This window comes from Miscanthus floridulus, chromosome 7 (assembly GCF_019320115.1).
Source record: "Miscanthus floridulus cultivar M001 chromosome 7, ASM1932011v1, whole genome shotgun sequence".
Lineage (NCBI taxonomy): Eukaryota > Viridiplantae > Streptophyta > Magnoliopsida > Poales > Poaceae > Miscanthus > Miscanthus floridulus.
The window spans coordinates 97,191,891-97,261,831 of record NC_089586.1 but is presented as its reverse complement, the minus strand read 5'-3'; the positions used below and the strand labels follow the sequence as shown (position 1 = coordinate 97,261,831).

The 69,941-nt window shown below is 44.9% G+C and overlaps 7 protein-coding genes across 8 annotated transcripts; 4 read left to right on the top strand and 3 right to left on the bottom strand.

Moving 5' to 3' along the window:
- Positions 1 to 14,405: 14,405 nt before the first annotated feature.
- On the top strand, positions 14,406 to 15,158 carry LOC136465916 (S-locus-specific glycoprotein S13-like). Its single transcript, XM_066464467.1, has one exon. The coding sequence runs from the start codon at positions 14,406 to 14,408 to the stop codon at positions 15,156 to 15,158; it is 753 nt and encodes a 250-aa protein (XP_066320564.1).
- Positions 15,159 to 27,258: 12,100 nt separating this feature from the next.
- LOC136467381 (U-box domain-containing protein 38-like) lies at positions 27,259 to 28,075 on the bottom strand. The gene has a single exon (XM_066466063.1). The coding sequence runs from the start codon at positions 27,869 to 27,871 to the stop codon at positions 27,284 to 27,286; it is 588 nt and encodes a 195-aa protein (XP_066322160.1). The 5' UTR covers positions 27,872 to 28,075; the 3' UTR covers positions 27,259 to 27,283.
- Positions 28,076 to 28,633: 558 nt separating this feature from the next.
- Positions 28,634 to 32,163, top strand: LOC136467380 (replication protein A 32 kDa subunit B-like). The gene is made up of 10 exons (XM_066466062.1): positions 28,634 to 28,893; positions 28,997 to 29,107; positions 29,497 to 29,594; positions 29,672 to 29,713; positions 29,803 to 29,880; positions 30,378 to 30,456; positions 30,569 to 30,634; positions 30,708 to 30,793; positions 31,312 to 31,380; positions 31,734 to 32,163. Exons 1-10 carry the CDS (start codon positions 28,756 to 28,758, stop codon positions 31,816 to 31,818), a joined length of 852 nt encoding a protein of 283 aa, XP_066322159.1. The 5' UTR covers positions 28,634 to 28,755; the 3' UTR covers positions 31,819 to 32,163.
- A 141-nt stretch (positions 32,164 to 32,304) lies between these two features.
- LOC136467377 (probable metal-nicotianamine transporter YSL14) lies at positions 32,305 to 36,647 on the bottom strand. Its single transcript, XM_066466059.1, has 6 exons — positions 36,065 to 36,647; positions 34,588 to 34,751; positions 34,402 to 34,499; positions 34,150 to 34,284; positions 33,703 to 33,892; positions 32,305 to 33,577 (listed from the first exon to the last, which is right to left on the bottom strand). Exons 1-6 carry the CDS (start codon positions 36,534 to 36,536, stop codon positions 32,465 to 32,467), a joined length of 2,172 nt encoding a protein of 723 aa, XP_066322156.1. The 5' UTR covers positions 36,537 to 36,647; the 3' UTR covers positions 32,305 to 32,464.
- Positions 36,648 to 42,164: 5,517 nt separating this feature from the next.
- On the top strand, positions 42,165 to 43,976 carry LOC136467379 (ribosomal RNA-processing protein 14-C-like). The gene has a single exon (XM_066466061.1). The coding sequence runs from the start codon at positions 42,214 to 42,216 to the stop codon at positions 43,381 to 43,383; it is 1,170 nt and encodes a 389-aa protein (XP_066322158.1). The 5' UTR covers positions 42,165 to 42,213; the 3' UTR covers positions 43,384 to 43,976.
- Positions 43,977 to 46,996: 3,020 nt separating this feature from the next.
- Positions 46,997 to 48,684, bottom strand: LOC136467378 (pentatricopeptide repeat-containing protein At2g18520, mitochondrial-like). Its single transcript, XM_066466060.1, has one exon. It carries the CDS (start codon positions 48,654 to 48,656, stop codon positions 47,250 to 47,252), a length of 1,407 nt encoding a protein of 468 aa, XP_066322157.1. The 5' UTR covers positions 48,657 to 48,684; the 3' UTR covers positions 46,997 to 47,249.
- A 326-nt stretch (positions 48,685 to 49,010) lies between these two features.
- LOC136467374 (uncharacterized) lies at positions 49,011 to 65,509 on the top strand. Of its 2 annotated transcripts, XM_066466057.1 has the most exons (14): positions 49,011 to 49,606; positions 50,138 to 50,546; positions 50,638 to 50,709; positions 50,908 to 50,970; positions 51,512 to 51,697; positions 52,232 to 52,607; positions 53,136 to 53,227; positions 54,256 to 55,005; positions 55,241 to 55,513; positions 62,250 to 63,075; positions 63,169 to 63,227; positions 63,370 to 63,781; positions 65,194 to 65,232; positions 65,302 to 65,509. In XM_066466057.1, exons 1-14 carry the CDS (start codon positions 49,224 to 49,226, stop codon positions 65,361 to 65,363), a joined length of 4,002 nt encoding a protein of 1,333 aa, XP_066322154.1. In that variant the 5' UTR covers positions 49,011 to 49,223; the 3' UTR covers positions 65,364 to 65,509. The 2 variants fall into 2 exon arrangements, 1 of the variants encoding a protein (XP_066322154.1); XR_010761559.1 differs by lacking the exons at positions 65,194 to 65,232; positions 65,302 to 65,509 and having other exon boundaries at positions 62,250 to 62,748; positions 62,996 to 63,075; positions 63,370 to 63,446.
- Positions 65,510 to 69,941: the final 4,432 nt, after the last annotated feature.

Below are 69,941 nucleotides of genomic sequence, written 5' to 3'. Positions count from 1 at the left end.
AGGTACACTGACGTGCATGTTGGGACCCCCTCTGTACAAGAGGAATTCCGAACTGAAGTAATCACGCCACATGTTTGCCGCCTTACTGATCGCACATAAGCTCAGCATTGCCTCATTTCCATCTATCTGCACTTTGTATTGATGATGATGAATAACTGAGCATGACAAGAAAGACTATGCACAGGTTACATAGATTGAATAAGCAATGGATTTTACTTGGGCTGATTATGGAACATATATTGTTAGTATGCTTGCCATAATCCAGGCTAGCCAATGCAAGCTTCAATTGCATATGTTTTTTAGACCAAATTCAATTGCATACACTATTGCAAACTCGAATATTTCTGTGGGTGAGGAATTCTTCTGTACGTTTTTTTCGGTGCGCACAGAAAAATTACGATTATTCTGTGGGTTTCAAAATATCCCAACAGAAAAATACAAAAACCCACAGAATAATTGTATGATTTTTCTGTGTGTGACAATACACACACGGAAAAATAAGCACTCACGGAAAAATACAATTTATTCTGTCGGCTCTTTAAAACGCACAGGAAAAATATATGCACGCACAGAAAAAATAAATAAAAAACAAAGAAAGGCTCTACTTCCTCCGCACTCGTCCCGCACTCGAACCCCAACGCCCCCTCCCCCTCCCTTCTTCTTCCTCCGCACCAAGACCCCAGCGCCCCCTCCCTTCTTCTTCCCCGGGACCCAGCCCCCAGCGCCCCTCCCCTCCCTGCCGTCGCCCCTCCCCGGCCTTCTTCTTCCCCGGTGCCGCCCCTCCCTCTCCCGGATCCGGCCGGTGGAGGCCAGTGGCGGCCGGATCTGGGCTCTGGTGGTGGCGGTAGGCGTGCGGCGTGGCGGCGGGCTTCGTGGTGCTGGCATGGTGGTGGTGGTCCCCGGCGCCGCCCCTCCCTCTCCCGGATCCGGCCGGTGGAGGCCGGTGGTGGCCGGATCTGGGCTCTGGTGGTGGCAGGCGGCAGGCGACATGCGGCGTGGCGGCGGGCTTCGTGGTGCTGGCGTGGTGGTGGTGGTCCCCGGTGCCGCCCCTCCCGGCCTTCTTCTTCCCTGGCGCCGCCCCTCCCCGGCCTTCTTCCCCGGCGCTGTCCCTCCCTCTCCCAGATCCGGAGCTGTTGGAGCTACTACCACCATGGGTATGTATTCACTACTGGAGTTGCTTCCTCCACTACTCCTGTTTTATTAACAGTAAGATGACCTCTTGGTTGCATTGTTGGGTTGTTCCAGCTGGTTTATTAGTAGTAGCACCTCTGATTTGTTGTATGAAGAAACTGCACTGCCATTTTGATTCATGAAAATCACAAGTAGAACTATACTAACATAATTCACGATTAGTAGTGCATCAAATATTTCTTAAACATATATGAGCAATGAGCTGTCAGTTTGATCCAAATGGGAGCTCTTCATTATCTTTTATCAGTAACTTGACATCTTTGAAAATCACAAGTAGAACTATACTAACATAATTTACTGTAATATAAGAAATATACATGGATGAACCACTCAAATAATGTCATTATATTTGAATTCGAGGGAGCAATGTAATAAGAAGATTTTACTGCAAAGTTAAAATACAATTTTAACTTGTTTGTTTTGTTACCCTGGTTGCTTTTCAGGTGAGATGCTATGAAAACAATATCTTGAATATCTTGCATATATCAACCTGATCAATCATTTTGATATGTGATATTTGCGGAGCTGAGATGATATGGAACCCCAGTCTCGTGCTGCGCTGCTCTCCCCTTCCCTAACTATGCCTTGTGACTTTTTCTGTTTTGTACTACTCTTGAGTGACTGTGATGAATCAAGTTTCCATGCACTTTAGCACCTTATGAGCTGGTACTTGGGATATTTTGTTCTGTTTGCCGCTTAACTAGGATGGCTTGTAGTAGTACAAGCAACCAGTTCTGTGGCTAGTTCAATTCTCATTAGAGAGAGAATTAAATTAAGTTCCAGGTGAAATTAAGTTGCAGTTGTCATGCTGATAATGGATAAATCTGAGCCATTTCTTGAGTTCTTTTGCTCTTGTTCTTTTGCTCCAGGTGAAATATATGTAGTTCTTGTGCTTTTGACATACTGCTCTCTAATGGATCTGGAATGACCAATAGTTTCTTTTCTATTAGACTTGGCTGGATCCCAACACTACACGGTTTAATACTAATTTTGTTTTCTTGACTAGATCCTGCATTAGACTTGGCATTTGGTCTTCCAATTCCATCTCCAGCATTCCAAGCATTGCCTGATGGTGGCATCACATTGTTATAGGAGGAATCATGATCAGCATTTGTCCTCTTCCATTTGCAAGTGCTTGGCTGCTCCTCCTATTGGTAGTTACCATCTGCCTTCTTTTTGCCCATTCCAGTTGCTGGGATGCTCCCAATTGCCATGGCCATCATCAGACTTCTTCTCCGAGGCACCATCACCTCCATCTTATTTTCTTTTGTCCCATGTATTTTCTGATTTGCCCCATGGGTCATTTTTATTTGATGCCTCCCCAATCAGTGGAATATTTTGTGAGTTTTCATTTCCATTTAGGTGCAAATCAAATTGGCTTGTGACCTGAGATGAAAGGTACTGAGCAGTCCCCACTATACTCAATAAAAAGGCAAACTTCTTACAATACTAGTGTTTTTTTGTTGACTAAAAATATGTCTTTGCTTAACAGGTAGAGATGGAGTGGAAGGTGAAGCAGTTTCTTTCTCCTTCCCCGCTGCCTCCCCTGACCTTGAGAGCCTCACCTCACGCGAGGACGCGACCATGACGCCTCCTTCCACGGAATCGATCCCAGCGGCGGCACCCCTCATCCCTCGACACCACGATGCCCCTACGGCCTGCGCCCTCACGCTGCCAACGCTGCCCAGTGCCCAGTCCGCCGTGCTGTGGTGCCGCCACTAGCTGGAGGTGGTGGGAGCCCTTCTGCTTTGGTGCCTGGTTCCTCCTCTCCTCAGTCCTTCGTTGTAGTATTCATGTTGAACATGTATGAAGGGACTGTGACGCCTAAGAGGGAGGGTGAATTAGGCAACTTAAAAATTCTAACTCTAAACTATGGCCTCTTTTGCTAACCCTAGCAAAACCTATGCAATAGATAAACTATCTAGATGTGCAACTATGGTTTTGCTAGTGTGTTGCTATCTCTACCGCAAACGTAGTAAAGTAATCAATGTAAATGTGGAAGCTAAAGAGCAAAGTAGAGATATGCAAACTCCCGTCGATGACTCCGGTATTTTTACTGAGGTATCGAGAAGCGCGCAAGCTTTCCCCTAGTCCTCGTTGGAGCCCCTCGCAAGGAATCCCTCGTAAGGGCCAAGCTCCCGGTCGGGTAACTCCGTGGATAGCCTCAGGCCTTCCCCACGTGCAAGTGGGTCTCTGATGTGCCTCTCAGCAAGCCTCTCTCGGATGCTCCCCGCCGTCTTCACTATCAAGCTTCCGGCCGAAACGCCGCGGGCCTTGTTCCCTTCGGTACACGGCGGCGGCCACACCACAAACGCGGTTGGTGTGATCTCGCAAGACTTCAAGCCCCTCCTATGTACAACACTTGTGCTCGCAAGCACGGGGTGGCAAGAGGTATGCAAACATCACTAAACACTAGGCAAACACCTAGAGCAAGCGCATAAGCGGTGGTCTAATCAACCTAAGCACTTCGCAAAGCACTTATGCTAATCACCTAATAAAACACTAAGCACTTTGCATGTGGAGATCACTAAAATGGTGTATCAACACCCTTGGTATGTTTCCTCAGCTCCACACTACTCAAATGGCCGGTTGGGGTTGTATTTATAAGCCCCACTGAGAAAGTAGCCGTTGGGGTTGAACTCCCACGAAATTGCTACTGACCGAACGCTGAAACGTCCTGACCGGACGTGTCCGGTCGTCCTGACCGGATGTGTCTGGTCGTCCCGACCATTGAGCCAGTAGTTTACTGATCAGACGCTGGCCAGCGTCCGGTCGCCTGCCACCGGACGCATCCGGTCGCAGATTTGTCGTTCTGGAACCTTACTATAATCGATCGGACGCTGCTGTCCTGCGTCCGGTCGGTTGCCGCCAGTGTCCGGTCCAGCGTCCGGTCGCCTGTCTGCCGAGCCACTTGCCCAGCGTTCGGTCACAGCGTCCGGTCGCTTGTCCAACGTCCGATCACAGCGTCCGGTCACCATAGTGAGCTCATTTCTTCGTGATCTTGCGTACGGCTTGGTTCCAATCTTCATGCTTGGACTTTGCTTGATCTCTTGGGTCTTCTCTTATGCTCCTAAGGTCTTGCTTGAGGTGTTGATCATCGGATCATCACGTCGCCTTCGTCCAACTTACGTTTTGCACCCTATTGAACTACAAAACAAACACTTGCAAATTCATTAGTCCAATTTGGTTGTGTTGGTCATCAAACACCAAAATCCAAAGTAAATGGGCCAAGGGTCCATTTTCCTTATAATCTCTTCCTTTTTGGTGATTGATGCCAACACGACCAAAGCAAGCAAATAATAAGAATTTAGAAGTTAAAAAAACTACTTACTTGCTAGGATGCAATGCAAAGGGCAAGGTTATATGATACTAATTGATAGATACCAATTGAAACTTTACTTAGAGGCTTCCATTGCCCTTGCAAATGTCCCCATTTGATATTATGGATTAAAGCCTAGCTTTCTAAAAAAAATTCTCCCATTACTTAGATTAGTCCATAATTCACTTTCCTCCCTTTCTCGGACCATTACCATTTGTAGACATCAACTTGATGCTTGCCTTTGGTCCATCAAATTCTCCCCCTTTGGCATCAAACACCGAAAAGGAAGACATTAGTAGCACAAGGGAGGGTCAAATTTCATGATCCTTTGTATATAGAGTGAAATGGATCACAAAATTTGACTCTCACATTATATAGACTAAGCTCTCCCTAAATATATACATACATATGATAGAAAGCAAAGCATATGCATAATTAGCAATTTATTGCACAAGAGAGGTTAATCTATATAATGCAAGGAGAAAGCAAATAAATATCAAAGTGAAATCAACATGGTGATATCGGTTTAGAAATACCACATGTGAAGATCAATTTGATTTCTACCAATTGAAGTATAATGTTTTCCTTCGGGGACTCCATTTTCCTTGCAATGAGACTACTACACACAAGATAAGCTTGAAAAGGTGTTAGTCTCAAAGCATCCAACTTGTAGATTAAGCTCCCCCTAGATTTGTGCACACAAGTGTTGAATACTTGTAAAACTTGTGCACATTGATTTAGGTATCAAAATACCACTTGAAAGATGATATTTGGGAGAGATTATCTACAATTTTTGGACTTTGGCACATATTAGATAAATAATTGTAAAACAAGCTATGTGCCGTGCTCCTAAACAATTTTAAACCATGTAGATTTGCTTCAAGGGTTGATAATGAAACCGAGCAAGCCTACCATATGATATACCTATTGAATGCATGACAAAAGATTTAAGCATGTAAATGCAAACATAGGCATGAAAGATAACCTATGTTTTCCTAAACGCTAAACGGTAAACAATCGGTCACCTATCGTTTAGCCATTATTTGGGCAAAACGTCCCATTAAACGAGCTAAACGGCCAATTAAACAGGGTAAACGGGTGATTAAACAGAAACGGTGCACCACCATGTAGCTTTACACGGTGTTTAAACGGGCTAAATGACCATTTAGGCGAACAGTGAAGATGACTAGATGCTTTAATAGTATATCAACTGAAAAACAATACCAATTGAAATGAATACTAATTGAAAGTAATGACATCTAGTTACCTAATATGGGAAGGGGAATTTGGGTCCATAGTATTCACTAACCTACTTGGCAATGACTTTGTCCATCTTGATGCACCCCATGAAATGCACCCATACTTTGCCAAGTCTCTAAATTCTCTAAAGTCCGACGGACTTCTCACTTCCCTTTTAGGATCCAAACCTTCTTGGTGCTCTTCATGTTTGAAATGATTTCCTTTGGCATCCAAAAGCGTTTGACCCCATTGTTGGCTTGTTTGTTCACCTTGATGGCCACTACCTTGTCATTTTTCTTCTTCTTCAAGAGATAAGGTGTGGAGGCCTTCTTGTCCACCTTGTTGGTGTAGGTGTTGGAGAGCTTGCTTGTTTGCTTTTTCTCCTTCTTTGCTCCTCCCCCATTCTTCACCTTGCACTCATAGGACTTGTGGCCTTCCTTGTGGCATACGTAACAAACCACGGTTTGTCCTTCATCAAGCTTCTTCACTCCCTTGACGGTGTTATCTTGATGAAGTTGGGTTTGCTTCGCCTTGCCTTTCACTTGAGTCAAGTCCTTGGTGAGGCAAGCTACTTCTTACTTGCTCATTCTCCTTTGCAACCTCTTGTGTGCATGTATCTACAACAACTTTCTCAACACAAACTTAGTTGCACAAAGGTGAGTCTAAACATAAATCATCACAAGAAGTAGAGGCATCCTTTTTAGACATGTTAAAGATAGAACTTTTCTTTTTAGATGCCTTGGTGGGGTTTGTGCTAATGGCTTCAAGATTAGCAACTTTATTAGTTAGCTCATCACAATATTTGCACATGGTTTCTATTTTAGCAAGCAAATTATTATATGCTTCTTGTGAGCTAGCTAACTTTTCTTTTAATTTTACATTTTTCTTTAGAAGTTGCTCATCATTGATTGTGCATGCATTTGTTGTTGCACTAGGCTCAAGTTGCTTAATTTTAGTAGATAGTTCAACATTGAGATTTGCAAAGTTTTCATATTGTTCAAGCAAATTCTTGTATGCTTCTTGTGAACTACCTAGCTCTTCTTTTAAATTTTTGAGCTTCTTTTGTTGACTAGTACAAACTTTAGCATATTTACGATTTTGTTGCACAATTGTATTATAAGAAGGCAAATCATCATCACTATCGCTCTCACTAGAGGATGAGCTTTCATTACCTCGTGCCATAAGGCACACACAAGAAGAGCTTGATGATAAGTGCTTGTGCCCTCGCCTCTTGTGATGATCTTCTTCACTTGAAGAATCATCCCATGACCTTATTGATGTGAGGGCTTTATTTTTGCATGCCTTCTTCTTTGCCTTGGGTGTGGGCTTGTTTGGACAAACTTCCACAAAGTGTCCTAACTCGCCGCATCCATAGCATCCTATCTTTCTTTGCTCGTTTCTTTAATTAGTGAAAACGAGGTCTTGAATTTGGATGGGCACATCCTTGACATTGAGCCTTACGATCATCTTCTCCACCTTTTTGATAAGTTTGATAGATTCTTCATCAAGGTCAGAGGTGGAGGAGGAAGATTGATCATCATCACTTGATTCTTGTTCATCATCATCATCATTCTCATCTTCTTCTTCTTCACTTGAGGAGCTTGAGCTTGAGCTTGACTCAACTTTCTTGCCCTTCATCTTTTTCTTCTCGCTACAAGCGAGAGCTTTGCCTTTGCTTGATGAAGATGCTTCTCCTTGACCCATCTTACGTGACATTTCAAATGCCACTACCTTGCCAATGACAATGCCCAAGGTCATGGTGCTCAAGTTCTCCATGTTGTGAAGGATAGTGATAATGCTAGCATATTTCTTTTGTGGTAGAACAGAGATGATCTTCCTCACGATGTCCGCATCATTTAGCTTTAATAATCCTATTGAATGGAGCTCATTGATAATTAGATTCAAACGAGAATACATATCACGAACAAGCTCATCATCATTCATAGTAAAGGAATCATAGTTTTGCTTTGCTAGACAATATTTTTGCTCACGGACATTGCTTGTGCCGTCATGGAGCTCTTGGAGTTTTAACCAAATTTCATGTGCCGTATTTAAAGTGAATACTTGGTTAAAAACATCCATACTAAGTGATTCAAACAAGCAATTTTTAGCTCTAGCATTGAAGTGCATTTCCTTTTCATCACTCTTTGTGGGTTTTTCAGGATTCTTGATGGGTTTCATCCCGTCACGAGTGACTCTCCGTACACCCAAATCAACCGCCTCAAGGTGGCAAGCCATTGTAGCTTTATAGTATAGGAAGTTAGTGCCGTCAAATTGTGGAGGCCTAGCGGTATCCATCCCAACCACTCTACAAACGCGTCGGCTCAACGGCGGTTAAGCCAAGGGTCCAAATATGAGCCAACCGGCTCTGATACCAATTGAAGGGACCGTGACGCCTAAGAGGGGGGGTGAATTAGGCAACTTAAAAATTCTAACTCTAAACTATGGCCTCTTTTGCTAATCCTAGCAAAACCTATGCAATAGATAAACTATCTAGATATGCAACTATGGTTTTGCTAGTGTGTTGATATCTCTACCGCAAACGTAGTAAAGTAATCAATGTAAATGCGGAAGCTAAAGAGCAAAGTAGAGATATGCAAACTCCCGTCGACGACTCCGGTATTTTTACCGAGGTATCGAGAACCGCGCAAGCTTTCCCCTAGTCCTCGTTAGAGCCCCTCGCAAGGAATTCCTCGCAAGGGCCAAGCTCCCGGTCGGGTAACTTCGTGGATAGCCTCAGGCCTTCCCGACGCGCAAGTGGGTCTCCGATGTACCTCTTGGCAAGCCTCTCCCGGATGCTCCCAGCCGTCTTCACTATCAAGCTTCCGGCCGAAACGCCGCGGGCCTTGTTTCCTTCGGTACACGGCGGCGGCCATACCACAAACGCGGTTGGTGTGATCTCGCAAGACTTCAAGCCCCTCCAATGTACAACACTTGTGCTCGCAAGCACGGGGTGGCAAGAGGTATGCAAACCTCACTAAACACTAGGCAAACACCTAGAGTAAGCGCATAAGCGGTGGTCTAATCAACCTAAGCACTTCGCAAAGCACTTATGCTAATCACCTAATAAAACACTAAGCACTTTGCATGTGGAGATCACTAAAATGGTGTATCAACACCCTTAGTATGTTTCCTCAGCTCCACACTATTCAAATGGCCGGTTGGGGGTTGTATTTATAAGCCTCACTGAGAAAGTAGCCGTTGGGGTCGAACTCCCGCGAAACTGCTACTGACCGGACGCTGAAACGTCCTGACCGGACGCGTCCGATCGTCCCGACCGTTGAGCCGGCAGTTTACTAATCGGACGCTGGCCAGCATCCGGTCGCCTGCCACCGGACGCGTCCGGTCGTAGATTTGCCGTTCTGAAACCTTACTGTAATCGATCGGACGCTGCTGTCCTACGTCCGGTCGGTTGCCGCCAGCGTCCGGTCTAGCGTCCGGTCGCCTGTCTACCGAGCCACTTGCCCAGCGTCCGGTCGCAGCGTCCGGTCGCTTGTCTAGCGTCCGGTCACCACAGTGAGCTCATTTCTTCGCGATCTTGCGTACGGCTTGGTTCCAATCTTCATGCTTGGACTTTGCTTGATCTCTTGGGTCTTCTCTTGTGCTCCTAAGGTCTTGCTTGAGGTGTTGATCATCGGATCATCACGTCGCCTTCGTCCAAGTTACGTTTTGCACCCTATTGAACTACAAAACAAACACTTGCAAATTCATTAGTCCAATTTGGTTGTGTTGGTCATCAAACACCAAAATCCAAAGTAAATGAGCCAAGGGTCCATTTTTCTTACAATGTAGATGACCAGATATCATATCTGTATATATGATATGTGCTGATAGATCAGACTGATTTTATTTTTGATATAAGTGTTGACTCCATTCATGATGAACTACTGATTTGTGTATTATTTGAATGAAACCTTGTTGGTCATGCACAGAAATTACTGTATGGAAAATATATATTTCAATATGATGTTGCTATTGTTTTTAAATAATTTTTTATGTGTTTAACTCTTTTTTTCCTATGAGGCTGGATATACAGAAATATTATTTTTGATCTGGGCGAAATGAATTTTTCTGTGAGTTCACAAACACCGACAGAAAAAGTGTTTTTCTGTGCGTTTATTTCTTTTTTCTGTGTGGGTTAACACACAGAAAAATTAGTTTTAATCTGGGCGAACATAATTTTTCTGTGCGTGTGAGACCCACAGAAAAATTGTTTCTGATGGTGAACCCACAGAAAAATTCGATTTTTCTGTCATTCTATTTCTGTTTGTTATTTTCTGACGGTACACCGTTAGAAAAATATTTTTCCGTGGGTATTCGAATTTTTCCATGGGTTTTTGCATACACAGAAATATTCGAGTTTCCAATGGTAATAGGTTGATGCTTGATGGTATATCATTGCAATTTCCATCAGGTGCAAATATGCAAATGCCACAGTGGATTGAACTCGGACATTGCTGAATGAGTGTAGGTTTTGCATGCCATTGCAACATAGCCTACCTGCAAACTGGGTCCCTCAACCCCAATTGCCCTCAATGCCCATTTTTTTATGTCCAAAATGACTAGGTTTGTTGTATACTTGTATGTGAATGTTGTTATAAGGAATGAAGAGATAACAAACTTCTTGCAGGTGGTACCATGTAATACCATGATAATTTATAGATAATATGACTGTTAGTCCCATAAAGAAAAATAACAATATATTGACAGTGTATCAGTATTCAGTAATCACTTGAAGCAACAAGATCTATCCACACACAAAATATGACGTTAGGACAGGATAGAGCAAATTTGCTCTGATTATCCTATCCTAACATCATCATTTTAGACTATCCGCACCGCGCGCCTGGAACCGAGCCTGTACTGGAAATATACAAAGGAAAGGCTCGCACCGCTGCTCTCTATTTCATCCCCAATCCTTCCGTTTGCTACAGGGCATCTCCAAACCTAGCGCAGTGGGAGAGCCTGTACTGGAAATATACAGAGGAAAGGCTCGCACACTGTAGCGGAGAGAGAGAGAGTTGGTGAGAGAGAGAAAGGGGATGGAGGGGAATAAAATATGGAATAGTGGGTATAGAGTATGGAATAGAGATAGCATGGGTGCGGAAGAAATGGATATAGAGTAGAGAATATCGATGACTAGGATATAATATTCCTTTTAGAGTATGGAAATAGAGGTTGACGAGTGCGGATAGCCTTATTACTGGAAGGAGTAATAGTGTGAACTGTGAAGCAATTGACATTATTCATTTTCATTGATTGCAATGTGATGTGATGTGATGCATGCCTTCATATACATACAATCTAGAGTTGTATGATGAACTAACGCAAAGAGGGAGGGAGGGTTGTATGATGAACTACTTTTCCTCTAACCACATTGATAAAGTCTTAGTATAGCTTGTGTGTAAAATGTTGCACAAACTGTCAGGGCTTACCTCTGCTTGATGTATTTGGTATTAGTTCTTAGCAGGGACTTTTGCAGCTTGCTTTGGGATTTCAGTTGGATTTGTTAACACATGGATTCTCAGGTTCTTGATAAGATGCATGCCCGAGCTAGTGGGCCACGAGTATTGCTGACCAGGCAACCAACTGAAGGACGAAGTTGTGACGGAGGTTTTGCAATATCTATAAATGCTTCCTTGTACTCTTCTTTGGTTATCGTATTCCCTTTTTTCTGTAGGTCTGCGTCTTGGCGAAATGGAGCGTGATTGTTTGATTGCATATGGTGCTAGCATGCTAATCTTTGCGTCTGCTGCTATCAAGTGATCCATATCAAGTCCAGGTGATCCTTGAAGTAGTTTGTGAATCTGTTGGTAGAGGCTCAAATCATGCAGGGAGACCTTAAAGCTAAATAGTATATGCTCCCCTAGTTCTAAATTATATGTCACTTTATCTTTGTCTTAAGTCAAACTTCTCAAATTTTGCTCAGGTTTATATAAAAACGCATCAGTATCAAGGATTGTTTTAGAAAAAAAGATGAACTTTCATGTCAGGTGGTATTCCATTAAAATTCCAGCATTGCACAGGAACTAAGCGCATTTGCCATGTTTGCAAAATTGTTGGTTACCTGATTTATTTGTTTTATGCCATTGGTTGTGTTGACCGGTGCCAGGTGGCCTCACCTTGTGTTTGTGTGAATGTTCTCTCCAGGTTTGCAGAAAATGTGACAGCTTGTTTGGCTACTACAATCATAAATTGAAGAATTCGTATTGCTCAATGTGCAAAACTGGGGAAAATATGGCAAAGATGAGGCTGCCATATGCTTGCAAGCTTCTGTTCCAGGTACTGCAGAGAGAGGGGGTTGTGCGACAGGCTTATTATTTGTATACCATAACTCTATGTGCCTATGTGGGAAATTTCTTCAGATGCTGAGCTCACCTAGTTTAATGGCCTGAGGCTCAACTAGTCTAAAAGAAAACTGAATTTGAATTTTGTTTATTTTTTGGCAGTGATTATTTTTCAGGTAGTTACTTTGGGAAAGTAAAGTGAAGTACTTCTCAAAACCTGGTGCATGCAACCACTTACTTTGTTATCCTGTCTAAGTAAATCTCATTTCTAGGTCAAAAAAAAGTAAAGCATGCTTATTGTAAGGACTTTGATCTGTGTGATTGTTCTTGTGTAACTTGTAATACTTGGGCTCGATGATTGTTTGCAGATAATTTTATGATGCAGCTAACTCCATTTTGTCCTGTTTGGTTTTTCTTCTCCAGGAGTTGCAATCCCACTCTGGAAGTTAATGAAGGGATAACTGATGTGATGGAGAGATGATGAATTGTAAAGTGGCGTGTAAATTATCCACTGCTTGTAAAGAGGGACTGAGGGAGAGACACGAGATGATTGAAGGAAACAAAGGAGCATGGCAATGAGTAGCAGTTAGCCTCACTAGTACAGTGGACACCTAGCAGAAAGGAAGAACACCTTGTAGTGTTTCACTTTCATAGGAAAATAGGTCTATCTCTGTAATTTGCAATGGGACAACAGTCATATATGTATATGTTATATTTTAGATGATGCTACGAGTCTACTCAGCCAAAAACACTTAATTCAAATTTTTAGGAGTCATTTTGGGTGCAATGCATATATCCATTCAGATACACTCATCCTCAAGTATTTTTATCATTTGACACCAAACAAATCAATTTGTTCATGGACTTCAAGCTGTTTTTTCAGTAGTTTGGCTTTCTTCTTAGAATTGATCTATGCATACCGCTCCTCATCTCATTGGCTCTTGCGTAGGTGTTGGTTGTAGAGTGGGTGTTGCATTCGGCATTCCTAACAATAAGCAAAGGCGGATTGACAAAGGAGTTGTTTGGTTGCATCCGGTAAACGTAAACGTGAACAGTAATGGAAGACGGCGCAAATGGAAACAAATTAAGCAAATACTGGCTTTGTTTGGTTCGGTCCGTAAAGGAATCGGATAAACAGCGAGACGGAGATCTTCATGCTCGGAGCCGCTGCGTGCCTGCTTCGAGTGGGAACTCGAGATGTAGCGTTGTTGATGGCGTTGAGGATGCACGCCGCAGCCAGTTGCATCCACCTCGTGCTCGTCCATGGCGGGAGGCTGGTTTGCGAGTCGCTCATCATCTCGCAGTAAGTCGACGAGGCGTTCGCTGGTGCCGGAGCAGGTGGCGGTGGTGCTCGCCTAGCTCGATGAGGCCATCACGATGTGCAGGAAGTGACAGTGTTTCTTCGGCGGCGACGACATCGTCCATGGACGTCCAGAATTTCTGGGTAGCTGACGGCCTCGACGAGATGAGAACACTTGGGGTTGCGGCGTGGGCGGCGCGGTTCTGCAGGCCAAGATTGGAGAAGGCAGAGAGGACGGGAAGGGGTGGAGTCACGCTAGGACGCGAAGAGGCAGTGGGGAACTGGGGATGGGCGGCGCCGGCGCTGGGAAAGAACTAGACGAAGATGTCGAGGGGAAGATGAGGCGAACAGATTACGGCCAGGTTTGAGCAGTATCAGATTTCTCTTGGCCCGTATCGCTTTACGGCGTGATGCGTTTACAGTGGAAGCAAAACAAACAGAATCTAATGTTATCAGTTGCCACCGTAATCAGATGCCTTTACAAATCATCCAACCAAACAGTACGAAAGATAAGATCTCAAGTATGAAAAGAAATCATTCGCAAAAAAAAAGGTATAAAAAGAATCATAACAGATTCAGGTATGAAAAGAAATCATAACAGATTACTTATACTGTAATCTGTCTATTACTAGTAGACCATGTACCAAATACAATACACTTGCACTCGCGCACATGAAAGGAACGTCATGGTGCCTCCGACATGCGCCTCCAACACCATTAGGCCATGTACAGCACAAAGATGTTTGAATAGGCGCTTAAAAAAAGAAACTAATTTATTTTTGAGTTAAATGCACCAGAGATTTATTAACTTATAGGAAGATTTTAGTTGGGTCCATCAACTTTCAAAGTGACTTTTTAGGTCATAAATTTTTAAAATGATTCACTGCACTCTATACCTATTTATTTAACCTTAAATTAAAAAACATTTATAAAAACCCCTTCCCGCACCTCGTCTCGTACGCGGACGGCTCCATGGCGCCCGCCGTCGCTGCTGCGGGCGCGCTGGCGAGCCGCTGCTATCCTCCAACCGGCAGCTTTCCTTGCTATTGCTACTACTGCTAGTTCGCCAATGGAGGCAGTGAAACGCGTCTGCTCGCTGTCCCGGCCACCCATGGCACCACTGCCCGCCTTCTTCTTTCTCACCGTGGCTGCCTTCGCGGCCAGAGACACCATCCTCCCCGGCGAGGGCATCTCTGGGAACGAGACGCTGGTGTCCCGGAACGACGTGTTCGAGCTGGGGTTCTTCTCGTCGGGGACGGATTTATACCACTTCCTGGGCATCCGGATCAGGAACATGCCGAGGAACGCGGGCACCCCGAAGTTCTGGTTCGGGCACCGGGTCTACATCTCCGACCTTTCCAGCGTGGCGCTGCAGCTCTTCGGCGACCGCCTGTACATCACGGAGGCCGGGGCCTACCTCTGGTGGTCAAGCGTGGCGGGCGATGACAGCGACGGCGACGGCCCCGCGCCCGCACCCGCATCCGCCGTCGCGGTCCTCCTCGACAGCGGCAACCTCGTGGTGAGAGACCAGGCCAACTCGTCGCGGGTCCTGTGGCAGAGCTTCGACTACCCCGGCGACGCGCTGCTCCCCGGCGCGAGGCTCGGGCTCGACGGGGACACCGGGAACGACGTCTCGCTGACGTGCACCAACACGAACTGGTTCAGCGCCTCAGCGTCTGCGTCGACCAGCAGCCTCAGCGTCGACCAGCGCAGGAGGAACGGGTTCGTGCTCGCCACCGACGGTTGGGGATGTTGCACGAGGATCACGATCAAGCGCTGTATTGGTGGATGGATCAAGAATTGGAACACAAGAACACGATGAACACACAGAGGTTTCAGGCAACCGCCACCATGGCGACAGGGTGGACAGCGCCCCTTTTCGCTTTCGAGTTTGCACGACACGATGTGCCTAACCGGCTTACCAGAGAGAGCACACACACACTAATGTCCCAACAACTAATACATGGAGCTAATGACACATTTTACAGAAAACACACCTCCTAAAACATGGATACAAGTTACTGTAAAACACACTCTTCAGAACCGCCAAGATCGTGGGCGCGGTCACCGCTCCGCTTCACCAGCTCCTGCGCATACGAGTTTCAAACTGAAACTCTCCCGCCTTCCACGCACTCCCTTGCTCTGAAACATGTCTTCAGCAACGCCTTTGTCAGGGTTACACCAACAGTCTCCCCCCTAAGCCTGACAAAGGCTCAAGTCTCTCACATCGAGCAAATGCCTCATCACTGACAATTTTCCCATTGGCAGTGGTTTGGTTAGAGCATCAGCCTTCTGCTCATTTGTACTCACTCTCTTCACTATGATCTCACCTCTTTCTATGCACTCTCTAATGAAATGGTATTTGATCTCGATATGCTTGCTTCTTCCATGAAACACAGCATTCTTCATGAGAGCAATAGCTGAGTTGTTATCAACAAAAAGTGTTACAGCTGCTGGCTTCTGCTTCAACACCTCACTGAACAAGTTTCTAAGCCACAATGATTGCTGTGCTGCTGCTGTGGCTGCCTTGAACTCAGATTCACATGATGACAAGGACACTGACTTCTGCTTGAAGGAGTTCCAAGTGATCAGATTTTCTCCCAGGTAGAAAGCCATTCCACATGTGCTTCTTCTCTGAACAGTATCAGACCCATGGTCACTGTCAGTGTAGCCCACTAACTGACCAACACTACCACCTTGGACATAAACCAGTCCATACTCCATAGTTCCACTCAAATATCTCAGGATCTGTTTCACTGCCTTCACATGCATCACTGTGGGGTTTTCCATGAATCTGCTAGCCACACCCACTGAGTATGAAAGATCTGGCCTAGAGTGTAATAAGTATCTGAGACAACCTATCATCCTTCTGTACTCAGTTGAATCCACTGGTACACCCCCTTTGGCAGCATCAAGTTTGCTACCTGGTTCCATTGGAATTTTGGTTGAATTGCAACCTTGCATACCAAACTGTTCAAGTACCTTCTTAGCATATCCTGATTGCTTCACAGTGATGTAATCAGCCCTCTGATCAACTTCTATTCCCAAGTAGTAAGACAACAACCCCAAATCTGTCATCTCAAACTCAGTCATCATCTCAGTTTTGAATGACTCAACAGCTTTTGCATTTCCTCCAGTGACTATTAAGTCATCCACATAAACACCAAGAATGACTGCATTTACTCCCTCCCCTCTGATATAAACAGCCTGCTCACACAAACACCTGCTAAAACTAAGCTTTTTCAGGCTTTTGTCCAATCTAACATTCCAAGCCCTTGGTGCTTGTTTCAGTCCATAAAGAGCCTTGCTTAACTTAAACACATCTTGCTCTTTACCCTTCACAACATACCCTTCTGGCTGTGTGACATAGACTTCTTCTTCTAGTTCCCCATGAAGAAAAGCAGACTTAACATCTAAATGGTGAACTTTCCAACCTAGATTAGCTGCTAGTGCCAACATAAATCTCACTGTGTCCAACCTAGCCACAGGAGCAAACACTTCATCAAAATCAACTCCTTGTTTTTGCACATATCCCTTAGCAACTAATCTTGCTTTGTATTTCACCACCTCTCCATCAGAGTTTCTCTTTAGCTTATACACCCATTTGAGACCAATGGGTTTCTTGCCAATTGGCAGCTTAACCAGCTCCCAAGTTTTGTTCTTTTCAATTGATTCCATCTCTTTATCCATGGCATCTATCCACTCATGATGACCTGTAGCCTCTCTAAAACAGGTAGGCTCCCCAGTTTCAACCAGCAAAGCTTGCACATCTGCATCTTCTAGCTCATCTTCTGAATCAACAAGTTCAATTTCCATAGTATCATTGTACACATCATTTAGGTCTCTGAATCTTGCTGGTTCACTACTGCTCCCAGAACTTGGTGTAGCTACATTCCCATTTGAGCCATGACTTTGTGGTGTCACAGGTTCTGCACCGACAGGTTCAAGTTGATTTATCTGAACTGAACCTGATCCTGAAACAGGTGACTGTGGCATGTCTGGTGCTATACCAGAACCGTCACTGATGTCATCTATTTCCCTGCTGGCTGAACCCTCACCATCCTACTGATTCTCATCAACATTTGCACTACCTCCCACAGAAAAACTTTTTGTTTCAACTTCATTTTCTACTACAAAGTCAACAGAATTCTCAGCTTTGTAAGCTACACCCCAATTCCACATTGCTGATTCCTCAAAGACAACATCTCTGCTCACTATGATCTTGTTTGTACTAGGCTCAAACAACCTATGAGCTTTACTGCCTTCTTCAACACCAAGATAAACTAGAGCTTTGCTTCTGTCATCCAATTTCTTCATGTGTGGTGCACTGTTCCTTGCATGTGTAGTGCAGCCAAAGATCTTTAGATGCCCAAGAGAAGGTTTTCTTCCTGTCCAGGATTCATAAGGAGTGACATCCCCCATCACTTTGGTAGGCAGCCTATTCAAGAGATACACAGCATGCCTAACTGCCTCCCCCCATAATCTTCCTGGAACCATCATGCTTTTTAGCAATGACCTGGCCATTTCCATCATAGTCCTATTTCTTCTCTCCACTACACCATTCTGTTGTGGTGTATATGGGGCTGTGAGTTGCCTTTTGATTCCTGCTTGTTCACAAATCCCTGCAAACACTCCTGCAAGAAACTCTCCTCCCCTGTCTGATCTGAGAGTTTTGATTCTACAACCAGTGAAGTTTTCCACTTCAGCCTTGTATTTTGCAAAGTAATCAACTGCTTGATCTTTGGATTTCAGCAGGTACACCTGCATCCATCTTGTATGGTCATCAACAAATAGTATGAAGTACTTGTTCCCTCCTGCAGTGGCTGGTGTCACAGGTCCCAGGATTGGAACCTGGCTCTGATACCACGTGTTGCACGAGGATCACGATCAAGCGCTGTATTGGTGGATGGATCAAGAATTGGAACGCAAGAACACGATGAACACACAGAGGTTTCAGGCAACCGCCACCATGGCGACAGGGTGGACAGCGCCCCTTTTCGCTTTCGAGTTTGCACGACACGATGTGCCTAACCGGCTTACCAGAGAGAGCACACACACACACTAATGTCCCAACAACTAATACATGGAGCTAATGACACATTTTACAGAAAACACACCTCCTAAAACATGGATACAAGTTATTGTAAAACACACTCTTCAGAACCGCCAAGATCGTGGGCGCGGTCACCGCTCCGCTTCACCAGCTCCTGCGCATCCGAGTTTCAAACTGAAACTCTCCCGCCTTCCATGCACTCCCTTGCTCTGAAACATGTCTTCAACAACGCCTTTGTCAGGGTTACACCAACAGGGGACATCCTCCGGGGAACCTTCCCGGAGTAGATGGTGTCTTCTCAAGATAACGGCAGTTCACTGTTGCTGCTCAAAAATCGTCCGGGCGCAGGCATGGCAGAGCACTTGTGGCTCCATCTGGGGCAAGTGAGCCTACGGAGCTGGTCGAGTTCTGCTGGCTGCTGGGTGGCCCGCTGGACCTTCCCTTCCGACTGCAAATCCAGTGCCTTCTTCTGAGGCCGTTTCGGCGCCTGCACGAGCAACGGCACGTGTGGCTGCGTCCACGGATTCGAGCCTTCGAAACCATCAGAGTGGCAGCATGGATACTTTGTGGACGGATGCTCGAGGTCTCGTCCACTGAGGTGCACGGTAGATGATGGCCTGACGGTGGAACACGATGACTCGTTTGTGCTGCTAGACAACCTGCGAGGGCACCCTTGCAACTCGCAGAACGACACGGCAAAGGGTGACGAAGGTTGCAGACAAGCCTGTCTGAGCAAATGCTACTGCGTCGCATACGCGTATGACGATGACTCTAGATGCAAGCTATGGTACAACTACCTATACAACGTGAGTTTCGCTGCTCCACGGGGCTACCATTCTTGCAAACATGCAGGCGCCGCCGCCGGTGGTACAGCCATCAGTGCAGCATAGGGGTGCCATGGACACGGATCTTGTTGGAACCGGTGGTGACCACCGAGTTCTCGATCTTGGAGCTGGCTTGCAGCCGGCCCAGCTCGTTACGAGCTTGCGCTCCCACAGGTCCCAGGTCCACTGGAGCTACAACATATAAGGTCTTGGACCTTACTCAACCCAAAAGACTAGCCTCATAGGTGGGGGCTTCTTCCGCCTTATATGTTGTGCTCCCCCACCATCGCTATACGATGTGGGACTAAACCCCAACAATCTCCCCCTTAGTCACACATCAGGGTGCCCCCGCCATATGTGACGCTTGAGATTTTTTTATCGGGTTTAGCTTTTCTGACCATAGGCTCTGATACCAATTGTTGGAACCGGTGGTGACCACCGAGTTCTCGATCTTGGAGCTGGCTTGCAGCCGGCCCAGCTTGTTATGAGCCTGCGCTCCCACAGGTCCCAGGTACACTGGAGCTACAACATATAAGGTCTTGGGCCTTACTCAACCCAAAAGACTAGCCTCATAGGTGGGGGCTTCTTCCGTCTTATATGTTGTGCTTCCCCACCATCACTACACGATGTGGGACTAAACCCCAACAGATCTTGCGCTTGGCCTGGCGGCGACGAGGCCGGCATGTGAGACGGACGACAAGCTGCTCGTGAGATGGCTCACGGAGGCGGTGAGGTGGCAACCCGAGGCTGCTGCTGTACGATCGCGAAGGCCAAGTCCGGCGAAGCCAGGCGGCGCGGCAAGGCCGACGTCGACGCGTGGGTCGTCTTTGCCGGGCCTAACGTGGCCGGGAAGAGGAGCATGGCCGAGGCATTGTCCAAGTCCGTCTTCGGCACGGGGGCGGCCACCATGCGCCTCGGCTACCCGCAAGCCGGCGATGACGGCGGCGAGTCCGTCGTGTCGTGCCGTGGCCAGACGGCGCTGGACCGCATGGCGGAGGCGATACGGGTGAACCCGTTCCGAGTCGTTGTGCTGGATGGCATCGACCACGCCGACAGCGTCGTGCGCGGGTTGCCAGATCACCTTCGTCGTGATGTCGCAGTGGTCGCCGCCGTTGCCAGATCACCTGAGGAGCTCGCAAGGAGCCGAACCCTTTCTTCCTGACCTGCCATGGAACCTGGAGCACGGGATGATGACCGGTGGATGAGCTGGCGCAGGCGCTAGACGCGCTGGGCTAGACGTCGACCGCGCCGGCCTGGCCACCACCGTCGGCACCTATGTGCCCGACGGCACCGCGGGGAGGAAGAGCGGCGGCTGGAGGAGGACGCTGGGAAGCGAGCTGCCGGTTGGAGGACAGCAGCGTCTCGCCAGCTCGCCCGCAGTAGCGACGGCGAGCGCCACGGAGCCGTCCATGTACGTGACGTGGTGCGGGAAGGGTTTTTTTTACGAATATGCTCTGAACTTAAGGTTAAATAAATAGGTACAGACTGGAGTGAACTATTTTAAAAATTTATGGACCCAAAAACTACTTTGAAAATTAATAGATCCAACTGAAATCTCATCATAAGTTAATGGATCTCTGATGCATTTAACTCTTTATTTTTTACAGGCATCCTAACCTACAATAGAATAAGTCAACTTTCGGTGCTAATCTAGATTGTAACTATTGATTTTTGGACTTAATCGAGCGGAAGCGCCGGCCGCTTAACTGGGTAGCGGATGCAAACTCAAGCGCCCTGCGAGCCTCCACCGTGACACCAAAAAGCCAAAACCGCATGCAAGCGCCCGCGCGGTATGTGTCCTTAAAAAATTAAAGGTATTTTATATTTATTCAAGACATTTTTTACTTTGACCATAAATATCTAACACTTTTTATACGTCAATCTTACGACGATAATGTTGCCTCCGTCCGTCTGGACAAAAAAAATCAGATCTCCCTGCTCTGCATTCATCTGTCATCACCATGCTCTGCGGCGCCTCCATCTCGTGCCGTGGCCCACTCCCCTAAGAGCAACCACAATGTTTGCCATAAGGTAGTCCATAGGATTAAAATATTTGCTATCAGGTAGGTGAAATATTGTGAGACCAGTCCATAGGGTAGTCCATAGCAAAAGGTACCCATAAGCTTATGGACTACCCATAAGAAATAAAAAATATTACTTTTTCTCACTCCTCCCTCTCTCTTTCTTAATTTTGCACAGGATTGTAAAGAGATAATTTTTTATCTCATAAAGAGAGAATTTTTTATCTCATATGTGACCCATCTTATTGTAACACCTCGGGTGTTAGCCTTGCATAACTTGACTTGCATAACATGAGCATGATCATCAAGCATTCATAAACAAGCATTTACACTTGGAACATTGAATTGAAACATATGCAACGTTGCTTGTTATTGCATGTTTCTTTGTACATATGCAAATGTTCATGAATGTAAACATGTACTTGGTAGATTTGAGTCACCAAAATAATTTGGCAATGCTTAGGTTCACAATTGGAGCATGGATCATGAATGTCATTTTTCATGGTCAAGTCTAAGGCATATTTCATGTGATTACTTTAAATAGCTCTATGAGTGACTACTATATAAAGTGATTGAATGACCTTGCAAATTGCTTGAACATGTTTAGGATATCATTATGAACAACTTTGGTATTTAGGGCTAGGGCTAGTTTGGTCATTTAGTCATGGTTTGAGTATGTATCATGATTCAAAATGACATGTTTGACTAAAGTTGAACTAGGTGTTAGAGACCTTGCATGGAGGAGTTCACTAAAGCAATGTTGTAGTGTTTGATATAAGGAACAACTTTGATTTAGGGGCCTTTGACTGATTCAGCTCCTAACATGTGTGAAATTGGATTTCAAAAATCATCAAATCACTGATTTCAGCACTTAGCAAATTTCGCTAAGTCATGAACACTGACCGACTGACAAGCTCACTTTGGGGATGATTTTTCTCAGTTTCGGTTGCGAATTAGCACGAGATGATTGAACAACATTTGTAGCTGGTACTTAGGACTACGAAAGTCATTTAGATCATTTACGAATTGGAGCCATGGATTAGCAGTTAAATCAACGTGAAAACTCGCTATCAGGCAGCCAACGATGCTCTGACGAACTGAATCGGGCGCCGTTCAGTGGCCGACATCGACAGGCTTCACACGCCGCGTGGCGCGGGCAACGGCCGCGCGTCGCCGCCGGTCTGTCCGCGTAGGCCATGACGCGCCTGGGTGTGGCCTTAAACCCACCAGCGTCTGCCCGAGCCATCCCGCGCCCCCATTTGCTTCGCCTCGGCCTTTCTTCCTCGCAGTAGCAGCCGCCGAGCTCCCACAGCTCCACCGTCGCCATAGCCGCGCACAACTCGCGCCTAGCCACTCCAACACCACTGCCATAGCTCCACCACCACCCCAGCAGCGCACTGCCTCCTTCCGTGCCCGCTGACCACGTTCGGTAAGCGCCAACGCCATGCTAGTGCTCGCCGGAGATTCCCCGCCGCGCCCGTCACCGTGGCTGGGGCGCGTCCCTCCACCATAGATAGCGTAACTGTGCGCGTTAGGTTCGCCTGAGCCCCGGGATACTCGTCCGCGCCCTCTTTTGCTTCGCCGTGGCCTCCACCGGCGTACCGCCGTGGTTCAGCCCCGCCGCTCTGCCATGGCCGCCGCCGTTAGCTCTAGAGTCGACGATAAGGCCAGCCAAGTGGCTCAATAGCTTCGCTAGGTCACGTAGATCGTGTAGTGAAGATGTTACCGCCGGTGAACTCACCGCCGTCGAGTTCTAGCCGCGTCAGTCGAGCAGCGCCGCCGGCTCTGTTTTGATCTCGCTGACCGGTGGGTCCAACTGACGCGTGGGTCCCTGCTGTCAGCGACTCTAGGTTTTAAGGATAGTTCAAAAATTCTAGATTCACATGTGTTTTGTTATTTTTGTATCTTTAGTTTGGTAGCTCCTAAATTTGTGAAATAAATTTTGTAGTGTTCCTTAGGAAGTGTAGTATCTAGGAAAAATATGTTTTTAACATTTACAGTAGAAAGTTTTGGAGATTTAAATAGGGATTTGAAATGTGCTTTTGAATGCATTCAAATTTGTTTATTTTATATCTAGAGTTCTTGTGCTCCAAAAATTATGAAATTTTTGTGGTAAGCTAGTCTTAGCATATATGAACTCTGGTAAAAATTTGAAGACCAGTGCATGTGTAGATTTATAGTTATAGATTTTTCGTTTATAAATAGTTAATCCTTGCATGAATTTTTATAAATTAATTATGAGTCCAAAATTCATGAAATTTGTTGGAGGTAATACTAGTACCATATGGATGTTAAGAAAAATAGGAAATCTGTTGCTTGACACTTTTCAATAGGATTTTCCATTTATGCTATTTCAAGCCTTGCTTCCTTATCATTTTTGTATAGGATGTTCTACTTGGTAAAATGACATAAAATTTTTATAGTAGTCCTTTAATAACATTAGTAAGGCACTGTAAATTTGTGAGAATTTAATAAGTATGTCTGATATATGTTTAGTATTTAACCTAGATATCTAAATAAAATAATAAAGGTAATTAAATAAATAGTTTGGGCTTCACCATTATAGTAGTTTAAATGTATTTGGTATGCTTAAACTGTTGGTAGATTCTATGTTGTCAAATTTTGAATAATTACATGAAGTAGAAGTATTATTACTTTATATTGCATATTAAATAGTTTTCGGACTGATTCTCGAGTTTGATGAGTTGCATGTTGAAACTGGTGTGTACTGTAAAAATGATTAATAACAAAGTTGTAGAGAATTTGATAAGCTTTCCAGAAAGTCCAGGATCACTATTTTTGGATTAGTAGAACTCTAGTTATGAGTGAAATAAGTAGCTACTGTTTGTGGCATAGTCGATGCATTGTAGAAGTAGTTAAGTAATAATCGAGAAGAGATATGCACCTACTCAATAAACATGATGCACTTGTTAACATAAATGCATTCGTAATACTTATGCCATACTCATACATCTAGGATCGGAGGAAGAGATCACGTTGCTGGAATTTGAAGAAGTAGAGGAAGGGAACCAGCAGGAGGATCCGCAAGCCACAGCTCCCGAAGGCGTGGAGCAGAACCTTGAAGAACTTCCGGAGTATCCTGACCACCGCCCTACTTTCTTTCTGCGAGGCAAGCCCCAAAGCATTATAAGTCTCCCAATAATTTATAAATATTTACTACGTATTTATGATTGATGCATTAGGTTATAAGAGTTGAATGAAACCACTTGATGCATGTAAATTCCTTGTCCAGATATTAACCCTTTAACCGGTATAGGTCCAGGATCGAATATATGCTTAGCCATGCTTAGACCGGTAGAAATTGGGTGATGTCCTGTCACCTGCGAGATGTAGGTGGATACCGGAGCACGGTTGGCTATATCTGCTATCGTGGAACAGAACCATGAGGTAAAAGTAAATTGAGACCGGACGGAAAGTCGATAGAGAAGCAACAAGATATGGAGGTCTTGGGTGTGGACTTATCCTCATCTGTGTCGATTAAGGATCGTACCGTTGTTGACGCTTCTGACAAGATTGAACGCATGTCTCTCACTTAGCTGGCCGGATAACTCGTTTCGACCGCGAAGCCGAGTAATTCAACTCAGGCCGGGAACCGTTCTGTTGTGCGCTCCTTCCGGGGAACGATCAGACTGAGCCCAAGGGCAGGCTTGGCCTGAGCATCCTGGCATTTGGTGTTCCAGATTGTGCGGCGTGGTACGGACCCGCGAAATGTGTACCTGAGTTGTACCAAAGGTGACCTAAGACTATCATAGCTGGTAGATCTGGGTTTGTGTTAGGAATAAATTCCCAGCTGGTTGAAATCGATTCGAATCGCCATCTCTCCCGGATAGTGAGAAACTTGGCTAGTCCCAACATCGTAGCAACTATGTTATGAAACATGATGGTTCAGATGAATATGGAATTACAATACCTGCTATGGTTATTATTGTATGCTTCTAAATGATATACCACATGTTTGGCACAGGATAGTTGCTAACCTAGAAATGGATAGTTATAATTAACCTGGTAAAGAATTTATAACTGTACCATGACTCAATTGCTTTTACGCAAAATATTGGCAAGTTACGTCCACTTATACAGCTTTGCATAATCCTTGGAGTCATTTTATTTCTGATTTATGACGGGTAAGTCTAGCTGAGTACCTTCTCGTACTCAGGGTTTATTTTCCCATTGTTGCAGATGGCACTATGTATCATGGTTATTGCAAGAGTTGCTTCTATCCCGTTGGGGATGAGGAGTAAGCCTTGGGCAGGCTTCTTTAGTAATCCCTATCTTTGCTTTTGTGGACCGTGATCTGGTTTGGCACTGTATCAAAATATGTTGGAAACTTTATCTTCGAACTTATTTGCTTTCGCTTTATTTATCAAACTCGGTTTGTAATAACTTTTATTCGTACTCTGATGATGAAAAGTATCTGTGAACGTTATATAATATGTGGCATGTATGTTGAATCCTGTGCGATCTGGGTTGTTGTAAATCGTTTATCGAGACCCGTCGTAGTACTCGACGGACTATCGGGTTTATATGGGTTCAAGTATAACAGTGCGACCGCTTGCGGATTGCCATTGTACTTGTATTCTTATAAATTGGTCGGTTCTGCGACACTTATGGACTACTTGTTGGCTGAAACATTGTGGAGACAACAATAGCTATAGTCCACTGACACAAAAGCTACCCATATGGACTACTTAGCCCATATACACTGTGGTTGCTCTAAGCGTCGCTATCCCCTGTGGCGCCTCTGTTCCCCTCCGTGCCCAGGCCAGACAGCCAGGAGAGGGGGCCGTCGCTAGCCGGGCTTAGGCTAGGCGCAAGCGCAGCTGGCCGCGCCACCATCCTCGACTGCCCACTGGCCGAAACCGGACGTTCCCCCACTCTGAGCTGCATTGTACGAAAGAAGGGTGAAAACATATGTTACAAGTTTCAAGTGTTTCAGATGTTTCATAGGTATATTGTAAGTGTTTCATACGGATGTTACAAAAGTAGATCGTGATGTTGCAATGGTTGCATACGTATGTTGCAAGCTTCTGTTTCCAATGTTTCATCTATTTTTCCAGACGTATATTATAAGGGTGTTTATTTGGATGTTGCATATATTTTGCACATATGTTGCAAGTGTTTTATTTGGACGTTGCATATGTTTTACAATGGCTTTTCATTTGTTTTCGGGTGTTTTTGCAAGTGTTTCAAATGTTTTATCTGTCTTCAGACATATGTTGCACATGTTGTATCTGAATGTTTTAAAAATAGATTGAGTATTGCATATGTTACAATAACACCGGTAGTTGGCGGACAGCGGACTGCCACATGACTTTGGCTTCTACCTCGGTTGACGCACCTCGCCATCTCCTCTCCTCTCCTCCTCTTCCTGAGGCTTTTACCTGTGTACCCTTAAAAAAGATGTCACACTCCTGCGTACCCTTCAAAAGTTGATCGTCACCTACATGCCCTCGCTCGAACTTTTCTTTTCTCTCACGCCATTCCGTCGGCATTTGCTCCTAACGGTGGGTAACGGCTCTGGAGAATGACTCAGTTGCCCTTGGGCTTGTATGGACGTCTGATCTTTTTCGTTTCCCCTGTGCCATTGCCAGGCCAATTGGCTTTGCTACGATCCGGACGCAGAGCGCATGATGCGCCTCTCCTCTCGTCTAACTGCAATCATCAAACATTAGTGACTGGAGACAAGTGATTGACAGTGTAGGGCCAGGAAGCATCAATGAAAGATTAGAGCGAGTAGATCAGAGCACAAAGATGGTTTCCTTTACTGATGCCTGATGGAGATACATGCGTGCGTGTGTCTCGCTCTAAACATGGCTGGCCCCGTCAAGGACACGAGCTGCCTGCCAGCCAGCAGATCAGGTGCGCGAGGGAGTACGGGTAGAAGAACAAAGGCAATGCTCTGACTTGCAAGCAACAACCCCGCCCGCCCACGCCTTGTCCGGCACACGACCCGGTCGCTTTACACGTCCCGTGCCACAGTCCAAACAGCTGAGCACACCCGGTCGCCGCCTCGCCGAAGAGAACGGGTTCAGAACTCGGCGGTGTTCCCGCACGACGAGACGCCGAGCTCGCGCTGCCGGCGCCGGAACGACATGAGCCCGTCCGACACGATGCTCCCGCCGCAGTCCTCGCCGTCGCCGCACTCCGCGCTGCTGCCGGTCAGGTCGTTGAACTCGCCGCCGTCCTCGTCGTCGAGGTCGCCCCGCATGGCGCGGAGCGTCTTCCGAGCCATCTCGCGCCGAACGCCGCCGCCCTCGTCGGCCACCACGCGCCGGAGCGCCCGGTCCGCGCCGGCCGCGCGCGCTAGGCCGCGGAACCGGAGGCTGCCGCGGCTCATCGCGTACATCGCCGACACGCACCACTCCTCCAGGTCCACGTTGTCGTGGGAAGGCGCGAGGAGGATGCCGGAGACGGACACCACGGCGCCCGCGTCCATGAGCGCGTTGCGGCCCTCGGCGCAGGCGGCCACGTTGCAGGCCACCATGAGCGCGAGCCTCCGGATGGGGCCCGGCTCCGCGGCGGCCGAGGCGACGGCGAGCAGCGCCTTGGGCGCACCGGGGAAGCGCGCGACCTTGGACTGGTTGACGGCGGCGAGGGTGAGGTGGTAGAGCGCCATCCCAGCGTCGCGGCGCGTGCGGGGCGGGTGCTGGTGGGCCGGGGACGTGAGCAGGTCCACGAGCGGAGGCACCGCGCCCAGGACGCCGATGGCGGCGCGGTTGTCCTCGTTGAGCGCCAGCCCGAAGAGCGCCCTCGCCGCGTGCTCCCGCGCTCGGGTGAGAGAGTGAGGAGAGAATGGGGGAGAGACTGAGAGAGAGGCTCGGGTGAGACTGAAGGAGATGCGGCCCAATATGTCAGTCCAGAGGGCAAGGAGGATATTTTTCTAGCCCGGTCCCACATGTCAGAGCCGCCAAACGGCCAAAACCTAACAGAATGCCGACGGAATGGCGTGAGGGTAAAGAAAAGTTCGAGCAATGGCATGTAGGTGACGACCAACTTTTAAGGGATACGCAGGAGTGTGGCATCTTTTTTAAGGATACACAGGTAAAAGCCTCCCTCTTCCTTCCCTTTCCTCCGTCTCGCCTCAGCGTTGGTGTTGGCGTTGGAGTAGGAGTCGTCCGGGTGCTACGTTCGGACGTAGGCGCTAGCTTGGGATGAGACGCAGGGCGCGGGACGTGGATGGGATGCGGGGCACGCGGGCGTGGGATGGGATACGGGACGTGAGAGGTATGGGATGTGATGTGGACGCGGGTGCAGGAGCAGCGTCCGGACGAGTTGTGCGGCAGGACGTTCTAGCGCTAGACCTGGGAAAAAAAAAGTGGAAAGGTCAAAGTACGGCACAGCTGCGCGCGGTGGAACGATCGCCCGCCTGGCCGCCAGCATTTCCGCTCAAAATAGGACGAGGCAAAAGGCTCCCCCAACCCAACCGTTCTCCCGCCTTCGTTCCTTTGCTCCTCCCTTCCTTCCTCTGGAAGCCTAGGGTTTAGGGCTTTAACCGCCGCGATGTACGGTGGCGGCGGCGGGCACTACGACGGCGGCGGCGGCGGCGGTGGCGCCGGGAATGCCAACTCGCTCTTCGGCGGCGGGGGCTTCATGCCCTCACAGTCCACGGTGGTCCCGGAGAGCAGCGGCTTCTCCAAGGTCCTTCTGAATCCCCCCTTTGTTTTGTTCCCTTTCGTCCATTTGTTCTCCATCCCCTGCTGACCCGTCATGGGCGCTCCCGATCGACCGGTGTGGTGGGCAGGGTCGGAGCGCGCAGACGCTGCTCCCGCTCACCGTGAAACAGATCATGGACGCGGCGCAAGCCAGCGATGACAAGTCTAATTTCGCCATCGACGGCGTTGAGGTGTCCACGGTACGGATTTTGCCTTTTTCCCCGGCGGTGCTTAGGCTTGTAAGATTCGTTCATCGACCAGATATTGGAGTATAAAGCAGCATTTTTTGCGGTTGGGTTTGATGGTCATAGTGCTTCGATGGAAGATTTGTTCATTAGTAGATCCATTATCCATTAAGAAACAAAAATGACCTCTTTTGTCTGATGTCGTTCTATTGAAAATTAGCCTCTGGGACATAGGTATGGTGGGTTTCAATGAAATGCTTCCCTTTTATGCGATTTTTCCAATACTTGCTATAGTGTCTTTTTTTTTGTGAAATCTAGTTTATCTGGTTTCAGATGGTTTTGCATTGAGCATTTAGTTGGCATATCGAAGTCATTTAAAATGTTGTATTTACTCTGGATTGCAGGTTAGGCTTGTTGGACGCATGTTGAATAAGGTTGAGCGCGTCACAGATGTTCAATTCACTCTTGATGATGGTACCGGCAAGATAGATGTGAATCGTTGGTAGGATGCTTCAGATTGTATTTGATGTTTAGCACTTTTGGATTGTTCCATTAATTTAATGCCATTCTTTTTTCAAGGGAAAATGAGTCTTCCGATGCCAAGGAAATGGCTGATGTCAAGTAAGAATTACAGATTAACTGTTGCATGTCAATGATTCAGTTTGTATTGCGTCAAAATTGATAGTGTTGCTTTGTTTTGGTTTTACAAGTAACCAGAACTATGTCATAGTCAATGGCGGTTTGAAAGGTTTTCAAGGAAAGCGCAATGTAGTTGCCTACTCTGTGCGGTGAGCTCTATATACTAGTCTTTCTACTCTTGCATGGTGATTTGTGATGCTTACTTCCAATGTCCGCTTCCTGTGGATTACTGGTGTGTTGTTTGATCTCTTCCATGGAATTGCACCACCGTACTAAAATTTCATTTTTCCTGTGCTAAAGTAGAAGACTAAATAAAAGGCTTATGCTGTCTCAAATTCAAATAATAACTTAGTGGTTGCTAGGTTTGCGTCCACCTGTCTAGGTTATTTATACTCCAGTATGTCGATGTTAATGAAATGTGCAATGTTTCATTGTTGCTTATCCAACATTATATCATATTGAAAGCTGTTTGTCATCTGATGTCTCAAATTGGTAGCACGATCTTCTTGGGATGATTCAATGTCGCTTATGAACTAGTAGTGAGGAGAAAGTCTCACCTTGCCTGGACAAATATATTGTGAATTTGATACAGCTATTTTAGACATACATTTTTCTTGAAATCTTACTGTTTATGATTTCTTGTCAGGCGTGTAACAAACTTCAATGAAATACCCCATCACTTTCTGCACTGCATTCAGGTGCATCTGGATCACACCAGGCCAAAGGTACTAAGATCCCACATATTTAATTCCGGGAGTTGAGTGACTTACTAAGTTTTTTGCGGGTGATTTTATGTTTTCCAGTGATCATTTTTTTTTATGGTGACATTGGTTGCAGGCCCAAATAAATGCTAGTGTGGCAACCCCTGGTCATACTAACCAAGTTTGGCTCTCTAATAATCAGGTTGTTTCTCTAACTGTATAATATTACAAATATCTACCAGTGTCTTTCTAATGTTTCATATTTATTTCCTCAGGCTGCAACGTTTTCTGCATCAGGAAACGCTGCTGGAAACGACGTATCCAAATTGGTCATGAGTGTTTTTCATGACCCAGCAGCCATGTAAGTTAATTATAGCTGATTCTACTATCAAATGTTATTGCTGTGTTTTTCATGACCCAGTAAAAGAAAACTAATCTTACACGCATGATTCATGTTCATGAATAGCGTAGTCCAAAGAACCCAAGCCCCATAGTGTTTTAAAGCTGGTACAGATACCAAACCTACGGAGCTTGAAAAGCTCCATGGTAAAGAATGGCCATACTTAGTAATGGTTTGACCTAGAAACACTAGGGCACTAGGCTAGCTCAGGGTTATGAACCTAGAAATAATGGAAGAACTGTAAGGAGAACAAATTCAGGAAAGTTTATTCTCCTTTTGGTGAACGCTGAATTGGATGAACACCATCTGAGGCTAATTTTGTATTCCATAGATTCAAGGGTTTTGTATAAACCTCATTTTGTAGTAGGTTTGTTTCTTCTACCTTGCTAGTATTCCAGTGCCAATTTTAAAAGCAAATTTATTACTGTATTACAAATGTGAGGAGCATATCTTGTTGAGAAATAGACTGATGACTGCAGAGACCGGGAGCATGGACTGCACATCAAAGATGTCGCAGCTCATCTTAAACTACCTGAAGATGTAGTCAGGTATTTTCTGCCTTCTCCCTCCCTCTAAGATATACAGTATTCAACTTGCTATCTTCTTTCTTAAATGAACAAAACCAGACTGGCAGCTTGCTTTCCTGCATATTGTTTCTTCAAGTTCTTAGTTATTAGTACTCTGCTCAGTAGCTTTTCTTTTCCTGATTACAGCCTCCCAATCCCAGGGACTTATCTTTTTTCTTGGTATATAAACAGAAACTGATATGATACAGACAAATATTACCATTAAATTGTTTGACCCCTTTTATCAAAATTAGTCTTATTCTTTATCATGAACTACAATTCTGAATCTTGTCTTTATTCTTTATCACAAACTACGCCACTTGTTACTTTCACAGGGCGGTCATCCAAGAGCATATTGACCAGGGCAACATTTACAACACGATTGATGACAACCATTTCAAGTCTGCCCTGAATGGATGATCATGTCGCAAGTCCATCCTTCAGGCTCTGTGTAGGTATGGAGCCGTTTCAAGCAAGAAATGTAAACCCTCTGCAGGATCGCCTCTATCTTGCATATAGTCATCAGGGTGTCAACAGCTTAACTTCTAGGTTTAGGTGTGTATCTAAGTACTGCTCTCTTATGCAGTTATATGTAACGGACATATGATGTGAGTGGACTAGGTCTACCTGCAGGACAAGAGTTGTGTTTGCTACTCAAGTAACGTATAAGTAACACCGTGTGTAGGATCTAGCAAAATAAGTTAGGAATCGATTCTTCCATTATATTCCATCTCTAGTATCCTTCCAAACTTCCCTGGTGCTAGATCTGCCTTGTGTGATTTTTCCTGCCCATGGAGTATCAAAGTTTCACCTATACATCCGTACAAATTCGAACGTTTCACATTCCAAAAGACCTATAACCGTGAAATACAGTAGTCATGAATTGAACCAAAGAAGGCAGAGGGATATTAAGTAAAGCTTTTCCTCTTGACACAGACTACACGGACAATGCTTTGATCACTCCACAGCAAAACCTCTTCTCTTCTACAAATCAGTAGCCTGGGGATTACATTTTACACCAATAATTACAGGATGACGACGTGCCTACTTGCCATTCTATGTAAAATCATGACAACCCGAGGAAGCTGTCGACCTTGGCATTGGTCGATCTGGACAAAAACTTCATGCAAATGGGAGGCTGCACCTTGGCGAGGGCCAGAATGGACTGCGGCAGGGTCCAGATGCCATCTCCGCAGATCAGCCCCGACGCGACCGCAGGTCCGAACGCGTCCGCTTTTGCCTTGTTCAGCTGCTCCCACACGAAGAGGATCACGCAGCCCAGAAACATGTCGATGGCGAAGTAGGATCCGATGTAGAACGGGATCGCCATCGCCATTGGCAGCGGGATGAACCTCGACACCCTGTGCGGGGTCAGGTCCCTCACAAGGTTGATGACGATCGCTGCCGCAAAGAAAATGTAGCAGAGGGTGAGGCAGTTTTCAGGGAGCGAGTGGAAGCCATCCACGCCGAGGATGGCCATGTTGCGGTACACAATGGCATAGGGCACCGGGTACTCTGTGCCACTCTCGCCAATGTCACCGAACGCCTTGTAGAAGAGCCAGAAGACGCAGGGCCCGATGACACACCCCATCCCGGTGCCGATCACCTGGCTGATGAACATAGACCTCGGTGACGCCAGCGTCAGGTACCCAGTCTTGAAGTCTTGCATCAGGTCTGAGGCTGTCGACACGATGCTCATCATGACACCACACGCAGCGAGCCCAACGAGCACGCCACCTTGTGAGAGCCCGGCCCATGCACCGAACACGAAGATGGCGAGCTTGCCGTAGGTGGAGGCGAGAGACCAATCAGTGAGGCCACTTCCATACGCGTTGCAGAAGGCCAGGACAGGTGCCACGACATAGGCAACCAAAATGTAGTACCACTTAAGCTGCGGGAAGATCTGAGGAAGGGTGCCGATAGATATTGCGGCAACTGCAACATAGCCCCCGTATGCAACTGACTTGGGAATTTGATCTTTCAGAAAAATCTCAGTGCGACGTTCATCGTCAAAGGATACAGCTTCAGTACTGGACATGGAACTGCCATTGTCCGAAACAGGAAGCATGTTTTTTGAATTTTGCTGCACCATTGCTATGAAGCCCGCAATTGTGCGGATCAGCACCTTAATGAAGTTGTATAAACCATCCCCAAGGATCAAAGCGATGGAAACGAAAACCTGCAATTGCAAGGAACTAGCAGTTGAATTCTTCGTCACAAAACTAATGTTCTCATGCGATGAAGCTGAATGGTATAGCTTTGGGAAAAGATAACAGAACAGCCATAAGTAGGATCGATGTTTACCCTGTAAGCCTGCAGCCCATGTAGACTTGAGTCTTCGAGGTCAGCCGGGTACCAACTCCCCTTCTTCTTGGCAATGAGAGGCCACATTACACCCCATGAGAGGATACCGCCCAGCAGAACAGACACATTAACGATGTATGGGCAGATCATGCCAACTCCAACGTATGTAGGAGAGAAGTCAAAGAAGAATCTGAAAGACGATAAGCCAAGTTTAGCATCAGAGACCAATACCTCTGAATTAGCGCCTAGCCAATTGGAAATACTAAGCAAAACTTCAGATGCTTGGCATAAATAACTGCTGTTTTACTTGTGCAGCATAACAAGAGATGGCACAGATGAATTTGCAAGCTCTTATTGTTTTACCAGATGGAAGACGTATAAACTATTCCAGATATTGGACATTATACTCAGCAGGTGTCATATCTTGGATAGTGTCACAGTTCTGACCTATTGTTATAAGCTTCAAGGCCCAATGTTGGGAAATTTTTGAATCCACACTCATCCCCTGCAGTGTAGAACCACTGAAAAAAGCCCCAGAAAAAGCTAAACACGAAGTACTTGCCCAACGTCTTTACTTGCTTCCTGAAATATATCATTATCATTGTAAGAGGAGTTGCACAACATGGACCAGGTGGTGAAAATAATGGATATAGTTTTCACAAGGTCAAAGTAGCCAAAAGCAGAACTGTATGGACATACTTTGCAAGCTTGGCTCCCTCAGGTGTGTGAAACCCGTTGATGAGATATGCAGTGGCTGTGCCACTTGGATAGGTCAGCTTGTAGTCAACAATCATAATCTGAAACAAAATTAAGCTGATAAGAACAAGTTTGCTTCCATACAGTAAATCAGTAAGAACATAATGGAGAAAAGAATTGGAGACATACCTTTCTTAGGGGCACAAGCGCAAAGAGACCAATAAAACTGACAAGGAATAGGAACCCTATCATCCATCCAAGGTGAGGATCCTTTATGTTATTAGCATCGTTAGCCTCTGTTGCTTGTTTAGCTATTTTGTCACTCATTCCAAATAGATAACTGCCGAAGCCACCTGATTAATTTGAATAAAAGAGTATAAGCCATTTTGCATATTTTTTGTTGGCTTTAACGCAACATTCTTATCTGATGCAGTGATGTGAGTCACACTCTCGAACAGGGAAAACAATGATTTGATTACTTATTTGATTTGGACAGATAAGGCACCAAAACATGCTACTTGTCTCATGCCTTAAATGATCTGATCACACTATGACCACTTCAAAACACAGATAATCACTCATTTCCTGAAAGCGTTGTTGCAGATTTGCAGTTCTGCAATGGAGGACATGCAAATTTAAACTTGCTGATAAGAGTAGCTTCTTAATTCCAGCTGACCAACCTATGCGTATGGGCCATTTTGTTATGCAATTTCAAATTATTTCAGCCTGCAAGTCCAGTGGTTGCACATGATAGATTGGGCATCAACGCACTAAATAACATGGTTCACAAATGAGCTTGCAGATCATAAATAGTTATTTATGTTCGACCAATGCTTCAGATGCATGTGCCATACTGCCATGTCTGCCAAAGGAAAAAAAAAAAGCAACGCATGTACTATGCATCTATTTTAAGGGGAGGAGTCAACCCAAGCAGGCTCATCCCGTTTCAACCTGTCCTGAGTACAAATGGCATTTCTTGCCCAAAGTTGATCACCTAATTATGAGCGTCAAATATTTGAAAAATATTTTTGTTGACTTTTTACACGTTTATTCAGCAAAGGAAGCAAGAAGGGTGGGCCTGGTGCAAGCGGTAGTCTTACCGCCTATGACCGGAAGATCCTGGGTTCGAGTCGTGGTCTCCTCACATTGCACAGGCGAGCGTAAGGCTTACCACTTCTCCAGACCCCGCATAGAGCGAGAGCTCTCTGCACTGATAACGCTATTTTTGAGTCGTTACTGAAAGCGATCGGTTGGTGTTTTCCTTTGGGGCAAAAGAACAATCGATTCCCTGACGTTTCAGGCTTACCAACTACAGCCCACGCTATGTGCCCCCCTGTGACTCTCTGTATCTGCGTCATACACTCAGACTACTCCCACACCCAAAAGCCACTATAGACAAACCAAACATACCAATTCGAACGGCACATCGGCGATTCATAGGAAGGCGAGCAGGAAATCGACGCAACAACCGCTCCCAAAAGCACGATCACCACAAGTTCCTCTCAACTCAAGCAGACAACGGCGGTGATAGGAAATCACGAATTAGTACACTAGTAGTACTAGCGAAACATACATAGTTCGGGACGGGGGGGGGGGGGGGGGGGGGGGGGGGGGGGGGGGGGGGGGGGGGGGGGGGGGGGGGGGGGTCTGGTGGTTGGTTACCGACCGCTGAAGGCGATGCCGTAGGCGGAGACGACGCAGGTCTGGATGACGGTGTTCTCCTGCCTGGTGAAGGGCTGGCGGAGGAATCCCATCCTCTCGACGGCGGCGGTCCACATGCGGACGAAGAAGAAGCCAAGCAGCCCCGCGGAGACGTTGAGGGAGGGGATGATCCCCGTGGTGAGGTTGAGCTTCATGACGATGACGCTGAACATGACGGCGAGCAGCGCGCTGACGACGAACGCCCGCAGCGTGAGCTGCTCCCGCCACGACGGCACCGCCTTGTCCGCGAACACCCGCTCCACGGACGCCGCCTGGCCGCCGTCGGCCCCAGCCCCAGCGCCATTGCCGCCCAGCCACTCGCCCTCGCCCTCGCCCTTGCCCGCGTGGCGGTGCCGCAACGCGGGGGATGCGGCCGCGGCCGCCTCCGACACCTCGTCCTCGCCGCTGCCTCCCGCCGCCGTGGTGTGCGGCGCCATTTGGTTGGGCGCTCGTGCTCCGTGCTCGGGTTGGTGTTTGGTGCCCGCCTTTTGGAGTGGTGGTGGTGGGAGGGGACTTCCGGGAGAAAAAGAAGAGAAAAAAAGGTTTGGGTGATGATGCGCTGTGGCACTGGCTGCAGGAGCACTCGTGTTCGAAATTTATTGGAGCAGAGCCGCCAGCGGTGCGGGTGTGGGGTCCCTCTACCGAGGTTAGATGGTGACCGTCCGATCCCATCGGACGGCGGCGGAACAGTCCTGTGCGGGGGGCTGTGGGGAAGTACTGTATGGACGTGGTTTGACTCTGACCGTTCCGTGATGATGGCGACCTTAGAATTATTTACTCGAGGCTTAACCGGTTGAAGCTGTTTTGTTGTGAAAAAAAATACTTTAAATTCTAGCGGATAAATTGACTCGTAAATTTAAACGAACGGGGAATAATAAAGTAGTGCGTACTGGTAGTAGTAAAGGGAACTGGGAAATGCTTAGGTTCTCGAAGCGGACAAGCACTTTAGACCATGGCAGCGTGTCAGCACCTGCGTTATCCCTTATCCGTGTATCTCGTTTGCATTATCAGTCCAAAAAATGCAATCCCTTTATTTAATGGAACGCCAAAGCACTTGTACTATGTGAAGTAGGAGCACTAGCCAATACAGTAATCTCTTTTCTTTTGTCCTGTTTTCCTGGTGGCAATCATTGTGAGCTTGTCACTGTCCCGTCCCCCACTGTCCCGTCCCGGCGATACAGAAACGCAAACCTATCGTCTCCGAGCAATATCTTCGCATCTTTCGACGTGGATCAGCCGGGCAGGCAGCCTGTCAGGGCATGGGGCCCTGGGAACCTAACCACCGTTTTTTGGAGCGCGCAGCGCCGCAGCCGCGCACCATGCGCAACGCATGATCACGAGAGTCGCTGACCACATGCTATGCTCCCTCCTTACCGCAGTGTTTTCGTTTTGCAGCCGTATCTGCGTTGCCAGAGTGTGCACGTACCACGTCCGTTGTCCGTGATTTCTAATTCTCTCTTCCCGTGAATGCAATTCCGGCGTCAGGCGACAGCTAGCACCGCAAAGACATGTGAAGGGCGATTAGGTAGGCGGCGGCGGTGCGGTCGCCCCACGGGCCACGGGAGCTAGGGCGCTAACGCGACGGCATGCTACGCTGTTCCTGATCGCGGATCTCACGTGAAAAGGAACGCTAGCCCAGTAGCCCTGCTGGTTCGATCTGTAGAGAGTGAGACGGCGGATTGACAGCCTGTTCGGTTTGGTTGGCTCATATCGTTGCTCGTCCGTGAAGAAGTACTGCTGCTTGTGTGAGAGTAAAATATTGTTCCGGCTAGAAATTTATGATCATTTATGATAAGCTACAGCCAAACGAACAGGCTGTGGATTCGCATCGCGCGGCGCGTCCCGCTCTCCTGACTGGATTAGAAAAGCCAGCTATTCATCTACAGAGTACTCCAGTATCAGGGTCTCTGTTCGGCCTGCTCGTAAAGTCCCTTGTGGTGATTCATATGGCTGATTTGTTGGGAGAGAAAAATATTGTACTATGACTATAATGGCAGTCGAACACTTCCTCAATCGTTCTCCGCCCCTGCGTCACGGCACGCCACGCCACGCGGACAGTCGTTCTAGCTATAGATGGGCAATGGGCCTGCTCGGCCCAGCACGGTACGGGCCCGTGCCAGGCACGACATGCCATCAGCCCAAGCATGACCTGTTGGGCCGATTTTCGAGTCAGGCTAGCCCGATAAGCACGGCCTGCCAGGCAGGCCGGGCCAGCTCGAGGCCCACTGAGAGAGGGAGGGGGAGGTAGGGACATGCATGCTTGTGTCCGGAGTCCACGCGGAGGTGGTTGCACGCAGTGCCGGTCCTTGGATTTTGATGGCCCTCTGGCGAACTTATCGCGACGGCCCCTCTCGACAAATGTTTCTTAGGTAACATTCTAAAATTGTAACACCTGACCTAAATTACAAGAAAAACATAACTATACGAGTACAAAGTACTAGATAAAAATTGAACAAGGAAAAAAACCTAGGGCCTAGACAATTTGGATATGAACTTATTCAGAACTAAGATTCACAAATCACAAAAAGGACAGAAGGCAATAACCAAGATCAGATATCGTCGTCTTTGTCGAGCCCTGCTTCAGCTGCCTGGTTGCCGTCGTCGTCTGGAACGCCGTCGTCTGGCTTCTGGAAGACTGAAACTCGAGCATCGGTGTCTCGGTGATCTGCGCTGGTGATCGCGTGGTGAACTGGTGATTGGTGCTGCGTCTCTCGCAGTCTCCCGTCTCGCCAGAAGTCCGGAAGTCACGACTCATGATCGCTATGTGTGCGTGTGCGGGTGTTGGTGGCTCGGCTCCTTGCCTCCCGGAAAAAAAGAGACCGACGACTTTTTTTTGCTGATGGGCCGCTGCATCTTCTTATTAATCTTAAATCCTAATGGACTATAGCTAAAGGGTATGGAGTATTATATACTTGGGCTTGGGCCCCCATCCCGCGAGGGCCCTCGGCCGTCGCACCTCCTGCCCACCCCTTAGGGCCGGCACTGGTTGCACGTCCGCGCCAGTGCTCGAGGTCTGAGAGAAAAACACTGTACCGTAGCTGATAAGGCGGACTGATAAGTTTAGACGAAAGCGGCTGTTTGGGATTGCTGGATATCGAGGGAGAATCATAAGTTGCTTCATAACGCCTTTGTGTTTCAACTTGCTTACCGCAACTATGCTATGCACGGGAATGTGAGATCCTCCATGCGTCGCCTTCGCCTCGGAAGGGATCGAGCCATCGAGGCCTTGTGGTTGGGGCTGTAGCCCACCGGCCACTAGCTTCGTTTCGCACAAGCGGCGAGACTGGCTATCCGGCTAGCGGCGTCCCGGACGACGCCCGCACGCCGAGGGTATATGAATTCAGTTGCGCCCATAAGAACAGTTCAAAAGGTTACTAGTATACGAAGGACACATTTGGTTTCATAGGACTAAAGCTTAGCCTCCTATTTTAGTCTATTTTAGTTTTTAAAATATTAAACGAAATGACTAAATCAGAGACTAAATGGTTTAGTCCTTTAGTATCTTGGGGTGACTAAAGGGGACTAAACTGCTAAAAAAGCATCCCTTCCTCCCTCTTTAATACACTTGTGACCTTTACGGCTTTACCCAACCCTGACCTCGCCGTCCCCTCCCAGCGTCGCATGGGCCACCAGCCCTGGCCACGCCAAGCCCCCGCACTCGCCCCGCCGCCTGCTGCACGCGCCCGACCTCGCTAGCCCCGCCACGTCCGTGCTGGCCCACTCACCGCTCGCCCTGTTGCTGGCTACGCGCGGCCCGCTCGCCGCTCGGACCTCGCGTCGTGCCCGGCCACGCCGGGCAGCACGGATGGCTTCTCCGACGACGGCGGTGCTCCCTTCCTCACTGGGCACCACGACAGCGTGGGGAAGGAAAATGGGCAAAAATTATGGGTGTTTTGATCATTGTCCATCAACTTTAATAGCTTTAGGCCTTGTTTAGTTTCTCCCCTAAAGTTTACTTCCTATCCCATAGAATGTTTGACACATGCATGGAGTATTAAATATAGACTAAAAAATAACTAATCGCACAGTTTACGACTAATTTGCGAGACGAATCTTTTAAGCCTAATTAGTCCACGATTTGACAATGCAGTGCTACATTAATACATGTGCTAATGACGGATTAATTATGCTTAATAAATTCGTCTCACGAACTACTGACGGATTCTGTAATTTATTTTTTATTAGTATCCGAACACCCTATACAATACCCCTACGTGACACCTCAAAACTTTACACCATGAATTTAAACAAGACCTTAGTACTTGATTCAAATAGGGTAGGGACTAATGGAACCAAACAGGACCGAAGATCATTATTATTTTTTGAATCTGTTTTCTAGTACGTTTAATTTCTATTTCTATCAACACTTAAGGTCCCATTTTGAGGGGCTCCGTTATGCACTGGCTCTGGCTCCACTTGAAAATGATTTGGAAGCAAGAGACGCCGCCAGAGCTACACAAGAGAGGCTCGTTCCGGCTTCACTACAGTACTGCTATAGTGATAAAGCCGGAACTGAAAAATCCGTTCAGAGGCCCTAAATCTACTTTTGCATCAGGCTGTTTTTGTAGTACACTAGCAAAGTCATTAGTGATGGCAACACTCAAAGACAGTGGAAGTAGGAGATGAGAGGTTATGATCATAGATCTGGGCTCTGTTCGCTTGAGCTTATCAGCCAGAATCAGCTCTACTTTTCAGCCATGGAACAGTGTTTTTCTCTGATAACAAATCAGCTCTACAAATCAGCCGCAGCTATAATAAGTCCTGCCGAACAACCCGCTAGTTTGATGTAAACTCTCCCTAATAGAAGTTCATATAGTGTACGATTCAGATAATACCGGATAGTTGCTCTGACATTTGTGAGGTTAAGTACATAACACATCAACTTAGCAGTATTTATGGAAGTTTAAGTTCACTGCTTAGCTCTTATTATGACTCAAATCTACCATTTAGTGAACAAATATCCTACCTCTGCCCTCTAGTGATGTGATTCTGGGTTTAAATTAAGTCATACTTTCTAGAAAATATTATTAATATGCTTTAATTCAAATATTTATAGAAAATGTTATTAATATTCTATAATTAATCCAATGATACTTATCCGATTAGTAATTTTTTTATAGTTTGATCAAACTCAAAAACGTCCGGTTTCTCAAAAAGCAGAGTTAAGATGGTTTGGTATAAAAAAAGACAGGATAAAAGGTGGATAAATATGCCGAGTAAAAACAAAACCTATAGCTTTTGGATGCGACGTGATTTGGAAATGAAAATCAAAACAGAGGTGGACATCCCATCCCCTTTGTTTGGTATGCTGAAATAGAGAGTCGATCAACGTTCAACGGTAACATAACCAAGTTCAATATGGTAAATTTGCACGTTACTGATATTATTTTACCCCTCATCATCGGTTTAAAATTTTGAGAAAGAAGCTTCATATCTCAAACAGTTCTCTTATGTCTTATACTCTTATCCCAAAGCCTAGCTACGAGAGGACATTATGGTCATATAGAACTATAAATCCCCAACCCAAATCCATTCCATATTAACAAAGGAGATAGAAAGAATGCTTTAACCCCGCCACAACAACCTACTTCATTCCATATCCCATTCCCTTCTGCTATGCAAATTGGACGTATAGAAACCAAACAAAGGTCAAAAGAGATGGTTTTAACTCACATCTCATTTTATTACTTTCCTATCCTCCATTTCACCCTTAAATTCATGTTGCAATTTTTTTAAAAAATAAAAAAAATGTAGGTTGCAGGGGTGGACTTGGGCCTTATGCCATGTTCATTTGAACTGATCAGCAGTACCGTTTTAACAAAATAATAATATTTTTCTCTAACAATAAATCAACATCAATATCAACCGCAACCATTTTTTTTCAACCGGCCGAACAGGGCCTCCGGCAAGAGGGCTAGCCCGAGGCTGAAATCACGTAGCCATGTACCAGATACAAAAGCGAAACCCACAGCAGAGCATCGCATTCTCACATATTCATCGGGCTCGTAGGCCCACTCAGCCCAAGAAAACCTACCTAAGAAACCCGCCCACGCCGCCACGCACACGCCAATTCCTCCCTCTCGCCGAAACCCTCCTCCCCCAACACTCGCTGCGATGGGCAGGAAACCCTCCGCCGCCGCCGCCGCCGCGGCGGCGATCGACCACGAATCCCTCGCGGCTACCATGCCCGCCGACCTCCTGGCCGCTGCCGACTGCGGTGGCATCCACGGGCATGCCCTCTTCTTCGACGCCCTCGTGCAGCTCATCCCGCCGCGCTTTTATCTCCCGTCCGGCGACGAGGACCGCCCGTGGTACCAGGGCCTGTCCAAGGCCGCCAAGGCGGCCATGAAGGCCCAGTCCCGCGCCAACGTCAAGGCCGCCCGCCGCGCACGCCTCGACCCCTCCGCGCCGCCCGCCTCCACCCTCGACCTCCTCAAGAAGTCCGTCGCCGGCCAGGCAGCGGAGGAAGAGGAGGAGGATCAGGAGAAGTCAGAAGAAGAGAGCGAGGAATCTGGGGAGGAGGCAAGCTCCGAGGATAATGGTGATGAGGAAGACGGGGATGAAGAGGATGAGAGGCCGATTGCGCCAGCGGCAGTGGTGTCTGAGGACCGTTCGGTGACCTATGAGGAGCTGCGAGAACGCCTTCAACGCCGCATTGCTGAGCTTCGAGGCAACCGGTGCACCAGGCCTGAGTTCTTGAATAAGCCCAAGAAGGAGAAGGGGAAGAAGTCAAAGGCGAATAATGAAAAGAAGGGGAAAGGTGAGGGCAAGAAGCGTAAGCGTGACGATGGCACCGAAGATGTGGATGGCAAGGATGGGAAGAAGGTCAAGAAGGGGGCTGAGGAGAAGCCAGATATCATGTATGCGAATGTGTTTGTTGACCCAAAGGAAGCAAGGCGCAAGAAGAAGAGGAGGGTTAAGAACAAGAAGAAGGCGCTGGAGCAGGCTAAACGGTTGCAGGAGGCAAAGAAGGATCCTGAGAAGGCATGCAAGATTGCTTGGGATACAGCCAGAAGACGTGCTGCTGGGGAGAAGGTGCATGATGACCCCAAGCTGATTAAGGAGAGCTTGAAGAAGGAGGAAAAGCGGCAGCAGAAGCATGCTGCACAGTGGAAGGAGAGGCAGAAGACTGTGGACAAGCAGAGGAAGGAGAAGCAGAAGAAAAGGACTGAGAACATCCGGGATCGGGCACACCAGAAGAAGATGCGCAAGATTGAGAAGCGCGAGAAAAAACTTATGCGCCCTGGGTTTGAGGGACGGAAGGATGGTTATGTTAACGAGTAACATCCGTGTCCAAGGTTATCTGGGTGATGAGTTACTATATCCTCTTTCAGAGTTCCATTTGCTGATATGCGTAGTTGGTACTTGTAATAGGTTACCAGTTCATGGCTTCTAAAGTGCCTTAATTATTGAATGAACCAAACTTTCAATCTTTAGCAGTTCTACAGATGATTTTGGAGTAGTTATGTAATTGTGTTCTGTTTTACAAACTCATGCCTTGCTAGTTCTTTTTTTTACATAAGATTCATGAATTATCAATGCTGATTTTGCTTAGGTGGATGCTTTTTTTTACTTTATAATTCTTTGTAGCATTGACATGATGGGTAATAGTGTTTCTGAGATAGTGTTCGGGTATAGAGGTGTATGGTGTCTTTCGGGGACCAGAGTGAATCAGAACTTCAATTGGGCATTTGTCATCTTAGTAATATGCACATGCTGGAATCTGGATAGCAATGGCCCCTCTGATCTTGTAAACTTTTGTTGGATGCCTTGTTTGTCAACTAGTATGACTCAGTATACTGATTCACTGCAGTGTGAACAACACAAGTGTACCTTTGTCAATTGTGTAATTTATTTGCCTGAAAATTCTATATGGTCTGTTGTAATACTCAGCTGATCTTGCAAGCTTCTGGTGCAATGAAATGTGGCCTGAAATTTTCTTTCATCTGCTTATGATCCATTGCTGCTATTATGCAAACATAATTACGGTTTTACATCATACTAATGAGTTATTTGGAATATCTGAAAGAGGTTTTCACCACAGCCTTTTTCTTTCTTTCTTTTTTTGCTGGGTTGCTGACTTTAGAATTGGTGAAATTACAATGAGATACAAGAACTTACTCAATTGTGTTCTCTGTCCCACTTCTCTCAATTTTACCTATTAATTATTATTCATTTGTAAAATAATAATAATCATGTGAGACCCGATCTAGCTCTAGCTGGTTTTTGGATCGTGGTAATTAACAGTCAGCTTCTTGCCGGTAGCCAACAGGAGCAGCACAAGGAAGCAACTGATCTCCGAAAGAACAAGGTATTGCTGGTATTAGCTCATAAAACACGTGGTGTTACCGTGTTAGCATTCTAAAATATATGTTTACTTTCTGGACTCAAATCACAATAAGGTGAATTGCCAATTCGGCTGCACTGAAGGCTACAAGGAACGTCAGTCTGAACTCTGAACCCAGCCTAACTCCTGGGTCGCTCTCCACCTGCTCAGGTTCACCTCACATCATCCTAGCTTTGCTTGGTAAATCAAATTTCTTCTACGATCAAAACTAATAGATGGCCATTATGTATCGGAAAAAAACTCATGCTTTAAACAAAAATCAGAAAGAACTTATGCGCTAACCTTAGCGCGTCTAGGGGGTGGGTGGGTAGGCACATATTGATGCCTCATCAGATAGTGAAAAACTTTCTTTTATTAATGTAATGTAATTATAGTTTCTCTGTCATCAAATTTAGTATTATGTAAACCAATTCTTTTACATTGTTCATAGAAAAACGACTACATTTTACATTTTGTGAATTATCCCGATGAAGTCATTTTGCCTTGTAGTCAGTTGCTTCCACAAAAAAATAAATAAGTTGGAAGACCGGCTCGGGAAAGGTCCTTAGAGCAAGTATAATAGCAGGCTGTAAGCTGGCTAATTGCTGAGGTGGAGGAGAGAGAAGAGAAGCGGGCTGTAAGCTTACAACCGGCTTGGCACAAGAACCAAAAAAATCTATGAAAAATACAAGTAGGCCATATATTAATGATGAAGAACTAACTACTATATAAGCGGGCTGAGAGAAGGCTGCAAAGAACTTTACAGCCAGAAAGCTGGCTGTATTATTAGCCTTGCTCTTAGCCTCCAATCCAAGTCTTTGGTCGTCTTCCATTTGGAATTAGCGGTCACATTCCTCTTTGCATTATGACATAACTTTTAAATTGTTCCTTCAAAATTCGCTTGAGCTTATTCAACACTACTCTTCAGTCCTGAAATAGTATTTTCCTCTCACAACATTTCAGCATAAACATTAGCATAAGCCAAATTTTAGCATAAGCGAACAGGGTGAATGTTAGTCACAATTGCACGGTTGTCATTAACCAATAACCACCGAAACTTACTGCTTCGCTTGGGGTCCTAGATGCTTATATATGTTTGTGGCCGCCACAAGCAATGGACGACGGTGCATGATATAGCACGATGAGCCCACTATCCGAGCTCTAGAGACTAGAGCGTGGATCCACAGCGGAAAGCATCCCAGACTAGTGGTAGAAGAACCAACACCCATGACCACACCACTCGGGCGAGCAAAGTCAATAGCAAGTCATTAAAGGAAAAGTACAAAACCACAACAATAGCCAACATGACCAGAAGAGATGAAAGAGCACAGCAACATATGAGACGCCAACAGTGATGAGGACCCTAGACCACCTATCGAAACGAATGCTTTTTTTCTTCCTTCTCACAAAGATGAAGGCCACGGGGAAATACAGATACTCCCTGTCTAGCCTCCTCTAGGGTTTGGGGGCTCCGCAGGATGATTGCGGCTTCAGATTCTCCCCAATCTATGTTGGCGTTAACACGATCATTCTTAATTTCTTATCGAGATCTATGAATGCTGAAGCAGAGGTCCTCGTTCGGTCATTCAAAGTGTATACATAGTAACATACTACAATGTTTGTTCACATTTCTTCTACCGTGCTTGAACCTACCACATTGTTTGTGTTAATGGGCAACCGGGCAAGCGATACCTCTGTGTCATTGCAGCTGTGCTGTTGAAGGAAGACCACAGTAAAGAACAAGAGTGTGGGGGGGGGGGGGGGGGGGGGGGGGGGGCTCGGGCCATCAAGACGAGGTGCCACCCAAAAGAACTATCAAGACGAACTCATGGTATGTGGCAAAATATGTAGTGAACCTATATGTAGGTGCAAACATACAAACTTATTCAAAAAAAAAAAAATCACACTTTCGTAAAATTTTTGAAGCGATACACACTCATAGTGCATCCATATAGAAAAGTTGAGATTCGAACTCAGTCAAGAAAAAATCATGCAAAAATAACAAAATTAGAGTGCATGTGCGCTAACTCTTTAGTCAAAATTAAGATGGTTCGACTTAAGACATGATCAAAATGACTTCTCTATTGAAGTGGGTGAGGTAATGTTTGCCTCAAAGGGAAACCTGACCTGTCCCTGTGGTAATGTTTGCCGATGTTATATCGTGCAATCTAAGTTAAACCATGTCATACACAGAAGAAGACTATCAGAAGTAAAATCCCACAGAAGATGCATGCCTAAATTTCTTGGATATAACTTGAATATGAGAAAATTTTAGCCGCATGAGTTTCAATCTGGGGGGCAGACCTAATGCAACCTTCATCCACCCAGCAATCCAGTTTCGATATATACCAAGTGTTAAAGCAGTTTTATTTCTCACCATGAGAGCAGACAAATGAGATTTTTTTTTTGTTTTTTAATAGGAAAGCTCTGGTGCCAAATCTTACGCAATGATGCAGGTTTGTCAAATCTTGTGGTCAAATGATTCAGCCATTCATAACATCAAACTGCTATTTGACTATGTCTTTAGCAATGCTAATCAAACAGTAATACAAACCAGAGTGGTAAGAGGACTGCAAAACACAGTGCGTTTATCATATAAAATGACAAGATAAGCATCACCAAAACAATAGCCTCTTAGCATCGTACAGCAGGCATACCAGGTATGCTTTCATCCCAAGAGTTCGCTATGTTAGCAGCTCAGGAGCCTGTAATTAAAATCTAATGTTTACCACTACAGGGCAGCATTAACAGTTCTTCAATGTAGAGAATGCGATCAATGCAAACATCTTAGACACATGAAACTTGAAGAGCATGGTAATACCGCTTAGGCACGACCTTGTGGCACTTCTTCACTAGATGATGCTTCAGGCACAGAAGCTTCATCATCACTGGATTCTTCTGATACAGCACTTTCCTCAGCAGCAGATCCTTCCAGCTCAAGTGCCTCTACCTCTGCAGCACCGGGCCTAACCTCAGCAACAGTTTCTCCAGATGTAACTTTCGACTGAGGAGTTTCTCCACTATCTGAGTCCAATCCAAGCTCCTTCTCAACCTTCTTCCAACCAGACAGCAAATTCTCTGGGAAAATCTTTTTTACCTCTGCAATAACCTCTTTGGCATCAACCACCCTGCCTCCCTTTGCCAATCCCTCAACCAACCCTTTCATTGTCCTAAAATCTGGCACTTTGCGCCTCTTTAAGCTATCCTTGAAGATGCCCAATCCAGCATCAAAGTCTCCATGGGCACAGACATCTGCTAACATGTGCTTGTATGTGGAAGCATCTGCCGAGCACCCCTTCTCAGCTAGGGAGTGGTAAAGGACCTTGGCATCCTCCAATTTGCCACTCTTGAAATAGCTACGCATGAGGAAGTTGTAGGTGATGGTGTTCGGCTTCACTCCAGCCGCTTCCATCTCTGTCATCACCTCCATAACCTCTTCTGGCTTCCCATGGAGGGCGTAATAGAAGGCCTTCACATTATAAGTTACCACATCGGGTTCACATCCACTCTCTACCATCTCCTTCCACAAGCACTCAGCCTCATTGGTCATCTTATTCTTATACATGTTATCAATCAACGTGGTGTAGATACTGGTGGTCGGCGAGATACCTTGCTCGCGCATTAGATCCAAGGCTTGCTTCGCCTTAGCATCATCGCGGGTCATGCAGTAGGCCTTGACAAGGATGCCATATGATGTGGCATCGGGGGTGATGGAGAACTCCTTGGAGAGCTCAGCGAAGAGGACAGGGACGCGGCTGTAGCGGCGGCATCGTATGAAGGTGGAGAGGAGGGCGTTGAAGGGGAGCGGGGAGATGGGGGCCGGGAGGGACGGCACTGCGGAGCGGAAGGCGTCGATGGCCTTCTCGGGGAGGTTGGCGGAGGCGTAGCAGCACAGGACGGCGGCGAGGTGGGCCTCGGTGTTGGAAGCGGTGAGATGGGAGGAGAGGAGGGCCTCCGCGTCGGCGAAGCGGCGGGAGCGGGAAAGGCGGCGCGCGGCGAGCGAGAGCGCGTGGCGGGTGGAGGCAGCGGAGATGGACGCCGTGTCGATGGCCTCGAGGATGGAGACCACGCGGTCCGGATCGCGCTCGCGGCGGAGTTGTCGCTTGGCGTCCGACAACGTGATAGCGCCGCCGGTGGTGGTCGGGGTGGTGGTGGAGAGCGCACGGGAGAGGCGGAGGCCGTGGGCGTGGGTGCGGCGGCCGTGACGGAGGAGTGTCGCGAGCGCAGCCATTTTCGTGGGCGGCGACGAGACGAGGGGAATTGGGGGTGGGCTTTGTCAGGGTTTTCTTCGCTAGGTTTTGTGACTAACTTGTGCTAGCGCGTGCGGAATGGCCAGTGTTGAGTGTTGGGCCCAATTGAGTCAGCCGAGCCGTGTATCGCGGAATGACTGGTGTTGGGCCTTTTTTTTTGTTTTGAAAAGGGCCATTTGGCCCGGGCTTCTTTGGAGGCTATTGTACTAGCCAGCTCCCACCCTTGGGGCTTAACCGCCTGCTCTATGAGCAGTTCCTGTGTTGGGCCAAATCACACAGAAGCAAGCATCCATCACTCACTCTCGACCCTCCCCTCAAAAAAAAAAAAAAAAAAACTCACTCTCGACCCTACCTTCGTCGTAAAAAAAAAACCAACGCATCCGCCGCGGCCACCGGTGACATCGCCGGTCGCCGCGTCGCTTCCCTCCACTGGGCCACCACGCAGTACCGCGCACGCTTCGCCTCCTCGAACTCATGCTCCCCGTGGGGCTCCGTGCCTGATGCCGCCATAGCCGAAACCCTGAAGCCCAAAACCTCCCGAAACAGTCATGGATGAGCTCGCGTCGGCGGCGCTGGAGGAGGTGTGCGCGCGCCTCGCGCCGGGGATCCCCGTCGTGGACCTATGGCCGGCGCTCCGCGGCGCGCTCGATGCCACGGGCCTCCCGCTAGGTCCATCAGTCAAGCGCGCCCTGTGGGCTCGCATCCTTGCGCTCCGCGTCGTCAGCCTCGTGGAGGGGGGCGGGGACGGGGTGCCCGTCTCTGCCGGCGACCCCGCGGAGAAGGACTTCGAGGAGGCCGAGCGGCGGGGCATGCGGCTCGTGGCGAGCGCGGGGATCAGGGACAACTTCCTGGGGTTATACGAGCGCAGATTCGCGAAATCAGAGTTCAGTGCCGTCCAGAAGGCGACATTGGAATGTGTTGCGGCAAGCAGGTGCATATCGCAATGGGTTTTGAGCAAATATATGATTGTTACGCCTTCCATTTCAAGTTCATTAATCAGTCTGGGCGTTGGATATTTGTGACTTGCTAGGAATTGGAAGACTTTCAATATGTAAATCACTTAATTTATATATGATGTTACCTTGCAAGAGAGAATTTATGTTATGTGTACGGATTTTAAAGCCATAGAGCTGCAATTTTAAAGCCACAAATTAGTAGTATTATTGATATTTAGCCTGTTCGTTTCGACTTATTCGCTCGTATCTGGCTTATAATCCATGGCTTCAACAGTGTTTTTCTCTCACACCAAACCAACCAGCAGTACTTTCAGCCATGGCTTATAAGCCAATTCAGCCGAAACGAACAGGCTGATTGTCCAACAGAATGGTTATTAGCCTTTCTTGCACTTTTTTATCGTTTCCAATTTATAACCTGTTCACATAATGCGGTATGTTCATATTCAAATTCTTTATCTTGCTTTTAACTATGTTTGTGGTTTCTTACATCATGTTTTCGTTTATAGGACTTCTGGGGTAGCGCAGAGTGAACTTTTCAAAAAATTTAAAATGAAAGGAAATAATTTCTATTTTATTGCAAAGAGTCTTGAATCACAGCGGCTAATAGTTAGACAATCAACTATAATAAAGGTGAAAGACCACGGAGCTGAGAGGGAAGATACCTCGCAGAATAAACATGTTATCAATACCAATTCACTATATCTCTCCCGATATGCCAAGGACCTGAACATGACTTCACAGCAAAGAATTGAGATTACAAAGCCTGAACTACTTGGGAGCAATGAAGAGACCAATGTAGATGCTTTCCAAGAAGATGGAACTTTTGATGTTAACTCCAAGAATGATATATCTATTCAGGATTATCTTCCAACAATGAAAGCCATATGTGATAAACTTGAAGAAGCAAGCGGAAAGGTCAATTTCTCCCACATTTTTCCCCATTGAAGCTATGCTAATTTGCTTTAGATTTTTCCAGTTTGCTAATTTGCTTGATTATTTCCCCTAGGCTCTTGTTGTGTCAGATATAAAAGTCGATCTCGACTACAGGATGGCATATGGGCACAGAGCATGGAGAAACGTAAGCCTCCTTGAAATAAGCTATGGTGTGTTTGGTTTGAGGAACCAACTTTTCCTACCATTCCTCATACTGAGCAAGTAGATTAGGTTTGGATAGTTCATTCAACATTCTGCTCCTCAAACCAAACACCCCAAGTTTACACTATCTCTGTTGGTCCTTTATTTTCATGGGTTGTTACTTAGATGATCTATTCCTCAGGTATTGCATAGGCTAAGAGATGCACAACTTGTTGAGACATTTGATGCCGAAGTTGATGATAAGGTGATGCTAATCTCTTGCTATTTCATATTTTCACTTGCTATTTAATGCCACTTTCTAATACTTTTTTGGGGTTCATTCTCTCAGTTCCTGACGCTTCCTGTCGGGATTAAAATGTTATTTTAAATCTGTAATTCAAAAACTGTTAGGCTTTTAGAAGTGTAGTTTGTCATAGGATTTACAGTAATTTGAGTTACTGTTTATTAGCATGATTCCATAACCCAGTTTACATGCTACTTCAAACATGCATATGTTTTTGGACTGAAGAGGCAATGGTTTGCAATTCCATTTTTGATTAAATATGACAGAGTAAACATGGTGCTGGAGCTGAGACTGTGTACATTTCAACCCAAAGACATGGAATGCTTTACTAGAAACCTAAATGAGAAAAAGCATCTTCTCACTCAGTCCACCCTTTGAGCTTCCTTCTTTGGCAACAGCTACTTTCGGAGCTGCAACAAATCAGACGCAATATAATGTACATAATCTGGCTGTATCATATACATTATTAAGCAACAAGCTATAATGTTATTCCATGTTTCAGGTTGTCCGCTGTTTGCGTCTGCTGAAAAAATTTGATCCAAATGAGTTTCAGCCAAAAAGTATAGCCTCAAATTTTAAATTTGTCAAAAAAAGTCAGGCAACTGATCAAATTTTGGAACTTCCATTAGAGAACTGTATATATGATATGATCAGTGCCCAAGGGACAAAAGGTATTACACTTGTTGAGGTACTTCTCTGAACCATAAATTCGTGCAACTTTATGGTATTATGTGTTTTCGATGATATGCTAGACTGGTGCTTACATTATCCTATTATTGCACTGCTGTTGTGCTTCCTTTCTAGTTATGCATGTTATCGTTACCTAATTTCTTCTTCAATACTTGATTATGGTTGCCTAAAACCAGTTCGAAGATATTTGTTTGTTTGGTTGTGGACTAGTTTCAGCAATAGGTTATTTTATTTAGGGACCTGGAAACATGAATAATTTCTCATGCAAAGATACAGCAACTTCCTGGGACAGTAATAACATTGTTACTTGACTCAATAAGACAATATGCTTCCTAGTAGAAAAAATAGATCCATGAGCAAAAGCTCCTGTCGTGAACCCCACAGTGCATTGATGATCAGTATATGGAGAAGCTTGAATACACATCATTATGTGATAGAGATTTTGTTTGCTTATGTCATCTGATGTGGGATGATAGTTTGTTTTTGTTTATCTTAAAATTAGTAACTAATGTCTAATGCAACTTCTGATTAGATTGGCAGACGTCTTGGACTCAACAATTCGAAAAAACTTCATAAACGAGTATCATCCATGCTAAAAAAATTCGACCTAACATGGGAAGCAGAAGTTCCAGACAAGACATCACAGTACCGAATTTGGACTTCAAAAAACTTCTCACTCTACAAAGCTGGTACTGCTCTGCAAACTTTTGAGGCACTATCAGAAGACTCTGATGATTGTTCGGATTTGTGGTCCCTAGTTCCATCTAAAGGTTTGGATACTTTGGAATCATCTAGTTCACATGGAAAACTACTCTTGCTTGAAGAAGAGAACCATGACGAACCAGTTGGACATCATATCCAGAACAACCTTGATGCTTCTGCTTTAGTTTCTCAGTTAGTTGAAGAAGGTACAATGACCTATATTTGCATAATTTATCTCTTCATTTTGTTAAGGTTCTGTGATTAATATCTCTGGGGATTGCCATGCTGCAGTAAGAGCTTGCAGTTTCTGTACTGTCTATAAACTGTGCCATGCTTTGACTTTAAGATCACTAGTAGATCCATAGAGCTTTATGCTTTTTCGAAGCATATATCTGATTAATACATCTATAGCTGGGCAATATAATCTGTTTCAAATCCTGCATATGCTTTTCCTCAAAGAGTCCTATTTAAATCACGAAGGGCACTCTTTGGTTGGTTTCTAGATTCACAAGTTTAGAAGTTTTTCAGCTAAGGGTGGTTATTAGTTCTAATTTTTTTCAAGTAATACCGTGCCTTGATTTTGCGGGCTACTACTTCTCTAGTTCTTGTGTATCGTTAAGTTTCTTCGTATGGGATTAGTTAATCTTTTCCTTGGCAAGCTAGCAAGCTATATGTTTAGGTTGCAAGCAAATTGCTACTCAACTCAATGTAAATGATCACGTGCTTTTCTTTAGATAAAGTTGCTTTGGGTCAGAATAGGAGGTGTCGGTGCTGTCCATTAACTTCTGATGATCAACGCCATAGAAGGATTCTACACATGTTAAAGGTTGCTTTCCAAGTATTTGTCAATTGAGATTCTTTGCATAGATATATCAAATGCAGATGTGTATGTAATTTAATATTTGTGACAGTTCAATACTGGATGTCATGGCATGGAATTTACTCTATATTTGATGCAGTACCTGTTCCATATTTCATTTGCATTGTGTATGCAACCTGTCATGTGCTGGTCTTATTATCTTATTATTATCTATTGTTTTTGCTGTTACTTGTTTACTTCCAGTGTTCGTAATTTGGAATTGCAGAAACGGGTCAGTTTTTTTCTCGGGTGTGTTGGCTTTAGGCCAGTATGCTTTTTAATGGGGGTGGGGGTGACCCTCTATGATTCAAGATAAGCATCCCTGGTTTTTGCATATGGCATAGTGATATGGTACCGATAGCTACTCTAGCATTTCATATTTTTCTTCCAGATAAAACTCTTTTGAATGTAGTCTACTATTTTGTATTTTTTTCCATATTAAACTATTTTGATTGTTTATATTTCTTCAAAGGGTTAGGCAGTGTATATTTGTAGTCAGCATGACCTGTGAGACAAGCCTATTTATTGTGGGCTTTGATAATTTTTCACATGCATTCTTGTCCTTGTCACCCTAGGTAATACTATCCCTGTTTTCAAATATATGTTATTCAAAATCTGTGCAGTCAAAGCCTCTGATTGTAACAAAACTAACTAAATAAACTGTATGAGTTGGTAGTTTGGAAAACTACCAGTGTATTCATTAAGTATTTTTTAGCAATATAACAGTTTTTACAATTCTACTATCATTTTCATATATAATAATTTTCAAAGTGGCATATTGTAGACCACCTGATATATTTTTTAATGGAGCGAGTGATAGTTACTACTTAGATAATTCTTTTTTAATCCTAGTCAGAGTTAGTAACAGCAACTTTCAGCTTCCAACATTTTCCCTTTTTTGTGTGTTGATGTTCATGCTAGCCCTTTGGGTGCCTTTAGCATGTCTAGTTGTATTTGATCATTCTGTTTGCCTTTTCTCTTTTGGGCCCTTGCAGAAGAAGAAATTTGTACTGAAGGTGGAGTTACATAAATGGTTAGAACGTCTTGAAAAAAAGGACGGAAAAATAATGGATAGGAAGACATTGACTCGCACGTTGAATAAGCTTCAGCAAGAGGGAAGCTGTAAATGTATCAAAGTCAGTGTTCCCTTGGTCACAAACTATACTCGCAGTCGTCTCATTGATGTAATACTGCATTCTTCTGTTGGAGACTTGTCACCAGAACTTGTGGATCAATTTAGGATCAGACAAAGGAACTTTGACACTCAATCTTGGGCAGGTGCAGCAGCTAAAGTGATGCAAAATCAACATATGACTGCCATACCTGGTCTGAGGATTTCACGCAGAGTTAAAGTTTACAAACCATTACTATTAGAAGCTATGTATGCAAATGGATTCATAGGTGCAAAGATGATTCGAGCAAAGTTATTGCATAAATTTCTGTGGGCTTATGTCAATTCTTTGCCAAATTGGTGCAATGCGTTTGGTTGCGCCAAAGAAGGGCATTATGATAAGAGCCTTAATCAATCATGCCTGTTATTTTCTATGGAAGAAGCTATGAAAGAAATGCCCCTTGAACTCTTTCTACAAGTTGTTGGGTCAGCAAAGAAGATTGATAACATGATAACTTGTTGTAGGCTTGGAAAAACACTTTCAGAAATACCTACCAAGGAATACAATCAGCTCATGGATACTCATGCCTATGGTCGACTCTCACGTTTAGTAAATATTTTGGACAAGCTCAAGGTAATGTACTTGATATTCTTTTCTAATATTTGTAGTTAACCTTGTGAGAACCTACAACTTAGGTGTGCTCCTAAAAACTATTACTGAACATTAATCTTAAAGGCTATTTAGTAATTGCTAATTTGCTACACTTGGTACATATGTTCGATACTTGCTACATTGTTCAATAATCAATACTTAATCGCATAGGCGACTATTGTTGCAACAAACTGATCACTTTAGCTATGTTTCACAGCTGGTTCAGTTTGCAAAAGAATTCTTAGAAGATGCTGGTGTACCGTCAAATGCCATGTCTACACATTCGATGGAGCTCAGGCCTTACATTGAAGAACCTATACCTAAAATTCTTCCATCTTCCCAACTGAACAATCATCGGAAAATTCGGCATGATTTTGTACTTTCAAAGCACGAGTTTGTTGATTCATATTGGGAAACACTAGAGTGCTGTTATTTAACAGCTGGCTTGGCTGACCCGTTGAGTGCCTTCCCTGGCAGTTCTGTCCCTGAGGTTTGTCACATCTGCTGTACATCATTGACGCATAGGATTATCACCTACCACCCTCCCTCCATGTTGAATAAATGTACTTAGTGCCTGTTTGTTTTCCCCCCAACTTACATAAGCTAGCTTCTGGGTCATTGGCAGTACGGTAAGAAACACCACCCTAGATGCTGAAATAAGTTTCCCACGTTTGTGTTTACCATGCTGCCCTTGGGCCATAAGCTATCTTATATAAGTCCGGATGGAAACAAACAGACTCTTAGAATTTGAATTGTCAAATTCCTCAATTTTGAATGCTAATATAGCCGTGATAACTATTTATATTGACAACAACAACAACAACAACAACAACAAAGCCTTTAAGTCCCAAACAAGTTGGGGTAGGCTAGAGTTGAAACCCAGCAGAAGCAATCAAGGTTCAGGCACGTGAATAGCTGTCTTCCAAGCACTCCTATCTAAGGCTAAGTCTTTGGGTATATTCCATCCTTTCAAGTCTCCTTTTATTGCCTCTACCCAAGTCAACTTCGGTCTTCCTCTGCCTCTCTTCACGTTACTATCCTGGCCTAGGATTCCACTACGCACCGGTGCCTCTGGAGGTCTCCGTTGGACATGTCCAAACCATCTCAACCGGTGTTGGACAAGCTTCTCTTCAATTGGTGCTACCCCTAATCTATCACGTGATAACTATTTATATTGACAACTATGAAAAATAGTGACTTGGATTTGGCGTGAGAATATTTCATAATATACATATTTTATTTGTTTAACTTGCATATCATTATAAACTACTTGATGGAAAAATACTTATTGGAGATTCTTATCCAAAACATTATATTCGTGAACCTGGAAGTAACCTTTGTACTTGTCATTTTTATTTAATCCCTTTTTGTACTAAAGAAAAAAAATATTTATGTATTTCTATGGTGTTATCAAAATTTGTTGTCTGGACAAATTGCATAGTGTTGTTTGTTTCCACTTAAAATATGCTTCACTAATCATTATCTTCATATTTCTGCACTTGATATTAATTCTTCGTTTCCTCCTATTGTTTTAACTGAACTGTGCATTTTTGTTGTGGGGTTGGATAGGTGTGTTTTATGGTATAACATAGCCTCATTTCCCTGGAGATGTGATGGAGAACTAAGTAAAAATGGCACAAGGATGCATAGAGAAGTGATATCAAATTAATTTCTTAATTGTTTTATATGTGGGCCACTATCGCTCCTTATATATAGAGATGGATGGCTGTAACGAATAAATCTTAAGTTCTTAACCATTAAAGCAACTCTTATCTCAAGAAATCAATCCTATGTTACTGAACTTGACTTAGGCGAATAACAAGCATCCTAATCTGACTAGCTTACTCAGCTCGGGCCACGCTGCCCCGCCTGTGGAGCCCAGCATAAGTGTGGTCTTACATAATGTTGCGTTTAAATGGGTGACTCTGGCCTGTATCTTTGGTAGTTCACAGCCTCCCGCTTCTGCCAGCTGGGTTTGTTTCAGTACCACACGCCTGCTTCTGCAGTTGCTTTTAATTGATAGTTATTTTTGATGAGCAACTGCTGCAGTGCTGTTTTTTTTCTTGAAAACGCAGGAGAGCTGCGTATCATTATATTAAGAAGAAAGGAAAAAAAGGATAAGAACCCCTTAGGAAAGTCACATACCCACACCACTCAGGCACTCAGATTACAAAGAAAAATGCGCGCGCGCCCTTTTACAAGAGAAAAAAAATCAACCACGACCTGAACTTAACTCTCTCTTGGGACAAGGGCAAGGATGTAATTTGTGCCTTGCACCCCAGCCAGCCCCCAATAGTGCAGCTCCTCGCTAGCTGCTGCAGTGCTGTTGCCAGAAGTCTCACTACTGTTAGAGCTATTTGAGTCACTAATGGTGTGTTTGGTTTGAGGAATGGAGTGATCCATCATCTTCTCACTCACTTTGCTGTTTGGTTTGTGGGATGGATGGGTTGATCCATCACCAGTTCATCCCCCAGAAGCCAATAATTAGTATAAGCATGAGGAATTGAGCCATCCAAGTCTGATTCCACCAAAATCATCGGATGAACTCATAATGCACTACCTCATCTAGAATAGGGTGGTTCCTCAAACCAAGGTTCCAAAAGACGCTAGGCGCTAGGCAGACGCTAGGCCGCTTCCTAGCACCTGGATGGATTAAACGTAGATTAAACGTGATTAAGCGTTTGTGCTTTTTTTATTTGTTTTTTTTTTTTTCTGGCAACACGTATGATTCAGATTAGATTCCCAACTTCCATCTCAAAAGACATTGTAACACATTCAGGCAATTCTGATTCCAATTCTTGCAAAATTGTAAAGAAGTGGTGAAGGGACTTGTAATTTTGATCCCCACACGTCATGTTTCCCTTTTCCCTGGCTCTTCCGCATGCTTTTTTGCTGCCCGCCAGCCCGTGCGGTCACAGATAGCCCACCAAGCCAGCCATGCCATCCCTTTTTTCGCGTTTCTGCACTACTTAAGCACTGCCTTACGCCTACATGCACCACCTAGACGTGTCCAGAGTTTTATTGGACGCCCAGGCACTAAACAAGACGCTAGGGGGTCTGTTTCAGGTTTAATCGAGAGTAAACATAAGTTTACTTATGTTTTTTAGAAACATGCCTCAAACCAAACAACCCGTAATTTCCTGAATCTTAATACTTGTATCTGCTCTATTTCTTGTTTGTACCTTTTGACTTATATTGGCAGATCTGCAGCTGCAAGCACTTTATTGTTTGTTACTTGTCAGAATCATTACACTATCTATTACTGAAGCCTTAAAACTCTTGCAGAGACCAGAATAAAGTTCCTTTTTCTAAAAAAATTACTGAAGCCTTGTTACTTGTCGGAGTTTTTCTACTATTACTGAAGCCCATTATACCCACTGGAAACTGTATTAGCTGGAAGTGGCTATCTGTCTAGCTCTCTTAGATCAGAGCTTTTATTTACATTGCTTTGGATACTATATGACATTCTGTCCCATATAGGTTTCGCATCCTTGTTCATGGAGTACACTAGTCATGATTACTGAGCAATGACTGGAATTGCAACAGCGTATTATGAATGTCAGTGAGAAGGGGAAAATTCCTTTTAAAGACTGTGTTAGAATAGCAAGAGAATTGAATCTCTCTGTAGAGCAGGTATGTGTTTAGATTTTCCTCTGTTATCATTTATTGATCTGAAGTACTATATTTATTTGATCTCATTTTGCATTTCTGTATTTCTTTAGCTTGCATTTTTAACTCTATGCTACCACAGGTTCAGGGTTTGAACATAAGTAGCATGCAGTGCATTGTTTTAACATGCAAAATGGTTCATTTGTCACCATCTTGGAGTGCTTGGCCCCGTTCGCGTGCCCTTAAACCCGGCTTGATCCGCTTCTTTTTTCATCCGGAACAGTGTTTTTCTCTCACAAATTTTTCCAGCATTCCTCCAAACCATCCAAATTCCTCCAGAATTTTTTAAGCATGTGAGACATAATGTGCTACTGATGGGTTTCAACTCTAGCCTACCCCAACTTGTTTGGGACTTAAAGGCTTTGTTGTTGTTGTTGTGAGACATAATGTGCTACTTTGCATTATTGACTTGATTGTGTCATTATCCTGTGATCTCCCCGTTCTAGATGCTTCCCTACTCTCTGTCATGGGGTTGTGATGGATAAGGGAGCACCTTATCTGACATATTTACACAAGATGGTATATTTAGCGAAACAGTTCTTGCTACACCCTACAGCGTAGGGGTACATGGGGCAAATAAGGAATATAAGGGCAAGGGGATACATGGTGAATCCTCTGGTTTAGCCTGATTGAGTGAACAATATGCAACATGAATGATATGTGCTTGGTTTAGTTAGTGGATACAAACTCTGATGATATACATTAGAGTGCGTGCAATACTTGGAGCAAGATGTTATCGTGTAGCTTGGAGATCTCTCTCTGATCTTCCAGCTCCACCAGATACATGTCGCAGAAGGATGGCAGTACTATTGAAAACAAACGAAAAGATAAGAGGAGCTGTCATGTGTATATGTAACCTTCTTGTGAAACGGTATGCTAGATATCTTGAAAAGGAAAGGAGATTGAAAAGGAGAAGATTGTTTCCCCAGATTTCAGAAAGTAGTCACGAAAACAGTTTGGATTCAGATTGTGAGCAATTCAATTGGGATGACTTTGAAGTTCCGGAGATAGAGAGTGCACTTAATGAAGTCCTTGAATTAATTCAAGCAGAAAAAGTAGATCAGACCAAGAGAATTGGGCCTGTGAATCAAAAGAATATTAATAATGATAATGATGTCACAAAGGACACAATATGTTCACAGGAACTGCTGGTAAGTAATTTCTACATTTAACATAAATTATACACTCTAAATCTGGAGATATACACATGAGAGTAACTACACCCTAGGAGTAGGAAATATTTTCCATATATATATATATATTTGTCAATAATGTTTTTTCCATTTTAGAATAATCAGGCTATACGAGGTGAAACCAAAATGAGTTCAGTTTCAGAAAGCGGATTCTGCGACCCTGAAAAATCATGCGGACATTCAAATGCAGAAAGTGAAAACATGGATGTCTGCTGCAAACCTCAAGAAAAGATCATTAAGGATCACAGAAATAGGATTATTGAAAGAGGTATATGGAAATCATTACAACAACAACAACAACAAAGCCTTTAAGTCCCAAACAAGTTGGGGTTGGCTAGAGTTGAAACCCAGCAGAAGCCATCAAGGTTCAGGCACGTGAATAGCTATTTTCTAAGCACTCCTATCTAAGGCTAAGTCTTTGGGTACATTCCATCCTTTCAAGTCTCCTTTTATTGCCTCTACCCAAGTCAACTTTGGTCTTCCTCTGCCTCTCTTCACGAGTTCACGTTACTATCCTGGCTTAGGATTCCACTACGCACCGGTGCCTCTGGAGGTCTCCGTTGGACATGTCCAAACCATCTCAACCGGTGTTGGACAAGCTTTTCTTCAATTGGTGCTACCCCTAATCTATCACGTATATCATCGTTCCGAACTCGATCCCTTCTTGTATGACCGCAAATCCAACGCAACATACGCATTTCCGCGACACTTATCTGTTGAACATGTCGTCTTTTCGTAGGCCAACATTCTGTTGAACTCGATCCCTTCTTGTATATGGAAATCATTGGCTGTTGCAAATGCATTGGAGCTTCTGAAGTTGGTTTTCCTCAGCAAATCATTAGGATGAAACGTACAAGCTTCACTTGCGGCAACACTGCAGCTTTATTCAGAGAGCGAGATTTTTACTGCTGTTTCCTTTCTTAAAGAAAGAAGATTCTTGGTTAGTATTTCTGAACTTATGTGCCCAACTTAGGTATGCTGTGCCCAACTTAGGTATTTTTATTAGCATTTGGGGCATGTTTGGTGTATGACCTGGGTGAGCCTTACCAAATTTTGGCTCTTCCAAACCCCTTGTGATGCCAAGATGTTGGCAAATTCTAGATTTTGGTTTGTAGCCATACCAACTTGTCGGCAATCACAAACTGGTAGAGAGAGCCATGTCGAAGTTTGTCAAAAACTGTGAATATAACATGGATCCACAAGCTTATCAATTTTTCCCCGGCAAAATATAGCAAAATGGGATCTTGTCATCTAAATAATTGTTACAATATGATGCAAACACATTGCAAGTCCTTTACGCCCTTCATAAATTAGCTTCAAGTGTAGTTAGTGTTATCCTAAACGCTAAACGGTAAAGAGTCAGTCACCCTTTGTTGGATTGGTGCTGCCAAATTTTGAGTATTGGATTGGTGCTGCCAAATTTTCCTTGGTAACGCAAGACTTTGGTGCCAATCAAAAGTTCCAAACAGCAGGCAATATTTGTTGCTAATACCGAACTGTAGTAGGTTTTTTTGTTGGCTGTGAACCAGACAGCCAATAGTTTATGCAGCACAACAAATAGATGGATATGTGCTAAACTATGACTTTTGTTAGTCAAAGTTAAGCTCAATAGGCATTCTTCGTTTCTTATCTTGCAGTGAGCTGTGGTTTAAATTATATTTTCTTAGTGCTCACACTTGCATACCAACATGCACTTGTGCTCTTGTTGTAGTTTCATATGACTTCCCTTCTGGTATAAGCAAGCAGTTGATATGCTTTGAAATAATGTTGTAAGAATTTCTTAGTTTGTTCTCAAAGAATCATTTTTTCTTTCCAATTTACTTTCGATCACAAGTATAAGTCCATCTTGGTTTGCTCTAATTCAAACTTTTCTAACTTAGACCATTGGTATTCAGAACTTTATATAAATTGATAGCGCTGTTACGAATAAGCGAGACTGAATTGGATAATTGTATTGAGGCCAATGGCGACTATATGTTGAGTACATGAGACACAAGAGGGAAACCTAGACTAGGAGATTAAACTAATACCCTTGACTATAATACCTTAACAAGCATAACATTGGCATTACTAAATTCATAATGAAAACTACTTATATGACGTGTAACTCTTTTCATATGAGATAATATTGTTTTATAGATATTGCTGGTCAGTCAGAAAGTTTGACTTAGGCCAAACCTAGTTGTATATATTTGTGATCTGAGGAAGCAGCACCCATGATATTTGAAATAATGTTATGAAGTATATGGAACAATTAACTCTGTAACTAGTCAAACAATTGATTTGTTTACTTATGTGTGACTTGCGACTTAAAAGGCCCTGTTATTCATCATCCGTCATTCAAGTTTCTTCCCCATTTTGTAGGTTACTGGGAGTGGTGGGAAGCCGTACACCCTTTCTTCACAATTCTTAACCAATGCTTGTTGTTCACCTTTTCCATTTGGTTCAGGAAAAAAGGCTTCTGCATTTTCTAATTGGCTTATAGCTCAGCAAAAGAATACTACAGACAGTGGAGTTTATTTGTATCTAGACATACAACGTGGAGAACTTGTTCATCTATTCTCTCTGGTTTTGTCAGGAAACCTTCTCATTTCACCTTTCTTGCCTAGTGAAGGAGTTGGTGAGGCTGATGAGCCTAACAGCTCTGGTCCTTTGGTCGTAGATACTAGTGGTTTAGGTGACAACAGTCAGAAGCGCAAGGCTGATACGGTGAAACTGAAAAGTGGCAAGGCTAAGAAACAGAAGCCTTTGCCAAAGATAGAAAGTGACTTTTGCTACCGCCGGGAGAAAGGATTCCCTGCTATCCAAATAGGTCTAAATTTTCATAGAATTCAAACAAGCAATTTCCCGCAAGAGTTACATGGTAAAGAATCCTCTATTTTTACTTCAAGCTGGGCAATGAGCAGAAAGAATGTTGATTTGCATGCAGAAAGACACATCATGCCATCGTTTTCAAATTGCTTAAGTTCATATAGGCATTTGTTGTCTGAATCTCAGTTGGAGAACTTTTATAGTGGATGGCCTTGGGATGCTATGAAAAAATTTGCAAAAGAGTATTCAGTATTTGAGCACCAAAGTGAATTGTTCACATTGTCTCCTGAACTGTTCAGGAATGCATTTTGTATTATTCATAAAGCTGGTGGGCAAGGAGTTACTTTGAGAGAACTGTCGCAGGCACTGCATCCATTAGGTACTTAATATGCTAATGGCCAATGTTTTCCATAGTTTTTTTTACTTAATAACAGCCCTTGTTACAGTTTTTTATTCTTAAAAAACTGTGCAGCCATGCAGATGGTCTTAATAATTGTTGACACTCTCAAGAGATTTCAGCTGGCTGTTAAGGTAATTCTGTTACTTGCAGAGTATACTAGTACTGTAGGTGTGGGTTAAATGCTACTATTGTTTCTTTCTTGTCGAATTTTTCTTAGGTTTGCTTGCCCTTCTCCATTAGCTAATGGGTGGGATTCATTCAATTGCTTCATAGGTCAATGCATATGATGGCGTTCAGATTGTGGACTCGTTACATTCGGCAAAGTATCATATAACTACACTTGCAGAATGTGATAATTGCTGCTGTACAGATCCTCCAACTTCTCAAGTTGTTGATAATGAAAACACAAAAAATCTACTGAAAGAGAAGCATACCAGGCCTATTAATTTTGATGGTCCTATAAAAATGCTTGGTGATGGGCACACAGTGACAGTAATTAATGTTCAAAGCAAGTTGAGCTCACCTCATATTTACAGCAAAGATCCTGGGGATGAGGAAAGGTTATCTACTCCAGGAGAGAACAATAAGGAGAGTAGTTGCTATCATAATTGTGAAAGGCATTGCTATCAGCCTATATTACCATGGATAAATGGCGATGGTAGCACTAATAGCACTCTCTATGAAGGTTTAAGTCGCCGAGTTATTGGTTATGTCATGCACTATCCTGGACTAATGGAGTTGTGTTTGCTTTTATTATTTGTGCCTGCTCTTTCTAAATAGGAAACTAATATTTTGCTTGTTCGTTGAGTGCAATACCACAATAACTTCTCTATTTCATTTTACGGCACCACTGCACTATCCTTAACTTAGGAAAAATAAATTCATTTTTGAGAAAGAATTCAGGTATGTAGAGTCTAGCAAAGACAGCAGGAAAGTTTTATACAATTCTATGAGTAATTTAGTATATATGAATTGTTAACATCTGATTGCATTCCTCAAATTCAGTTGTTAGAAATTTAGGATCTCAAAATCAAGTTTCTGACATGTTACTAGCTCATTTTGGATTATTCAAAATTTACTTTTTGTGATGTTAGAATGTTTGGAATACTGAAAAATCACTTTAGTTATGACAATCTGATTGGAGTACATTACTCATATAGTCATATTTCGGAAACCAGTTAAAAAAGAATTAATATACTAGGCCAGAGATGGGGTACCCATGTATAGTTAGTCGGAGCCCTACCTTTTTCTAGTATAGTACTTGTTATTTGGTACTTGTTGGTTTGCAAATGCTACTAATCTTTTACCACTATTTGTTGAGAGTACTTGGCACTTGGCAGCACACATGCCTCCACCCTTTTACTTTGCCCATGGCTAGTTATTTAGTTCAGTTTGCTTATCTACAAACACAAATATCCCCTTACTTAGAGAAAAGGTGATGTTTTGGACATAGACATGGTTTAAAAACATCACAACTTTGACAGATTGATTTCTGTTGAAAACTTAATGTATACATATGACCAACTAAAATTATGATAATAATAGTGTATTTTCACTTTGAATATACATGCTGTCTTCATATGACATCTTAATACATACGAAGATGTCACAAGTTAAACTTGAATCACTTTTGCGATGGGAGTGTTAAATAGAAGACAAGAATTAGTTGTGAAGAGCATTTTTGGCTGCACTGGATAAAAATAATGGCTGCCTAGGTAACGTATTTCTCAAAGTTGACAAATATCTGTGAATGGAGATTGTAGACATATTAGCTATACATGCTCATACATGTATGCTTCATATTTTAGTTTTTTTTATATGTTGACTCGAGTAGATACAAACATATTTGCTGTTCAATGTTTTTGAAATTATTTAGCTCGTCCTGGAAATGTTGTCTCCAATGCTATTAAAAATTCTAGTGATACATGTAAATGTGTACTATGGCTCATTTACCTTGATCAGGCTATTCTTTCTGTGTTGTGACTAGAAAATGGCTCATTCTCAAGATATTAAGTTACTGTTCCATTAGTTAACTTTTATTCTAAACAAAAGGAAACCATTGTTCTAATCGCATGCTATACTCTTATTGTGTTGTAGGAAGATGTTATCCATCGGATGGATGTATTGAATCCTCAGGTATCTGGCCCATTTTCTGTTTCGATCCTCAGGTTACTGTTCAATTAATGACGCATTATCTTTTGACAGACTTGCAGGACCCTGCTAGAAAAGCTAACGCTCGATGGGAACCTTCATGTTCGGGTGTTTGAAGAACCTGTGCCAATGGCTCCGACCATACTGCAGGGTCTGTTCAAGCAACACTCTAGTAAAGAACCATCAAAATGTGTAAAGCGCTACTTCGCAAACCCAATGAGCATTACAACTGTAACTGTAAGAATATTTTAACTTTGTTCTAGATCCAGAGTCGTGAGTGCATCATAATTTGGAATGTTTAAATGTTACCCTCCCCGGAAGTGCTAAGGGCCTTGCAGAACTGAACCATCATGGCTTGTCCGTTTTCAAGCCGTGCTTGGTCTAAGACACTCTCCCAGGCGCCGTTGTCCCGGCGTTGGTTCATGCATGAAAGTTTGCTTTACCAGAGGTAGCATCCGCAGGCGTTTACCCAAAAGAAAGAGGATGATGAAAGCATCTAGACCCCTAATTCTGTTTTAATGATTAATGATGACACAATTATTATGATTAATGTGTGTTTTGTAGGGGCATTACTTAGTGAGATCATAGCGATGATTGATTGATAGACATTGCATGCCCCTATTGATGGATTTTATGTCGGTTCTAAAGGATGAGTGACAAGGCAAAGTCTAATGGATGAATGAGGTGCATACTTGTGAAGCCTAGAGCTAAGTAGCTCAGATGGTGCCCTAAGATCAATTGGAACTTAAGCCATTTTTAAAGGTGTTTGAATAGATTAAAATGAAGGTATTTTAGGGTCATTGGATTTCTCCAGTGCTAACCCGTGAGGAGCTTAGGCCATGTGTTGGAACTTAAGCCATTTTTAAAGGTGTTTGAATAGATGAAAATGGAGGTCTATACGGTCATTGGATTTCTCCAGTGCTAACCCATGAGCTTAGGCCATGTGTTAATGGCTTGGCTAGTTACTGTGCTCTGAACCATATACTCCCGTGGTCATTGGCGAAGTGCCACTGTAGCTTAGGCCCCATGCACACAGTACACAGGCTAGGTACACAGTGAGCTCTAGAGAAGCACCGGAGAATATACACCGGAACAATAACAAGCCGTTGCAATATCATCAAGAGACATGCTACAACGAGACGCCATAACTTAAACTAAGATTGTGTTTGGTTGAGCTTATAAAAAGTGCTTCTGCCCAAAAAAGCAGAAAGGCAACCAAATAGGTAAAATCTAAAGCTATTTTTTTTTTCATAAACTACTTTTGTGTAGTACAATTTTCAAAACACATTGGACTCTACTTTTGGATTCCTACTTTTTAAAATCGGTAATGCCATGCGTAAGACGTCCGATCGTCCGGACGCCCACATTGGTGGGCCTCGCCTACTCGAACGGCCCAACACTATCAATCGCACGGTCGCTCGCGTTGCAAAAAAAAACTCTGCTCACTTTCCTTTTCGCCGTGACCGCACCCATTCTCGACTTGTCGCCGCGCCTGCACTCCGCCTTGCTGCTGCCGCCTTTCCCCGCTGCTCCCTCCCTCCCACGACACGTGCGGCCGCCCGCGGCGCTTGGCTCCCCATTCCTGGGCCGTGCTCCATCCTGCGCTGCGCCGCGCCGTGCACCTCATCTCCCCCCACCCACCCACCCACCCACACACTACCGCGTCCGTCCCCCACCTCGTCGCAGCTCGGCCGGCCAGCTCCGATTACGTGATGCCGGCGGTGGCGAGGGTGCTAGAGCAGCCCACGCTGCTGACTGTCGAGGGTGGCCTGGGAGACGACGCTCCTCGCGGGGCCCCTCTGGGTGGCGGCTCTCGTCGGCCCCTGCTCAGTTGGGCCTCGCTGTTGCCACTCCAGTGCCTCCGCTAGGGCGGCCTCCATTCGCTCCCTATCCTCCTCACCTATCTACCGTAGTTCACCACCAGGTAGTAGGTCGTGGCTGTGTGACCAATGCTGTGTTTCAAGTGTTTCAGACGTTTTAGACCTTTGTTTCAAGTGTTTTATTTGAATGTTACAAAAAGTAGATTTCGAATGTTGCATAAGTTGCAATGACAAAATACGCGTGTTGCAAGGCTATGTTTCAAGTGTTCCAGGTGTTTCAGACGTATGTTGCAAATGTTTCATTTGGATGTTTTAAAAGTAAATCTTGATGTTGCACATGTTGTAATGGCTATACACGCATGTTTCAAGTGTTTCATCTGTACGTATGTTGCAAAAGTAGATCTAGTGTTGCACATGTTGCTATGGCTATATACGCATGTTTCAAGTGTTTCATGTATTTTAGACGTATGTTGCAAGTGTTTCATTTGGATGTTTCAAAAGTAGATCTCGGTAGAGCACATGTTGCAATGGCGGTGGTGGGTGGCGGACAGCGGCTAGCCACAACTGCCTGCTACTGCTGCTAGTGCGCCGCTATAGGTCATCGCGCCGCCTGCTGGTGCTGCTGTTGCGTGCATGCGGGCACGGGAAACGAAGTGGGTTTGGAGTGGTCCCCGCACATGCTTGGGCAAGGGCGAGCGAGTTGCGCGCGTTGGGCCCAGGCGGATAGACGCGACCTCCGGAGCGGGATTGGTGCAGGGTGAGGGATCTACGTGTGTGTGCGGAAGCATCGTCCAGCGCTCGTGCTCCGGATCGGACGTCCGGACGCTAGCAAGTCCCTTTTAAAATAGGTGAAAATATAGAGTTGTTTCACAACTGTCTCGAGGGAGATAGAGAGGAGTACATGTTTTATACTTATTTCAATCAAACGTCTTACAACTTTTCCACAAGTAGCTCACAATAACTTTTATAAGCTCACAACAGTTTTCCACGGCTCACAGCTAAAGTCAAACGGACCCTAAGCCTTCAACTATATGCATTGAACCGTGGATCGGGATGACAATTAAACTTGAACTTCTAATAAATATGTTTTGTAATATTCAAGCCTGTGTATGAGTAATGGACGATGGACTAGAAACAGTTATAGCTTGATGGACCAAACTTTTGGGTTTCAATCCGATGGTTAATAAACATGTGACCTATTTAATTTATGGGTGAACATTTATCTACAGTTAAATAGATGGCCCCAATTATTCCCTTCAGTCAAGCATGCGTGACGACTTTTGCATCCGTGAATAAAGTCGTGAGAAGTCTCCATGGATTACGCCGTGGTGAAATTTCCTTTCTAATTCTTGCGTGAAAGCACCCTTATAAATACCTTTTGGCGTATGCAATTACAAGAGTGTGGAAATTTTGCACCAGTTAAAATTGCTGACGGCTTAGCATGTAGATTCATAGCCAAGGAACTGATGTGTCCCCAGATTTTCAAGTGGCCGCTGTCATTCATTGATCAACTTCTAGCAACGCGAAGCATCTCTTGTGCAGTGGACAGTGGTGGTGTGAGAACACAACTGTCTATCAAGACTAAAGCTTAAAATAATTCAGTGTAACCGTCGAAATCAACCTCCGGCGACTCGCGAGTCATTTTGGGCCCCAACGATGATGGGACGAGTGCCCCTGGAATTCCTAATTCCACACAATGCTGATGTACTCCCTTTTGACATGCTGGCCAGGCCAACAGAGAAGCAATTGTTGCTAGAGGCTAGCTAAGGGATAGCTTTTCTATGAAGTGTGTCCACGATGCGTTGAAGCCGCGCTGCCTCTCCAACACAACAAAGATATCCTCCCCTGCGATGCTAGTAGTTACCACTTGTGTTGCGCTCATGCTCTTGGCTGCTGTGCCGGGAGTGCAGACCATAAGCCATGGTGTTTCCGGGGGGATCACCACTGTCCCTACTTCTGCCTTCCTGGCTCACTGTCCCTCCCACTGCGGGGATGTCAAAATCTCCTACCCTTTTGGGATAGGGCCAGGCTGCTTCCGGCATGGCTTCGAGCTCACGTGCGTCCAGACAACCACTCCTCAGTCTCCCATACCGTGGGGGTATGACCCCGGATACCCACGACAGACCACATGGACTGCGTCCCCAGGGGCGGCCCAGCCCACGAGATGAAGCCTTGCGGGGCACGACTCTGCTCGGCGCCTCCCGCAAGATACTAAGAAGATATCCTGAAGATGCTACGAGATCTGTTAGGATATGTATGATCCCATGATTCTTGTAATCTGTTATTACTTTCCGGTTATCTCTCAGATCTAACTGACTTGTAACCTTGCCCCCCGGACTATATAAGGCGGGCAGGGACCCCCTCCAAACTCACGCAATATCATACAATAGCCAATACAAACCAACAGACCACAGAAGTAGGGTATTACGTCATACTGAAGGCCTGAACCTGTCTAACTCGTGTGTCTGTGTTGCCTTCTTGTTCTTGATTACACGTCTCTCTGCCGATCAATCTACCTTTGTGGGATCAATCTACAGTTGGCGCGCCAGGTAGGGACTGTGCGTGCTGATCTATGGCGAACCAGATGGGATCTCAAGATCAATGTTGTTTGCGACAACATCCTTCGGCAACAGCGACTACGACCTACAGCGGGACTCGCCGCGCTTCCTGCACGAGCCTTCCTGCCAGATCGGATCGGCAAGCGTCCACCGAAGAAGCAAAGGCGGTGACCCAGAGCGTCTCCACGCAGCAGACTTGTCAAATTCGGCACGTAACGCGTGACAATCCGTCTCTGGGCTATGCAAACCAAAAAGGATCGGCTTGCGTCAGCTATGGCAAGAGTTCTGGAGCTCCACTCGGATATGACAACCAAGA

Excerpts from the sequence above, each read along its gene's own strand:
- LOC136465916 (XM_066464467.1), top strand. The coding sequence starts at position 14,406 with ATGGAGGCAGTGAAACGCGTCTGCTCGCTGTCCCGGCCACCCATGGCA.
- LOC136467380 (XM_066466062.1), top strand. The coding sequence starts at position 28,756 with ATGTACGGTGGCGGCGGCGGGCACTACGACGGCGGCGGCGGCGGCGGT. Across the intron at positions 28,894-28,996 it reads AGAGCAGCGGCTTCTCCAAG|GGTCGGAGCGCGCAGACGCT; the intron begins GTCCTTCTGAAT and ends TGTGGTGGGCAG. Across the intron at positions 29,881-30,377 it reads GTAGTTGCCTACTCTGTGCG|GCGTGTAACAAACTTCAATG; the intron begins GTGAGCTCTATA and ends ATTTCTTGTCAG.
- LOC136467381 (XM_066466063.1), bottom strand. The coding sequence starts at position 27,871 with ATGGCGCTCTACCACCTCACCCTCGCCGCCGTCAACCAGTCCAAGGTC.
- LOC136467379 (XM_066466061.1), top strand. The coding sequence starts at position 42,214 with ATGGGCAGGAAACCCTCCGCCGCCGCCGCCGCCGCGGCGGCGATCGAC.
- LOC136467374 (XM_066466057.1), top strand. The coding sequence starts at position 49,224 with ATGGATGAGCTCGCGTCGGCGGCGCTGGAGGAGGTGTGCGCGCGCCTC. Across the intron at positions 50,710-50,907 it reads GGCACAGAGCATGGAGAAAC|GTATTGCATAGGCTAAGAGA; the intron begins GTAAGCCTCCTT and ends TCTATTCCTCAG. Across the intron at positions 63,782-65,193 it reads TAATAGCACTCTCTATGAAG|GAAGATGTTATCCATCGGAT; the intron begins GTTTAAGTCGCC and ends ATTGTGTTGTAG.
- LOC136467378 (XM_066466060.1), bottom strand. The coding sequence starts at position 48,656 with ATGGCTGCGCTCGCGACACTCCTCCGTCACGGCCGCCGCACCCACGCC.
- LOC136467377 (XM_066466059.1), bottom strand. The coding sequence starts at position 36,536 with ATGGCGCCGCACACCACGGCGGCGGGAGGCAGCGGCGAGGACGAGGTG. Across the intron at positions 34,500-34,587 it reads CGCTTGTGCCCCTAAGAAAG|ATTATGATTGTTGACTACAA; the intron begins GTATGTCTCCAA and ends ATTTTGTTTCAG. Across the intron at positions 33,578-33,702 it reads ATGGGCTGCAGGCTTACAGG|GTTTTCGTTTCCATCGCTTT; the intron begins GTAAACATCGAT and ends TTGCAATTGCAG.